General features: G+C 41.9%; 4 protein-coding genes across 14 annotated transcripts in view; 2 read left to right on the top strand and 2 right to left on the bottom strand.

Moving 5' to 3' along the window:
- The window catches only part of nfic (nuclear factor I/C), a 120643-nt gene extending 118036 nt beyond the window's left edge, over nucleotides 1–2607 (top strand). For all 7 annotated transcript variants that reach the window (XM_024003929.2, XM_070447568.1, XM_070447569.1 and 4 more), the window contains one exon: nucleotides 1–2607. This exon is cut by the window's left edge and continues 6922 nt beyond it. The gene's annotated coding sequence lies outside the window, so the exon portion shown is untranslated.
- An 11873-nt stretch (nucleotides 2608–14480) lies between these two features.
- On the bottom strand, nucleotides 14481–16438 carry LOC111975421 (uncharacterized). Its single transcript, XM_024003692.2, has 3 exons — nucleotides 16215–16438; nucleotides 15788–15920; nucleotides 14481–14653 (listed from the first exon to the last, which is right to left on the bottom strand). Exons 1-3 carry the CDS (start codon nucleotides 16435–16437, stop codon nucleotides 14569–14571), a joined length of 441 nt encoding a protein of 146 aa, XP_023859460.1. The 5' UTR covers nucleotide 16438; the 3' UTR covers nucleotides 14481–14568.
- A 7315-nt stretch (nucleotides 16439–23753) lies between these two features.
- On the bottom strand, nucleotides 23754–31318 carry LOC111975365 (deoxyhypusine hydroxylase). Of its 3 annotated transcripts, none has more exons than XM_070447562.1 (6): nucleotides 31031–31318; nucleotides 30380–30685; nucleotides 30187–30263; nucleotides 27086–27226; nucleotides 25915–26167; nucleotides 23754–24330 (listed from the first exon to the last, which is right to left on the bottom strand). In XM_070447562.1, exons 2-6 carry the CDS (start codon nucleotides 30651–30653, stop codon nucleotides 24014–24016), a joined length of 1062 nt encoding a protein of 353 aa, XP_070303663.1. In that variant the 5' UTR covers nucleotides 30654–30685; nucleotides 31031–31318; the 3' UTR covers nucleotides 23754–24013. The 3 variants fall into 3 exon arrangements, with proteins under 3 accessions (XP_070303663.1, XP_070303662.1, XP_023859378.1); XM_070447561.1 differs by having other exon boundaries at nucleotides 27086–27256; XM_024003610.3 differs by lacking the exon at nucleotides 27086–27226.
- On the top strand, nucleotides 30642–55333 carry osbpl1a (oxysterol binding protein-like 1A). 3 transcript variants are annotated; one of them, XM_070447560.1, is made up of 29 exons: nucleotides 30642–30712; nucleotides 36681–36810; nucleotides 37047–37132; nucleotides 37239–37313; nucleotides 37470–37581; nucleotides 37747–37832; nucleotides 37993–38137; nucleotides 38269–38336; nucleotides 38454–38498; nucleotides 38636–38709; nucleotides 38906–38969; nucleotides 39074–39175; nucleotides 41959–42081; nucleotides 42429–42510; nucleotides 42810–42916; nucleotides 48490–48652; nucleotides 49147–49318; nucleotides 50575–50650; nucleotides 51241–51375; nucleotides 51556–51653; nucleotides 51783–51965; nucleotides 52081–52188; nucleotides 52307–52396; nucleotides 52540–52663; nucleotides 53028–53141; nucleotides 53310–53433; nucleotides 54440–54530; nucleotides 54733–54753; nucleotides 55071–55333. In XM_070447560.1, the coding sequence occupies exons 2-29, from the start codon at nucleotides 36687–36689 to the stop codon at nucleotides 55171–55173; spliced, it is 2895 nt and encodes a 964-aa protein (XP_070303661.1). In that variant the 5' UTR covers nucleotides 30642–30712; nucleotides 36681–36686; the 3' UTR covers nucleotides 55174–55333. The 3 variants fall into 3 exon arrangements, with proteins under 3 accessions (XP_070303661.1, XP_023859376.1, XP_023859377.1); XM_024003608.3 differs by lacking the exon at nucleotides 30642–30712 and adding an exon at nucleotides 32103–32426; XM_024003609.3 differs by lacking the exons at nucleotides 30642–30712; nucleotides 54733–54753 and adding an exon at nucleotides 32103–32426.
- The last annotated feature ends 16333 nt before the right edge of the window (nucleotides 55334–71666 follow it).

Consider the following 71666-nt stretch of genomic DNA (forward strand, 5'->3'; position numbering starts at 1 on the left):
TGCAAGCTTCAAGATCTCAAACACCTTCCTTCTATTTGGAAGGTTGCACTAAATAACCTGGTATTGATGTTTAAGGAAACTTCTCAATATGTGCTTCTCTGAAAATATTTCTCAAGCTTAACCTTTGAGATGTAGGAATTGTGTGTGTGTGTGTGTGTGTGTAAGAGAGACAGAGCAAGATAAATTGAGAAAACAGCTGCTTGTAACAAGCTAAGAATATTATTCACCATATTTTGCCCCTTTTATTGTTTATCGTTAGAGAACTCACTGAGTACATCATTTGAACGTCCACCCCGGTGGTACATTTTTAGACATCCATTGAAGATGTTGAATTGGTTTGTGGGATTCGGGCTTGTAAAGATATTTGAATCAGTCCTAGACAAACAACGGCAGGGCTGCCAGTCATACTAGTTTTGCTGCAGTCCATACAAAGTGTGGTCACAGTGTGTTTGTGTGTGATTTTGTCTGAGGGTTTGGTCAGGAAAGGCATGTGTGCAGATGAAGCACATTCGTCTGGTAGTGCAGGTGTGAGGCCCCACACTGCTCCGAGTGCCTTTCTTCAGCAGCGCTGCGTTGTTGTGAATGTTACTCTAGTTTTACTCAAGGACGCACTGCTCTGCTCCACCCAGGGACTTGCTACTGATATGATGTGAGGGTGTGGAAGGTGTGTGTGGTAGCTCGTGCTGCAGCCGCACTGCAACGGGTATTGATCAGTATGAGTTTATGAAAAGAGAAGTCTTTACACATGGTGGCAACACAACGTTGAAGATTAGAATATGAAAAAAGTTGATTTACTATATTGGCCTATGATTTTCCTTCACGGTTTTTCAACGGATCTAGTTTATCTTTATGCAATTGGTACAGTATATAGATTAGAAATATGTCATTTATAGTCTGTGCAACTATTTCGGGCAGGAACTCTGAATTCTCCCTATGCAATTAAGGGCTGGTGTACCCTGACAGGGTAAAGACCTGGGAATCTGATACCTATTGATATTCCTTCATAAGTTCGTAGTAACTCAACCATCACTGTCCAGACTCATGCAGATATTTATTTACCTACAATTAGAATCGGGACTGGATTAAAATGGTCACAATTCCCATTCAAGTGTCAAGATTATTTCTTCAGAGAGCCAAAATACCTAGCAGTACACCAGTCCAAAGTGTGGAATGACCAGACTTGTATGCTTGTGAGAGTTTTGGGGGAATCAGTAGATGGGAAGCCCAGATCAACGCAATGATTTAATGATCAGTTAGTGGAGTTTTTTTTAATGCAAACTCAAAAATCGCAAATGAGGAGACGAGTAGTAAACAGTCTCCATAATCCTCATGTATGAAGAGACATGGAGCACAGAATAATGGAGACCAGGCCACAACTCTCAGATGTGTCACAACATAGTTTTTGTGGTGAAATGTGCTTATGTTCACCCAGTGGATAAAGGTAACTGTTTTTAAGTTTGGTCTATATATTTTACTTTCAACAAACCAGCAGGTAAAAAAGCTAACTTACATAGATGTGAATACTGAATACCAAAAATGATTTAAACAAGCAGTGCCTGTCATTTTACTGCTAATTTCATTTATTTGTGGCCATTGCCCTTTTCAAGCTCTGATGTACATAGTCTTTGTACTCTAAGCTGCTGGGGGTCATTCTGACTTTGTGTGGGACTCTGTTTGGTGCCTGAGCCCCACTCTCACATTGGCCTCTGCTCATAGCTTTCCACACAAACTGTCACAATGAGGTCCTACAGTACTACAAGGTGAAGGGCACCCACTGGCCAATGGCCTTTGGCTATGGAGGTGAAAAGCCATACAAAACAAGTGCAGTTATGAAGATCTGTTAATGTTATTGATAATCACAGATTCACTGACGTCAGGACCAGGAAGCCCCACCCACACAATAGAGGAAAGAACAAGGCGACATTTTAATGAGGGCTCTTTTTACAAAAATTAAATTCTTCAACTGCTTGGCGCGCCAAACTTTTCTTGGCAATTCTATATTACTTTCATCTTGTTCTGGACATGTATGTTGATTCCATCTTTAAGCATGCTGTTTTCTCAGTGTGATGAAGTTGGTTGGGTGGAGGAGGAAAGAGATCAAGATGATTCTCAGAGAACATTCTAATGCAGTGTTACATTTTAAGGTTTTTTGTTTTTCCTCATTATTCTTTACAAATATTACCATAGTAGTTATTCATTAATCGCTTGCTTGCTGCACAGACATACACACTGCACACCAGGAAAGAGCATGTGGACATTTAGTTCTGACACATCCGGTAGAATAGAACAGGAAACGGCTTCATAGCGCACACAGATCACTTTGAACTGCTTGTGATTTTATTTTCCTTTTTGAAACTTTTAGTACAAAAGTATCAGCAAATGTCGGTAATAAAACTTTTCTGCTAATTATTTGAAATGACTCTCATACAGGAAAACTAAAGTTGCCATGTGTTTTTGAACTGGTGTGGGAGAAATTTACAGCTTTGACAATATTTCATTATAACATTGTATTTAGCCATCGCTGTTAGCAAATACATTACTGGAAGTGAGTATGTTTCCCTATGCAAAAAAGTATAAAAAATAATAAACAAGCTATGCTACAACTCAGTGATATGTCCTTGTCATCTTTATATTTTCATTGTTCATATCAATTACATGTTCAGTAATGTCTGCCTTGTAATTCTTTTAACATTCTGATTTRATATCTGTTCGTTTAATTCTAGTGATCTTGACAATATATCATCATTGAGGGTAATTGCAATGTTATTGATTTTGACAATGAGGAATAACTAATAAGTGACTAATTTGAAGCAGCAGTTTTCCTCAACTGTTGAATGTGAAATCTCATTCATTTTGATTCCTCAATTGAAATTGTCTGCTCTTCCTCAATATCTATTCTCTGCTATAAAAACTTGTCCTTGAACCAACAAAAGCATTTGCCTTGGAAGGAATGCACTTTGGAAGGCTTTCCCGGGCTGGAGGTCGGGAGTGGAAGAAGACCTGTGGGGGCGTCTGGCTGTATGGAACTGAAGATACTGTGAACAGAGTTCTGATAGAAGCCAGTGAACTCCAGGGAGTCAGTGATGTGCCTGTGATCTCTGGCCTTGAGGTTAGGAAGCCCAGATGAGGCCAGGGCCGGTTGGCTGACAGAGCAGACACTACCCAGACCTAAAGATAGGCTAATTATAGCACCTCTGGCCCTGGCCTCTCATAACCCCCACACCTCCTGGAACGTTTTGGACACAGAGAGGAAATACTGTCATTTCTTGGACGGTAAATGTCTCATTTGGAAACGTAATGATGCATTAAATGGTAACTGCCAAATGCACATACTGTATGCATAAGCATACACAGTCTGTAGGCAAAACCAGGGGAACATTTTGCATTGGAGTGAAAAGTTTATTAGCTGACCTTTCAGTGTTTTTCTCAGTCATCAACTGTTAATTTATCCAAAATAGTTTAAATCTGATTTCTACTTAAAATCAATTACTTATTAGTCAGTTACCTTTATTTGCCTTGCAATTTCCCAGAGAATGATGTCATAGTACATTTTAAAGTATGCAATCTCGTGTAATGTTTAGATGTAGGATCTTCATTTAATCACTCCTTTGTTGCTGAAAAATTTCCTGCACTGCAGGAAATGCAAACCTGTAGTGTATCAAACATTTTAAAAGGCGTCTAAAGTTTTAAATTTTCACTTTAAAACGTCACACTTGATTTGCCCTAATGAAAAATGTATCAACCCCTACAAAACATCTCCATTAATTATAATCCACAAAATAATTCACATTTCCTGTTACTGCGGGATTATTTTCCCGCTATAGCAAACTGGCTCAAATTAAGATCCTACATCAGTATGGTCACTTATCACAGCTACTAGACTTGTTATGAATCTCAACATTGTGGCAGTTTGATGGTTTTACCTTGGCCGGAATTGTACACTGGCTGCTTTGAAATGGTTCCATGTAAAGATGTTAGCAGGCATACAGTTTAGTTATGCTTAGTTTGGTGATGGGGGCTAAGTGAAACCCCACACCATTGCTGTATAATACACAGATTAGCAGTGCTCCATCTCTTTGTGTTGTTTTACCTACATAAACTAAAGAGTACAAAGCATTGGCCCATCTCTGTCCTTGGAAAAATATACTAACAATAGCATGTAAATCACTGGCAACTTCTACACCACTTACCTCAGGAGGCCAGCAGAGCAGACAATGAACTATAATTCTAGAAGAATAAAAAGGAAAGCTGAACACTTGCGGTTTAAGGTATGTTTTCAGTTAGACTTGGCTGCAGGATTTGACGCACCTGACTCTAATCATTCCTCAAGCCATTACCCTCAATATAAGTTTGTTGGAACCAAGCTTGGAAAAACACAATTTCAGTTTTGGAAAGGAAGTCAAATTTTATTAGATTTTAATGATTCACAATAAAAAAATACCAGCAACACATTTGTGAAAGGGTGAGTGAGTGCAGAAACGCTTTAGTTGAAGGGGTATCACATAAGTTGCATACACACCACAGAAAGACCAAAATGAAATAAACATAAGGGGATCCCACTGGGCACAGACGTCAATTCAACGTCTGTTCCAYGTTGGTTCCATGTCATTTCAATGAAATGACATGGAAACAACGTTGATTCAACCAGTGTGTGCACAGGGGGAAGTTTGTACCCCACTAACTCATTTTAACTTACCCTGAGTCCGATTACTTGAAAGATACTTAAGAATGTAGAGTGCAATTTAGGACATGGGCTTTAAAAAATATAAGTACAATGTCCTTATGGAAACATACTAAGTAATGGCTCGAGCAATCTTTCCTCTGCTCCAGCTATCAATGCGGGAGACAATAAAATAAAAGAGAACCGGAGGAGAACAGCTCAGAGAACAGAAGTGGCGCCAAGTGTGAGCAGGGTTATGAAACAAAGCCATTGAATGAATGACTAATGGGGCGACTCCCCTACAGACATAGCCATGAGCTGTAGCTGTTTCATACTGAAATTACACCGTCCACAGATCCAAAGAAAACAAATACCTCAGAGACCAAGTCAGTTGTTTTTGCAAAGGCCCCGCGCTGCATATAGATGAGAGAGAATTGAAGACTGATTCATAAAAACAATTACTTACAAAGTAACATTTTAATGACACTGCTGCGTAGGGCCTGCTACTAAGACAGTCTTTAGTTTTTTTATTCTACCAGGTAAATTGACTGAAAACACATTCTCATTTACAGCAACGACCCGGGGAATAGTTACAGGGGAGGTAGGGGGGATGAATGAGCCAATTGGAAGCTGGGGATGATTAGGTGGCCATGATGGTATGAGGGCCAGATGGGGAATTTAGCCAGGACACCGGGGTTAACACCCCTACTCTTATGATAAGTGCCATGGGATCTTTAGTGACCACAGAAAGTCAGGACACCCGTCTAACATCCCATCTGAAAGATAGAGGGAAAAAAACGTCACACCGGCCTGATCACCAAGTATTTACACAGCAGCCTGGTGCTTCTCTGCTGCAATTGTTCTTGGCTTCTTAACTGTTATGACTTCAATTATCACTATACTGTAGACTTTACAGAGAAATCCCTGGGTGAACTCGCTGCCTCTTTGCTGTTGATCMTAGTTATCATACAAATATAGCCTTTGAGTGAAATAGCATTTCCTGGTGTCAATGTGATGGGAGAATTTGATGACTCTGCTTGGGGCAGATACGGGGTCAGTGCTTCAGGAAGGGTCCAAAATGAAAACTACAGAGGTTTATATTAGGATTGGAATACATAGAGAGATTATTCCATTCCACGTTGTTCCTTTTGTCAAGTGACTGCTTGCTGCAACAAGTGAGGCCGTCTACAGTATGAGTCTCTTTTATACACAAAGAGACTAAAAGCTTATATGTCTCCTTCTCAGGATAGGATGACAAAACTGCTCCTCTGATTCTAAATATGAGGGGATGAAGAGTGTGTTGCTCTTCTGGCTCCAGATTAAACAAAGACCACAAAAGCACCAACTACTGCCAGGAAATATGAAGTTGATGCCGCAGTTGAGCGATGCAGTATAAAACGTGAAATTTCCACACATTGTAAAAATGTCAAATTTAAAAAAGGGGTATTTGATGCACTGCAAAAGGAAATTGTGTAGGAGCAACAGCCAGATCAACCAAAGATAAGTCCCGTCTTGATAGTCACTGGTTGGAGTAACTGGAGAATGGTATGGAGTGGCCTAATCACAGTTCTGATTTACACTAAATCTGCTTGAAAAACAGGCAACAAAATGTGACCATGTAAAGGGAGTAGAAACTTCCTACTTCCAATGTACATAATGTACAGAATATATATTATATTGTTCAGAAAACCCCATTCAAGAAGGTCCATGCTTGGAGCTGGACCAGGTTATTCAGTGGCTCTTTTAATTACAGTGGTTTGTTTTTGTGTGACTGTCAACTATAATGAAAAGGTCATTTTCTTCCCCCTTGCTCTAATCTGCTTGTCTATGCTTATGAATTTAATAAGTCAATTTACAGTATGTGATGTGAACGCCTTGTAAAAACACTGCGTCAACTGCTTCCAGATGTCCAAACAAAGGCCAGTATTCCCCTGAGACTCTCCTCTCTGCTATATGATAGCAATTAGGTCACTAAATTATATGGAGGCTGCTGGAGGAATAGCATGCATTAAAAAGTTACCCTTGCTTGTTAACAAGACTCTGGCAGAGCATGCAAAAGAGTGTTGAGGACTCCTTTGAAATGTGTCCCCTTGTCCCAGAGTCCTTTGTGATGCACATGACTCTGACAGCATTGTTAGGAGACCTATAAAAGTACCGGAGGTTTTTAGAAGGTTGATAGCATGCATGCAGTTGCATGTCAGTGTATACATATCTGCTAGTTCAGTGTATACATATCTGCTAGTTCAGTGTATACATATCTGCTAGTTCAGTGTATACATATCTGCTAGTTCAGTGGTATACATATCTGCTAGTTCAGTGTATACATATCTGCTAGTTCAGTGTATAGCTCTAGATTGAGCTTTTCAGGATTGTAAAATGCTTCATGATAGTCATTATTTCATTGCTTCAGAGGTCAAAGCAGAGTGTTTACTATGTTGAAATTCACCCATACGTAGATACCCACTGGGTACAAACTGGTTGACTCAACGTTGCTTCAACATAATTTGTCCATGTATTGTGGAATCTACGTGTAAAATACATTGGATAAAAAAGTCAATGTAAACTGTTGTTTTGAGGGTGAAATTTCAACCACAGAATTATTTATTTTATTTTATTATTTAAAAWWWWTTATTTCACATTTATTTAACCAGGTAGGCTAGTTGAGAACAAGTTCTCATTTGCAACTGCGACCTGGCCAAGATAAAGCAAAGCAGTTCGACACATACAACAACACAGAGTTACACATGGAATAAACAAACATACAATCAATATATACAGCATGTGCAAATGAGGTAGGATAAGAGAGGTAAGGCAATAAATAGGCCATGGTGGCGAAGTAATTACAATATAGCAATCAAACACTGAAATGGTAGAATGTGCAAGTAGAGATACTGGGGTGCAAAGGAGCAAGATAAATAAATAAATACAGTATGGGGATGAGGTAGATTGGATGGGCTATGTACAGATGAGCTATGTACAGGTGCAGTGATCTGTGAGCTGCCCTGACAGCTGGTGCGTAAAGCTAGTGAGGGAGATAAGAGTCTCCAGCTTTAGTGATTTTTGCAGTTCGTTCCAGTCATTGGCAACAGATAACTGGAAGGAGAGGCGGCCAAAGGAAGAATTGGCTTGGGGGTGACCAGTGAGATATACCTGCTGGAGAGCGTGCTACGGGTGACGTAGCACGCTGACCAGTGAGCTGAGATAAGGCGGCGCTTTACCTAGCAGAGACTTGTAGATGACCTGGAGCCAGTGGGTTTGGCGACAAGTGTGCTTCTACACCTGCATTACTAGCTGTTTGGGGTTTTAGGCTGGGTGTCTGTACAGCACTTCGAGATATTAGCTGATGTACGAAGGGCTATATAAAATAAAATTGATTGATTGATTGAGTATGAAGCGAGGGCCAGCCAACGAGAGCGTACAGGTCGCAGTGGTGGGTAGTATATGGGGCTTTGGTGACAAAACGGATGGCACTGTGGTAGACTGCATCCAATTTGTTGAGTAGAGTGTTGGAGGCTATTTTGTAAATGACATCGCCGAAGTCGAGGATCGGTAGGATGGTCAGTTTTACGAGGGTATGTTTGGCAGCATGAGTGAAGGATGCTTTGTTGCAAAATAGGAAGACGATTCTAGATTTAATTTTGGATTGGAGATGTTTTTGTCATCATAGTAACCAAATTTCAAAATAGACAAACCTTGTATACTGTGGCGACCCATCATTCAGTGCAGGTGGAGAAAAAAAAGTAATAATATTTTTTTTATACATGTCACATATCAGTTTACAAACAATGTGAAAAAGTATCATTGAGTTAATAAAGCTGCATACAAACATAGTCTCTTTTCTGCTTTCTTGAGTAAGGCAGCTCCAAAATGCAGGTGTTTCAGCCTAGCTCAGTGCTTTCTGTGGTGGTGGGGCAGCCAGAGGAAAATATGGAGCGTAGGGGTTGGTAATGTTCTCTAGTTGCCCCGTGATTGGCTCAGTGTTCTGTCACTCATGGGGACACTACGTCACCGCCAAATCTAAGGGTAGAGCTCAAAAATTCAAGGCCCTTGGGTGCTGCCATAGAGTTACATTAGAAGTGTCCATCCAAGAAGGCTCAAGCCACAGATAAAATGACGTCAAATCACGTTATATCTACAATAGCTTTGATTGGACTGATTTCAAAATCAAGTCGACAATCTACTGGAAAATCCTTTTTAATCCTTGTCATATGAAAATAAATAATGATGAGAAATTATAGATAAAATGTATCAGTGCTCATCGGCCATTGGACATAAACATCACACAACAAGTTGGAAATCGCAAATTCAACAATGAGTGGTTTGGAAGGAATCAGTGGCTAACTGCAAGCATTGCAAAGCAATCACTAGCCTGCTATTTAGTGGAGTGGGTGTGTGGTCCCAAGTCTGGGTTTAAGGGTCTCTTTTCCAATCTTAAAATGATAAACATTCAACATTGGCCATGCTGTCAATCCAGCATGATTTCTGCCGCGCTCAAAACAATTTAACTCAGAGCTGGGAAATCTGACTTCAGTGAGTTCAAAACAACTGGAAACTCTGGAAAAAACGAGCTCCAACTGGGAAAATAAGTTTTGAACGGTCATCCAACTCGGAATTGTAAGTCGTGAACTTGGGTCTCTTTCTAGAGCTAAGACCTGAAGATCACTGACGTCATCATGATTCAACCTTGTTTTTTTCAGAGTTCCCAACAGCATCAATGTAACAGTATAACTTTAGTACGTCCCCTCGCCCCGACACGGGCGCGAACCAGGGACCCTCTGCACACATCAACAACTGACACCCACGAAGCGTCGTTACCCATCGCTCCACAAAAGCTGCGGCCCTTGCAAAGCAAGGGGAAACCCTACTTCAGGTCTCAGAGCAAGTGACGTAACCGATTGAAATGCTATTAGCGCGTACCCGCTAACTAGCTAGCCATTTCACATCCRTTACAATAACACCATCTGTTGTATAAATAAACAAAATATCTGACATTGGATTCCCATTTGAACTTTGCTGTGCTTCTTAATGTTTGAAATCACAGTGACAGACATTTGGGTGACAACTAAACCAAAATCCAACATTGTTTTTCCATTGTTGTGCTTTTAGATGGTTGAACTCATAGTGATAACACATTGGAAATTCAACTAACTTTGAAAAGCTCCACCCGCAGAAACCTGCCATGCTGCCACTCTGTTTAATGTCCCGAGGAGGCCCAGCCAATGTTCAGAACTCAAACCAGTCAAGGCTGGAAAACATTTAGCAAAGATCATGTTAGCCTTGCTTGATTCATAAAAAGCAGCACTAGAGTCTAAGGCAGAAGACATTTTCAGCTAAAAGTGGATCCTCTTGGACCATTTTTTTTAAATCGTTTGGTTTGGGCCCTGTTTCTGTCCGTTGGAAGTAGTGGTCTAAATAAGGGCAGACGTGTAACCCCTCTGCTTCGCTGACAAGTTCTAGATTGCCACAAGTTCTGGATTGCACAGCTTTCCCCTGCTGTATCCTCATGCTCTGTGGTTGAGGACCAGCCCACCATGTGCCCAGTTAAAGTTTGACACGGACTCCTGGCTCATATGTKGCTCTAAATGGGTCTATTTGTGAGTGCTTCTATTTCAGGCTGTCTCCTGTCTTCTCTCTGGCCACTGGAGTGCTGCAAGCTGTCTGGAGAAGGAGGCAAAGTCAGGATTTATGTCACTCTTTTTCCTCCACAGAGGGATCAATGTAATACCGAAGTCAAACAGGAATAACAATTTCAAGGTTTTCCATGCTTTTCTCMAAAAATTGTGTTCTGGGCCATTTTGCTCATTCTTTACTTTAAATTTGGTCTTATAGTCTTTTTATCTAGATGCATTATGAATAAAGTCTCATTGTCTATATTTCGTTGTCTAACTTTTAAGCTTACCTTTACAGACTGTTGTCATTACACATTTGGAGCAGTGGGATTGAGTCACACCTAATGGTGAGAAATTGTAATGACGGTAACATTGTAATCTTAACATGCAATCAAGTTTTAAAGTAACTTTTGGTCAGGTGGTTCACTGTAGAGTGCAGATGGTCTTGTTATGATGATTATCCTGCAATTATAAAATGGATTTGTTGCTTATATTTGAAGGTGAAAACATCATCAAACTGTACTCACACCACATGCAGTTAACCCCATGGATGGGTAATCAGAGAGTAGGCATTGATTATGTGCCTCTAAAAATCAGCAGGCTCAATTTAAATAGAGAAATAGACAATGGATTGGTCTCCAGCGCAAACACCTACTTTTAAATGACTTTTTATCTTACAACATGACCAAGTCACTGATTTATGTCAATATCAAGTGAATCAGTTTTATTGTGCCAAAGATCTGAGCATTCTCTGGTATTTGGATGGTTGGAAACCTGATGAATATAAAATTAGAAATATCGATAAAAAATAACATATATCATCACTGTGCTGGAACCATTTAAGCTGTCAGGGCTGCCATTCAAAATGAGTATTCGACCTCATACTGTAGGGCACTGCATTTATACATGTACTTGTAGATTTCAGAGCTGTAATATAATGCAAAGCCCAGTTAATCATTCCATTCTGGCACTCTGGCTTCTTGATGATTCACACTTGGACGCAAGCCCACCCAATGTACGAATTAATTTAAACAAGCCATTTCCTACAATWCACAGGATCCAGGGAGAAGAGTGCCAGTGATCCATACTCTCTGCACTGTGGTGGCCCTTTGGACAAAAAGGGAGAGCCTGAACTCCGGAACAGACAGCCTGAATATGCTGAATACTCTTTAAAGTGGAACTGGCAGGGTTTTAACTACTTTGCAGATATGAAACAAACAGATAATCATAATATCAGCAAAAATATCAAATTCCCAGTTTATGCTCCAAAACCTATAAAAGTTTTTAAAAATAGGTTATATTTGACAAAAAATTCCATGACGTACAGTAAAAGGCATTGTTGAAGGAATTGATGGACGCAGTTCAATGTATGATTAACATAATTCACCAATAAATGCGTTGGTAGTCCAAAATATGTTGCTATCAGGTTGTAAATCATACCTACCTAGAAAATAGTTTGCTGCCTCCACCCACTCAGTTTCAATGACTCAATATTTTGAACACAAACGGACGACTGTAACTAGGCTAGAAATGTCAGTACAATCAAACTAGCAAGGGCAATGATCAGAAGTCAGTCTAATAGGCTAATAGGCTAGCACACATGTGTCAAACACAAGGCCCGCAGGCCGAATAGGACAAACAAGCAAGTATTAGTCAACAGTTGAGTCATCTACTTTATGAAATTACAGCCTGATGCACTTGCTTCGGTGGATTCAACTTCAACTACATTTGAGCAGTAGCCTAGGTTGACACCTCAACTACAATACATTTTGAGCGCGCCATACAGCAATGCTGCATTCAACTGCACCTGTGATCGATGGAGAACAGCTCTTTTTTAAACATGTTTAAACTTTAAAATGTTACAACAACCTATAGCTACCTTTTTGTTATTTTGATTTATTAAATACTTTTTTATTAGGGTCGCAGCATATTATGCACATCTGCAAGCATATCAGCAAAGGCTGGACAAATATTATTTATCTCTTATTTTGTTTTAATATGTAAACATTCTATATACAGCAAGCTAAAAACACGGAGCCTAACGTTAGCTTGCTAGGTGCTGGCAGGATGTCATGTCATTGGAGGAGTTGGTGAGTGACGGACATTTCCCCTCATATGGTTGTTCGTTGCCTACAGCGAGATATGCAGGTGTCATTTGGTTAACRTTAGCTAGCAAGAAATGTGAATCGCTATGCTAGGTAGCTATGCTGAATTTAAACAACTGTTATCCACAGTTAGCATATCTCTTAGTTGTCGATCAAATGGGCGGGCAGGCAGGCAAGTTCCCATCAGATGTCAAAACGTGGGTTGGGACAGGCATGCATTGGCAGGCAAGCTGCAAAAGGATGAGCTCTAGCTGGCATTAGTTTGTTGATCTTGTTGTTCTTGACTTGTGCATAGGCAACTGAGGGATAGAGCGCTTACCCTTTCATGGTTGTTTGATCAATAGGACTGTGAAGTTCTCAAATGTAAGAGGACTCCCATGGTATTTACATATTTGCAGAAATCTATTCAGGTGGCTTTTGGCGAATGCGTTCTAATGTTCTAAAGTCGCGCTGTTGCTACTGGCTGTAATCACAGTCCAGTTCAAAGAGGATTGCAGGCCTGTGTGGCAAACGGCTTATTTGCATATCAGCCTACTGTAGCTATGATTGTTCCACTTTAAGCTACAAGGCAAGCTACCCTTTATATCCTCTCTTCAGCAATTTGAGAGGATGGCTAAATTGACCTAATTTCAAGTCCTCCAGTGATTTGCATTCATGGACATCAATATTGCTATTTCATACTGTGGTACTGCCTAAGCAATGAGGGAAAGATGGGTATTTCCCTCATTGAGGTCAGGGTAATGCAAAAATGAATATGAATGTTATGCCAAATTAGGGGTTAGGGTTATGCTGAGATTAGGGTTAGGGTTATGGCAAGCATTTTTGATGTAAATGCATTCTATTACCAATCTAGGGTTTGCCAGTTGAATATACACTACCTATTCTCTATTTTGGGATGTAATTGCAACAACTGACAGCGAAAATATACTTGCAAATGACCAATCAATAACATTGATTGTAGTACATGTATTTAGATACATTTGAGCTATAGCTTCACAATTTCCACTTTATTCTCAATTTAAAATTGACTAGGGGAAAGTGGGGTAAGCTGAGCCATTTTTTACATTCAGCATGACTGTCAAAGGAAATATAGTATTATTTCTAACAAAGATATCTACATATATTTCAGGATGTTGTGTATCCCTGAAAATAGAATTCATGTAAACATTACAATTTTGAAAACAAAGCTTGTCCAAAAAAAAGAGGTCTCTTGGTACAACTTACCCCAGGAAAATTAAGCTGCCTATACATTTCTGTACTGAATGAAATATTTCCACTACCTTTTTAAAACCATCTCTATCTTTATTTCCCAAACACAATTCAACACAATCACTTGTTTGTCTTTGAAGCATCTTTAACACAGGTTTAACACCTAACAGTTTGTACTTAAAAAAAAACACTTTTAACATAGCCCTGTTCTTACCTCCTATCCCAGTGATAATGCCTTGCATTAGGCCTGGGAATTTACTAAACTTGCCATTGGCTCAACCATTGGCTCACTTACCCCATGGCAAACATTTTGACTATGTTAGCCCACACAGCTCCAAGGATGCACTTTCATGCTAGGTTTAGGATCTCACAGTTAAGACCCCGACTGATATAGAACAATCTTAAAATGATCTGCTTTGGTTTAGATACATAATGAAGCCTCTAACACAATAAATTCATTTGACTTGGTGAAAATCAGTTTTGTTGGACCTGACTTGCTTACCACTTTTTCCATGTGGTTTCTTCCTTCACAGACTCCGTGACATGATGACCTCTTCCTAAATGTTTGGTCAAATTGTGTGTGGTTTCCTAGAAACAAGGGTGGCTCAACTTACTCCACTCTCCCCTAAACAATTTGTGTAGTACTGTAGGTCTAGTGAGTTCTAAATGTAAAAAGAGAATCCAGTTCCATCTAGTGGTAGTATAAGTAAAATCACTAGTTTCTGTTAGTGTAAAAGTATTGGTTACTAAATGAGACAAAATCACTATTGTTACCATCAACATGTCATTCATTACAGTATAATACAGCCAACACTGTGACTGCACAACAAACAATTTTGCCAACAATAAAACAGATCCTGTTAAGAGTTATCTTGTTTGCACAGTAAACAGGCAATATTTTCTTAATTTGTTTAATTGCACAAACATAGGATATGACAATCATAGAGTTGAAAGAAATGCATGTGCAGGAGAAGTGGTGGTCTCTCTATAGGCTGGTTTGTTTAACCTCACTGGCCTTTCCAGCTTCCATTTCTACAGCAGGGTTCTCATACCAACCACCATCTTCCTCTCTGCAAGACAAAAACATGGGCTTTACAATGAGCGTGTGTAGTTTGATAGCCTTCTGTCTAGGACTGCAGCAGTTGAACATTTCATAAGAAAATACACTTGTTTGTGAGATCCTGGTAAGTTAGTTAAGGACAACGGGAGGTCACAATATTAAAGTATGAAAATATTACATCAGTAAAGAGTCAGGCAGTAGTGGAAAAGTATCCAATTGTCATACTTGAGTTTTAAAAAAATGCCTCAAGTGAAAGTCACCCAGTAAAATCCTACTTGAGTAAAAGTCTAGAAGTATTTAGTTTTAAATATACTTAAGTATCAAAAGTAAATGTAATTGCTCAAATTTACATAAGTATAAAAAGTAAAAGTATAAATCATTTCAAATTGCTTATTTATTAAACCAAACAGCACCATATTACTTGTTTTTTTATTTTATTTACGGAGAACCAGGGGCATGCTCCAACACTCAGACATATTTACAAACAAAGCATTTATGTTTAGTGAGCCKGAGGCAGTAGGGATGACCAGGGATGTTCTCTTGATAAGTGTGTGAATTTCACAATTTTCTTGTCCTGCTAAGTATTCAAAATGTAACGAGTACTTTTGGGTGTCAGGGAAAATGTATGGAGTAAAAAGTTAATTATTTTATTCAGGAATGTAGTGAAATAAATGTAAAAGTTGACAAATATAAATAGTAAAGTACAGATACCACAAAAAACGACCTAAGTAGTACTTTAAAGTATTTTTACTAAAGTACTTTAAACCACTGGAGTCAGGTTGCTGGTGCCTGTTACACAAGGCACCTCTGGTCATCTCTGTGGACTTGTCATTGTAGTCATTGTAGTCACTGGCTGAATATTACCTTGGCAGATGGCTAGTAGCCTGCACTGATAAGACAATAGTATAGCAGAACAACAATAAGCTAAATCATTTTATGTACTGAATGGTCAAAACAATGTTTAGGACATAGAATTAGGAATTTGAATAGTAATTTAATAGGATCTCTAAGGTTAAGGAGATTATTTTTGCTTAGATATTTACCCTTGTCATTCCACTTTACAACAAGTGTCACCAATACCATGTAAGTACACAGAATATATGCAGGTGCAGTACATTTAGGTTATCACCTCTGTGGTACTTACTTGTCCTTCTTGAAGAAAAGCCTTTGTGCAATAAGGATGACGAAGACGATGAAGAGGAATCCCACTACAGCAGCCAGACCAACAAGCCAAGGCTGCAGGGTCCCACCCTTGGATGTAGTGAGCCGTAAGCCATCTATATAAGGAATAAATAGTTATGTATTGACCAGAAAACTCTGATTTGTTCATTGATACCACACCATTGATAGTGTTGTAGTATGTGGACTGTATATTATCATGATGATGTAAGATATTTGAACGAAGAGTTAAGCATCGCTGGCTAGTACTGACTAACAGTGTTCACAGCTGTAACATAATGCCGACCTCAGAGGGAAGGTGCAAGGTGAGGTTATTATGACATAACTGTTGTTAAACACAGTGCTTTGCATCAATATCTAGCCAGTATGATTGATCAACGATGATGACTTACCGTTTGGCTTACCACTCTGGGCCTGGTTAACACAAACAGCCAGTAATAAGCAGACCAGGAAAGTTTTGTGGAGAGACATTATGAATCCTTGTTTATCCCAGGAGGCCTCTGAGGTTGGTGTTGTGTAGAACCTATTCACTGTCACGATACTCCTTCTGGACTGGTAACGTCCTGTGAGGTCAAAGTGCAGTATACAGCACAGAGAGCAACCAGATTGCACCATGTTGCCAATGATACCAGCAGATTTTATTGCCTGAAAGGTGTGTCCACTCCAAACTCATGACTTTTCATTTGTTCCTGAAACCAGCTTTCAGTAACGATCATGCCATGTGTTTACTGGATAGCATGCAAATGTGTAATATTGTGTAAAATACAATAAATAGAAAACAAGAGTATTTGTGAGAGAAATGGTTTAAAATCGGAAACCATACGGAATAAACGTGTTCAACAACATAGCTCACAGTTGAAAGTCCTGAAAGCATTTCCTCTTCATATGGTCAAAAGGAGATCTAAAGGCCTAGTCTAAACACTAACAATACAACAAGGACTGGTCACTTATGAAGCTCTTGGCATGCTGCCAGCATGTGGAGATTATTGTGTAATGCAGTAATGAGTACATGATTACAACACAGTATATCTCTTTTGGCTTACAGTTTACAGTGCATCTGCCACGTTGCTGTACCCAGCCTTGTCCCTAGCAGTCTGAGTCTGTGTGTCTGCCCCTTTGTAGCTAGCTCATCCTGCCGAAGGCGACCCTGGGGCCCGTGCGCGGGGGCCGTGGCTCACGTCCATCTGAGATGACCCAGATGGCAGGCATGTTCTTGTTGCCCTCCATCAGGCAGTGGATCTCCTCCGCCTTGACCATAGCCTCCAGCTCAGCGTTGGTCTCTGGACACCAGTCCACCTGGAACTTGTCCTTACACTCCCAGGGGTTAACCACCTCCTCGTCAGGCTGTACCCCAAACAGGTAGTCTACAAAGGGAGGTGGGGAGAACACAATATGGCAAAATTATTTTTAACAGAGATATTCAATTCAGTGAAATCAAGACTGTATCAGCAYGTTTGTAGTCAGCTACCGATTGATAATTTCTTATAATTTGATTATGATATTTTGATAATATTCTCGTCATTTCATTGCTGACTGACACAAGACAAACAGTGCATCCAGTTGGCTTCAGTGTGGTGTGGGAGTGTAGTGGTAGCTGTACCTGCTAGGTCATGAATCAGCTCTTTGATGAGGTGCCTGATGATGGCGTACAGGGCGATCAGAGCCACCACCGATGCTAGGAACAGATAGATAACATAGTTGGGCAGGGTGATAGCGTCCCGAGAGGGAGGCTTGTAGTTCTCAAAGAACACCTCCTCCTCTTGTGGTTCCCCATAGTCCAAGTTATGGTCCATTGTCCCCTCACTCTAGTCTACCTCCACTCTTCTTCAAGGGGAGTGTGGCAGCCTCATTGATGTTGCCATCTGGTCTACCTGTCCATACACAAAGACGTGCTTGAAGTAGTATGCTGAGTATATTGGCAGTCAATTCAGTATAATGTATACATTACATTTCTTTATAGGTAATGTATATCAAAGATTTTTTCAAATAAGAACTACATGTGTACCTACCAGTATCAATGTTTTTTTTCACCGCTTCCTAATTTGGCAGGCTTTATTAATTTCCAACAGTAATCTCCAATCTTCGAAAACAACCATCAATTGATCTCGCTCATCAATCTTCTCTCCCACTGTTATTTTAGATGTATTACATGTCAACCCACTGCAGCCCTTGTGCTGGGTACCACGCAGCATGAGGTTGCCATGGCTGCAGGAGTGCTCTAGTCCCAGATTGCATTGACTGCAAAGAGACCCACGCGAGCTAATGTACTTAGTGACGTACTGTAAGGGCCAGGTCAAGGTCAGTTCTCTGAGCCTGGATTTAGGATTGGAAAACAAAAAGCGCAAATTAGGCCAGAGGTTCCACCCACATCTCCAAAAGAGAGAGAGGTGGTTGTGTCGCCGGAGAGGGCTTTTATCCATAGTTCCAAAAGCGAGATAGGGGGTATGGTTCCTTTATTTTTGTATGTTTTGTCAGTAAGTATTACTGTTAAGCATGTCTGACTAATCGTTTTACCAAGACCCCTCTGTCAACCCACCGTTTCATCTGAGATCTGTAATAATCCTGGCCTTTATTGGGCAATGGAAGAATTCCAATCAACCAAACTCCTCTAATGCCAAAACATATATTGATATCCAATGCTGTAGTGACCTACCAGACTACTCTTACAGAGCTGCTCACCTCTATGTACTATAGTGGTCCTAGACCAGAATGGTAGGTAATGACAGCACGTCTTGTGTGACCTTGTGTGTCCTTGCTAAGTCCCTGAGCTGCTGAGGCTGAGGCCTTATTCTCCCCTGCCCTGTCTCTGAGTCAGACTGGSTTAGTTTAGCGCCACATGATAATGGAGGATCGGGATGAGGGGATAAAGCAGATATACACATACAGACAGACACAGGTTTAGTCCTTCCTTTATTGGAACGAGGGTCATCCTCTTTGGCCACCTCAGGAAAACAGATGTATTTACGTCTACAGCGTTACAGCAGCACATATAGCTCTACACTCGCAAAAGGGATGTGTTCTGGTTCAGGTTCTGCTCAATCCCATGGTGTTATGTCAGCTGACAACTTATAGTAAAGATTCAACTGTTATTTCTCTGGGGTCAAAAGGAAATGGAAAATCTCAGAGCACTGGCACAAATRAATGTTTCTGCACTGTTGGATTGTTCAAACTGTCTACACTTGTTTTCCTATACAGTACAGACATTATAATACAGTAGAATTGTTTCTACATACAGTGTCTTAGTTTATGCATCTGATGCTTAAATTACATTGTTAAAAAATGGATTGGGTTGCAGTTTCATTTCATTTGTATAAAAACAGGATTAGATGATTGGTAGTAACAGAGATGGGATGTAGCTGAGCCAACCTGGCAGGAACTGAGGACAGAGGAGAGAGCAGAATAGAGTGGACAGTGAATTGTTATCAGGGGACCTTATGCAAAATGTTCTTCTGACCCCAACTGACTGAAAAAGCTGTGGGTCTGTTTTCTTCAGAAGAAGGTTGTCTTTGCTTGTATATGCTAGGAGATTTGACCATTGTAAGGATCCCCTTCCCCTCGTCTACTATTCTGATGGTCATCCACCTTTTCGCCTCGACGGCAGTTTTTCCTCCTTCTCCACTCCCTTGCGGTCACACGCACCTTCCTCAGACCCAGTCTGTGTGCACATAATGACAGTTTGTGTTTGGCATGTACACATTTCTCATATGGAAATATAAGAACAAACTCAGTCACTACTACACCTTTACATGTATGTGTTTTTGATTGAAAAGCAGCCTTAACTAGCCCTCTTAATCCACAGATCCAGCTGACATGCCTGTTCCATGGCTTCAGATTGAGGCTACAAAGTGTGAAGGTGAACTGAAAGCCGAGTATCAATGGTGAGTCACAGTGAAAGGACTCWGGATGGATTAATCAGATTACAAAGATGTCTGCCTGCCTGCCTGTTTCTCTCATGTGATCATCCCACTTTACCTGCCAAGTCATGGTACAAGTCATTGATCAGGTGTCCTAGGATGGCATAGCAGGACACTACTACCACTATGACATAGAGCATATGAGAGGGCATGTGAAAGGCATCCCGGGAAGAGGCGACGTAGGCAAACAAAGTAGAGATCATCTTTCTCCACGGCCTGTAGGAGCTGCCCGGGGTTATAGGTCCTGGTGCGGATCCACACCTCTCCCCATCTGGCAATAGGCTGGGTCTGGGCCCCAGGACGCTCCGTGGTACAAAGTATTCTGGTCTGTGAGGAATCCATCCGCAAATTGAATTAGTTGAAAGGGGACGTTGATTAGGGGTATATGAGAATGAATTGACCATGTTGGTGAAAAACACCATCATGGAACGATATCTTGTGGAAAGATTATTTTACAAAGAAAAGAACAATGAACTGAATGGAGACTTGGTCTGTGCGGCCCATGTCCAGTATATTCTTCATACTGAGCCTTATGGCTGGTAAGACGAGAGAATAAGAGAATAAGGGAGGTAGCAGTATCTTTTTTTTCAGGGCAGAAACTCTCAAAATGAAAGATCAAATAAGGGGAACATAYAGTACATCTGTTGTGACGAAGGATATCTTCATTCCCATAATGAACTTCCCTGAAGTCCACTGACAAAGACGTCTGATTTTCAGAGAATATGTTGCTATTTGTAATGTTGAGTAGTTGGTAGGTAAATATTTGTTCTGACTTCAGTTATGGACAAAGAGGCTTAAAGTGCTATTAATCAGCTCCCCTCTTCCCACCCATCCCACCATTCAGTTGTGCATTCCTCATTTGCCCGGAAATATCATCCTGTGACACTGCCCTGTCTTTCCGGAGAGCAACTTCCCTCCAAATCATGTCCCTTAATGAGGTGGGGAGATGGAATTAAATAAGACACAGGAACGAGAGAGTGACTGTAAGATGAAATGTGGAGGTGTCTGAAGTAAGTACATGTAAAAACACTGTTGACGTTTCCTCATGCAACCTAAGTGCAGAAAGAGTTCTCTCAGACTGAGGAGACTGATGTCACGTAAAATACTGAGTACTGCCTCGCAACAGAGCGGAGGCGGTCGAGACTGAATACTGCCTCCCAACAGCTGAGGCTGTCGAGACGGAATACTGCCTCCCAACAGCTGAGGCTGTCGAGACGGAATACTGCCTCCCAACAGAGCTGAGGCTGTCGAGACGGAATACCGCCTCCCAACAGAGCTGAGGCTGTCGAGACGGAATACCGCCTCCCAACAGAGCTGAGGCTGTGAGACTGAATACCGCCTCGCAACAGAGCTGAGGCAGTCCGAGACTGAATACCGCCTCGCAACAGAGCTGAGGCTGTCGAGACTGAATACGCCTCGCAACAGAGCTGAGGGTGTCGAGACTGAATACCGCCTCGCAACAGAGCTGAGGCTGTCGAGACTGAATACCGCCTCGAAAACAGAGCTGAGGCTGTCGAGACTGAATACCGCCTCGCAAAGAGCTGAGGCAGTCGAGACCTGATACGCGCCCTCCCAACAGAGCTGAGGCAGTCGAGACTGAATACCGCCTCCCAACAGAGCTGAGGCAGTCGAGACTGAATACCGCCTCCCAACAGAATACTGAATACTGCCTCCCAACAGTTCAGGCTAGTTTAGCATTAGCTGTAACATCACTGACTAGAATACTACACAAGTACTACATGAGCCACTCTCCCTCATCAAAAGCAGATTACTGACAGCAAAAGCATTAGCAAAACCTAGAAATGAACCTAAAGCCTTCTCTCTAGTCAGTAAAGGCATTACTCACTCAGACTAGGACAACCTCCTCAGGGTTGGGTGCATCTTGATCTTCTTGCAGAAAACTTGAGACAACAGGCTGTCTCTGTCTGCTGTGTGAGGCTAGCCTGGCAGAGAGGACTGGARTCCCTCTTGTCAGCAACAGGGTCAGTAGCTCTACTCCACCTGAGCTTTGAGTGAAACTGGACTGAAGAGTCGAGTCACTCCTCTGTGTCTAACTCTAAATAAGTCTGTGTCCCTCATAACCTTTGACACCTAGACCTAATTAATCCTCAAGGGTGTTTCCTGTCAGACTAGAATGATGGCTGTGAATGAGTATGACCACGAGTAGTCAATGGCATCCTTTCTCTGACAGATTTCATATAAACCTGGTTTCCACCAAATCATGTTTGATGGAAAGTCTTTTAGATGTGTCAAAATAGATATGTATCAATTTAGTAGGACATTCTCCATAAATAGGCCAATTACTGATTATCATATAATTGGCAGAGTAGAAGGATACAATTGGAATTAATTGAAAGCATATTGGATGATGTGTAATGAGCACAGACAGTTACTTTCCACATTATTCTGCATCATACATAGCCTGTTGATTATATGTTGAGTGAACAAATGTAGCACCAGTAAACAAATTACACATTTTGACACTGTAGAACGTGGAAAACAGAGATGCAAAATACCTTGTTGGGTTCAGCTGCAGACAAAGATTCCTTTGGCTGTTTCGCTACAGTCCATATACTTCCCTGTATTGTTTCCCTGATCTAAGGCTTTATTTGGTTAATTTTCCTCTCCTTATCTGAGCAGTAGTAACTAATCATCTGGTATCCATAAGATGACACACCAAGTGAAAAAAAGAGATTTCTGCTTTTTTCACTCTGCATTGTGTGTATGATTAAATCTCTACCCAATCCGGAGATAAGCTTCAACACCAAAATGCCAGAGGCAAGACAAGGTCACAGCCTTAACTGTGAGTCAGAAAACTCCTCATATAATGTTAAAAATACAGTTAATTATATCCAGAAATATATTTGTTTATCAGTTTCAAAGAAATGCATTACCTATGTGTAAAACTGTGCTCCAATGGCAGGAGCTGTGGAGGACTGAGCATTTCCCCCAGACAAAACAGGAAACACAGAAGCTATCTACTCTGAGCAGTACAACTCTGTAAGGTCAGTTATACTCTTTCTTTCTATGGAAGGCCTCTGTGAGGACAAAGAACCAGTAGATGACGGTGATGGAGGTGTTGACAACAACGATGCCGATCATGATGGGGTGCATCATGGTGACTGAGGTGTTGGTAGGTTGAGGGAAGTCTGGGCACTGTTTCCACAGCTCTGTGTTTAGCTACGTTTAGTGCACTGGAATGGGTCATTCATCCCCATTTTACTATAGCTGTGGTCCCCCCTCTCAGCATGCTGGTAATTCTCTATCCCTCCACAGAGCTGACAGCTGCCTTTCTTTCCACTCTCTGCAGAGCTCACAACTGAAGATGCACACATACTGTACATCACACGAACAAAAGCTTTCCCCAGATCCGGGTTATGAAAAGAGTATGTTTGTACTGTTAAGTGTAAATGCTACATTTTCATCCCATTTGTAATCTTTGTGAAAGCACATAGGATAGCAATGTGTTTCAGTAGGAATGAGAAAGCTGAAGGGAAATAACTTGTAGAGTATTTCCAAATTCATATGACCCTATTATTATTGTCTCTGATGGCGGAGTATGAGTGGCTGTGTGGATTAGCCATCATGATGCAACACCTCCGACTGGGCTAGAACACATTTACATTTACATTTTACATTTAAGTCATTTAGCAGACGCTCTTATCCAGAGCGACTTACAAATTGGAAAGTTCATACATATTCATCCTGGTCCCCCCGTGGGGAATGAACCCACAACCCTGGCGTTGCAAGCGCCATGCTCTACCAACTGAGCCACACGGGACCAACACAGGCAAGCTACTGCCATGATAGTGCTAAACGACACCATTGTGGTATTGTCTCAATGTTATTACCTAAGCCTTTATTTTAATTTGAGATTAAAAATAAATGCGAATGACAGAGCAGAAAAGTGGCTTAACAATCTTGATTGACAAATCAGGTTCTGATTTCAGATGCTTATCAGATCATTCTGAATTAAAGATAAATGTGAATGGTTCACTGAGCTTAAGGGGAAAAGTATTACATTATCTTGACAATTTATTAATGTAGCTTCCATGAAAACAATGAATAAACAAACTAAAACATGGCACAATGCACTGTAATATTATTATTACACTGCCTTGTCTCAGAGGCCAATAATCACTGGCAAGAGTCAAGATCGTTTCAATGAATGAAAATGGGTCTAAGTGATAATGAGTTATGACATCTGCGGAAAGCTCTTACAGCGCTGTATAGCAGTTCTCCTATAGCTTCCAATGTCCAYGCTTGCCGTTTGGCCCTCACTGCTCCCCTTGCAGTCGTAGTAGTCCGTCAGCGTACTGGAACTGTATGCCGTTCTCATACTCCAGCATGTCCAGGGCTACCTCACAACTCTCCTTCACCACGCGCTCTGCATCTTTCCTATAGCGCTCCAGGATCTTCATACACTCCTCCTTGCCGATGGATCCCAGGGCCTCTGCACACTCGTGTCTCACCATGGCATTCTCCCCGTCCAGCTCCAGAGCTGCCTGCAGCTGGGGGATGCTGGCTGGGTGCTGGATCTGACCCAGGACGTAGCCAATCTCATGGCGGAACAAGGCACTGCTACACTGAAGACCTGGTGCAGGATAAAAGGGTTTGGGTGTTTTCAGAGACACTGATAGAGGGTTACGTAATGATTCAGAGACGCTGATAGTGGAGGGTTACGTAATGATTCAGAGACGCTGATAGGAGGTTACGTAATGATTAGAGACGCTGATAGTGGAGGGTTACGTAATGATTCAGAGACGCTGATAGTGAGGTTACGTAATGATTCAGAGACGCTGATAGTGGAGGGTTACGTAATGATTCAGAGACGCTGATAGTGGAGGTTACGTAATGATTCAGAGACGCTGAGATAGGGAGGGTTACGTAATGATTCAGAGACGCTGATAGGGGGGTTACGTAATGATTCAGAGACGCTGATAGTGGAGGGTTACGTAATGATTCAGAGACCTGATAGGAGGTTACGTAATGATCAGAGACGCGATAGGGGGTTACGTGATGATCAGAGACGCTGATCAGGAGGTTACGTAATGATCAGACGCTGGTAGGAGGGTTACGTAATGATTCAGAGACGCTGATAGTGGAGGGTTACGTAAGATTCAGAGACGCTGATAGGGGGGTTACGTAATGATTCAGAGACGCTGATAGTGGAGGGTACGTAATGATTCAGAGACGCTGATAGTGGAGGGTTACGTAATGATTCAGAACGCTGATAGAGGGTTACGTAATGATTTCAGAGACGCTGATAGTGGAGGGTTACGTAATGATTTCGAGACGCTGATAGGAGGGGTACTAATGATTCAGAAGACGCTGATAGTGAGGGTTACGTAATGATTCAGAGACGCTGATAGGGAGGTTACGTAATGATTTCAGAGACGCTGATAGGAGGGTTACGTAATGATTCAGAGACGCTGATAGTGGGAGAGTTACGTAATGATTCAGAACACTGATAGGGGGTTACGAATTGATTCAGAGACACTGATAGAGGGTTACGTAATGATCAGAGACACTGATAGGAGGGTTACGTAATGATTCAGAGACGCGATAGGAGGGTTACGTAATGATTCAGAGACGCTGATAGGAGGTTACGTAATTGATTCGAGAGACCGCTGATAGGAGGGTTACGTAATGATTCAGAGACGCCTGATAGGAGGGTTACGTAAATGATTCCAGAGACGCTGATAGGAGGGTTACGTAATGATTCAGAGACGACTAGATCAGGGGGGTTACGTAATGATTCAGAGACGCTGGATAGGGAGGGTTTACGTATATGATTTCAGAGACGCTGATAGGAGGGTTACGTAATGATTCAGAGACGCTGATAGGAGGGTTACGTAATGATTCAGAGACGCTGATAGTGGAGGGTTACGTAATGATTCAGAGACGCTGATAGGGGGGTTACGTAATGATTCAGAGACGCTGATAGGGGGGTTACGTAATGATTCAGAGACGCTGATAGTGGAGGGTTACGTAATGATTCAGAGACGCTGATAGTGGAGGGTTACATAATGATTCAGGACAAGAAAATGTGGTTATGTGAATACGAATGTGGCTGCACATTTTGCAGAAAATAAGCTCTTCAATGCTACAAATTCACTCCTTTATTGACAATTGCCATAGACAGCATAGTCTAAGAAGGACTGCCAGTCTCTCTCACCATCTCCTAGAGCCAGGACAGCCTCTTCGGTGCCCAGGTTGCGGAGGGCGAACATGGCCCTGTAGCGCTCAAACAGCGGCAGGCTCTCATCCAGGAGCTGTGTCCTCAGCTCAGGGACAGTCTTCCTCTGGGCTGGGGGAGCAGGGTCCACAGAACAGTAAGGGTTTCCGTCGGTGCCCTCCTCTCCATTCTGGTCCCCACCAGATATCAGCCACTCCAGCCGCCTGACAGCCAACTGGCACGTCTCTGCCACCTGGAGGAGAACGAGAGTACTGCCATGACCATCATACAGGCACTGTAGGGGCCGATTGACACCTTTCCTACTCACTTCAGTATTTGGTATTCAGACTTACCTTATTCAGTTGCATAACGCGCTCTGCAGGTGTGGCTACCTTGCACGCTCTGAATAAATTTCTTTCAACTGCTGAAAACCCTCCCACTTGCTAACCAACAGATTTTATTTGAGTTTATTCAATAGGGTTTATTACATTTATCTTAAGCCATCCCTTTTAGTTTTAATTTAGTCAGACTCACTAGAATATAATTGAGAACAGGTTCAGAATATTAGGTATAAAATAGAAAGTGTAACATTTAAAGTGTTGGTCCCATGAGCTGAAATAAAAAATCCCAGAAACATTCCATTTGTACAAAAAGCTTATTTCGCTCATTTTGTGCACAAATTTGTTAACATTCCTGTTAGTGAGAATTTCTTTCTTGAAATTTGACAAAGTTAGAACTYGTTTCTTGGCTATTAACATTGTTTTGTTCACAAGCTAAGTTGTTTTTCAACGTTGGCTTGAGTCTGCTGCCTCTGACAGCGAAGAGACACCCTAGTCAGATCCCAAATCTCTCTCTCACATGTGACAGGAATGGAGTGGCACCATTAGCACAGTAACATCCTGCCCTTAAAGGGGCAGCTGAAGATTCTGACATTTTCATTAAAAGACTGAGGTCACAAAAAATGAAATTGAGCAATATACCACATTTCTTACTAATACATTTCTTGTTTTAGAAACAAAGCGTGGTAATCAGTATTTTTTTAAATGTAATTATGGCACAAACATATTTTGGCTGGTAAAATAAAATCATAGTGCCTGGTAGATTTTTTTCATCTACTGTACTTGCCACAGGGGCTGGTGGACCAAAAAAGTTAATTTTAGGCCCTGCTCACCTTCGATGGCCACTGGCACGTTGGAAAAGTGTGCTCTTCACAAATGAATCTTGGTTTCAACTGTACCGGGCAGATAGACAGCGTGCATGGCGTCTTGTGGTTTGCTGATGTCAACGTTGTGAACAGAGTGCCCCATGGTGGCTGTGGGGTTATGGAATGGACTGGCATAAGCTATGGACAATGAACACAATTGCATTTTATCGATGGCAATTTGAATGCAGAGATATCGTGACGAGATCCTAAAGGCCCATTGTCATGCCGTTCATCATCTCATGCTTCATGATAATGGACTGCCCCATAATTCCTGGAAGCTGAAAATGCCCCAGTTCTTCGATGGCTTGCATACTCGGCCATGTTACTGATTGAGCATGTTCCCACCAATATCCAACAACTTTGCACAGCCATTGAAGTGGAGTGGGTCAACATTACATAGAACACAATCAACAGCCTGATCAACTCTATGCGAAGATGTTGCGCTGGATGAGGCAAATGGTGGTCWCACCAGATACTGACTGGTTTTCTAATCCACGCCCAATCTTTTTTTTAAAGGTATCTGTGACCAACAGATGCATATCTGTATTTCCAGTCGTGAAATCCATAGATTAGGGCCCAATTAAATTATTTCAATTGACTGATTTCCTTATATGAACTGTAACTCAGTAAAATCTTTGAAATTGTTGCATGTTGCATTTTATTTTTGTTCAGTGTGACTATGCATATTCGTCTCTGTATAAACACCAATTGTTAGATTAAAAAATATTCAGATCTTGTAGACAATTTAGGGGTAAGACAGTATTTTATTCAGCATTAAAAAAAGGTTTGGAGAGGCTTTACACAAAATATATTGATGATTAAAAAATTGGTACATCTCCTTCATCCTGAAAGTCGTCATATTCAGTTCAACCCATGGTAATGTTGGAAGATTAGTGTACATAGAATTACAATAGGGAGAATAGTGTACAATAGTAGGCTATACCCTCATCTATTGCCTGCACTAATAGGGTTCAAACTGTTACGGCGTGGTCTCCATAACGATTTAATTAGCCTATTGTCAATAACGATCCTCAACTGCACGGTCGTGACAGCGTTTACAGAGGCTCAAATGAAGCTAAATGAAAACAAATGGAATGATAATGTAGGCTATACCAACTGAAGGGAACTAACAGTAAATTAGCAGTTGAATATGTGTGGTTATTAGGCCTACCGACGGTCGATACTGATAGTGGGTAATATTTAACATGATAGAAATAGGAAACAATGTCGGGCCAGCCTATAATTAAGACATTTGAGAATGCCCACCCTAGAAATTAAAAAGCCGTACAATTGAAATTCTGCATAATGGCACAGTATTTTATCAACTTTGTGGGAAAGTTAATATGTTGACATGCTTCAGTTTGCTGCCATATGACTGGTTTCATTTGTCTCCAGTGATTAAGTTCAAATAGATATACAGTGAATTCGGAAAGTATTCAGATCAGACCCCTTGACTATTTCCACATTTTGTTACGTTACAGCCTTAATCTAAAATTGATTAAAATTGCCCCCCCCCCCCTCGATCTACACACAATACCCCATAAAGACAAAGCAAAAGCCGTTTGTTTTTTTGCAAAAAAAATAAAAACATTATTTACATAAGTATTCAGACCCTTTACTCAGTACTTTGTTGAAGCACCTTTGGCAGTGATTACAGCCTTGAGTCTTCTTGGGTATGACGCTACAAGCTTAGCACACCTGTATTTGGAGTTTCTCCCATTCTTCTCTGCAGATCCTCTCAAGCTCTGTCAGGTTAGATGTGGAGCATCGCTGCACAGCTATTTTCAGGTCTATCCAGAGATGTTCGAAGGGTTCAAGTCCGGGCTCTGGTTGGGCCACTCAAGGACAATCAGAGACTTGTCCTGAAGACGCTTGGCTGTGTGCTTGGGGTCGTTGTCCTGTTGGAAGGTGAACCTTCACTCAGTCAGAGTTCCTGAGCACTCTGGAACAGGTGTTCATCAAGGATCTCTTTACTTTGCTCCGTTCATCTTTCCCTCAATCCTAACTAGTCTCCCAGTCCCTGCTGCTGAAAAACATCCCCACAGCATGATGCTGCCACCACCATGCTTCACTGTAGGGCTGCTGGTGCCCGGTTTCCTCCAGACCATGTCAGAATCACCTCCCGACCAGCTCTAGGAAGAGTCTTGGTGGTTCCAAACTTCTTCCATTTAAGAATGATGGAGGCCACTGTGTTCTTGGACCTTCAATGTGGCAGAAACTTTTTGGTACCATTCTTCAGATCTGTGCCCTGACACAATCCTGTCTGAGCTCCACGGACAATTCCTTCGACCTCATGGCTTAGTTTTTACTCCATCATGGACTGTCAACTGTGGGTCCTTATATAGACAGGTGTGCCTTAGCAAATCATGTCCAATCAATTGAATTTACCACAGGTGGACTCAAATCAAATTGTAGAAACATCAATGATTATCATTGGAAACAAGATGCAAGGGGAGTTCAATTTCGAGTCTCATAGCAAAGGGTCTGAATACTTATTTACATGTACCCGTTTTTTACTTGTAATAAATTTGCTAACATTTCTAAACCTGTTTTTCATTTTGTCATTATGGGGTTGTGTGTAGATTGACCAGGATTTTTAAAAATCCATTTTAGAATACGGCTGTAAAATAAGAAAATGTGGAAAAAGTAAATTGCACTGTAAAACAAGCATGATATTTACAATTCCCTTATCCAAACAGATTCCTAATTTACCTAGCTATAATCAAGTTGTAAATTACAGTGCATGGAGTATGGTGTTATTCTATTTAAAAAAAATATAAAAGTAGATGCTTTTACCACTTGGAACCAGTAGGTCGCTAGACTATTCATGGTTTCCTTGGGCATAAAGTTGGTGGAATTAAGTCAAGGTCAGAATATGGCATATCTCCACACCAAATGAATAGCATAATATTCTCAGGCTTAAATTCAAGGTCAGAATACACAGAGAGAAGTACATAAAGGGAATTCCCCCTCAATGAATATTACTATATGTAAATGCTGTGTATTTTGTTTGATTTCCACAATCTCTTTGCTATTAATTTATATCCAATATGCCTCGTTTTACATACCTCGATGACTGGGTCCTCAGAGTACTCTTTCAGTATGTCAAGGACCTCGAGGTTCCCAATAGCTCCTAATGCTTCCCCTAAACAGATTTTTTTTAAGTGAACCGTTTAGATAAGCACTATTACATTCTGTTAACATGTTTATCAATACAGTATGTATATAAATGAGAGTGGACTCATGATCTGGCATACTGACCTGCTTCATGCCTGACCATAGGCTCCTGTGTTATGTCTTTCAGAACAGTCTCTAGCGTGGGGATGGCTCTCTCATCCTGCATTTGGCCCAGGCAATATGCCAACTCATGTTTCAACAGAGCAGAGTCATCCACAAAAGTCTGACTGATCCATTCTATGGCCTCTGGTCCACCCACATTACGCAGGGTGAAGAGTGCTCTGAACCGTGTTGTCAGGTCCTGCTTTGGATTGACCAGAATTTTGCCCACTGCTGCCACCTCCTGCTCACTTGCCATTCTGAGAATAATAATGGCTGTAGCTACTGTATCTGAAAAGAGGGAAAATATCAGAAAAGGTGAGGATGTTAAGTGAATTAACTGAATATGTAGTTAGCTATTGCACATCTAGTACAAAACACGAAATTCAATCAAACAAGTTTCCCTAGTATAAAACTAGACAGCTGCACTGCTGGTTCACATCATCTATGCTTTTCAGGCTAGCAGCCTAGCTAGCTTTAGTTACAGAACCAGTAAGCTAACGTTAGCGAGTAAAGATGTTTGATAACATGGCTAGCTAGCTACGTTTGCTAATTAATATCATGCCATATCCAAGCCGAGTCTCGCTTAGTAAAATACTTCATCGAAACAGCTCAAAGATAATTAATCATACTCACTTCACGGGAATTTTCTGTAACAGTTCGCTACAAGCAGCACTTCATATTTCCCACATGGACAAGAAAGTTCCACAGGCACAAAGCAGAGAGGATGAGTCGACCCGAGAGGGTTTACTCTGCCAAAAATCTGGATGGTCGAATTTGGTCAACAAAATATGTAATTGCTAATTTGCTATGTGAGGCTTATTTGATCGAATAGAAGTTTCATAATGGATAGTTGTTACTGATGCACTGAGTGACGGACGCACGTGGTATGTTGGCAACTTTGGGCGAAAGAAAACGAATTTACTGTGGAGATGTGCCTGTTGTTCATATTTGCATATTGCGGTTAAGGAAGTGCACGTGTGCAAAAACTCAATTCGCCTTTGCGTTCCTGAACAACGCGACAAAAAGAACGTTGGCAAAGGTTCGTCTGCAAAACTCAGTCCACTCTGTTCATAACATATTTTAGTTTTGGGAACATAAAACTGTATTGAGATCAAATGTTTAATCGATAAGAAAATTTGCAGAATGTCGGCCAAAATCCATCTCGTTCCATCTTCTCCCACTGCCGGCCACTGGAATTCCTCCCACTGGGTAGTGAGTAGAAAGGCGAAGTGAATGCTTCACATTTATACTTCCGGTGAAATATCTGTCTCTTTGTTCGATCTGTGGATAGAACGGTCACTCGACTATCGTGTCAATATAATAGATCATCTTTGCACACAGTCTCTGCGCGTGACCAAGAAACACTACAACCTTGCGCTTCCGGGGCACAGTTTAGTTTAACATATGAAATGGAAGGACTCAAATTATTCAAGTAAAATGCCATAATCACTCACGTCGATAATTAATTAATAGTTTGTATTGGAAAATATTGAAGCGTTGGAAAGTAAATTAATTCATTATATGGTAAGTATATCCCAGAAGAATAACACATGCATTGTACTAGGCTATACAATTTGAGTAGAAATAGGTCTATGATTTACATAGGGTACAGTAGTAATAATATCAAATTAATGTAATCAGAGGAGCATTTTTGATAATGCAACACTTTCCCGGGACAAGTGCGCGTGCACATCGTGAATACCTTAGATCAGCTGATCACTGTAAACATAGATGTGTGACACGCTCGCAGTTGGCGTTTATCAATTGTCGTTGTAATTAAAGGCTGAAATGCAGGATGCTTGATATAGTTCCCAACTATGTGGCCTGCTGATCTGACTTGTGATGTAGTTAGTTTATGCGTATTGCGAAACACTTTCACCCGAGAGCGCACAAAAACAGGAAGAGTTCCAACCGAGGGATTAGAAAATCACATGCTAATGAAAAACTAGCCTACTCCAGGAGAAGTTGAGCAGCAAAGACTACGAAAACAATCCCCCGGCTGAAGGACACCCGCTGAACGATTTTTACGGTTAGTTCATATTTAGTTTTTCTTTGAATTGTGTATCTTTCATTACATGTCTTCATGTTTGTGGCCAGTGTTGGTTTTAATAGTCCTAAAGTAACCAATAATGTTCTGAAACCATCTGGGTCGTATTTAGTAGGCAAAACGTGTCACTTCGTTCATAAACGTTGTCTCCGTACTGAACACGACTACTTGACCTTTCAATCTCATTCACGATTTCTGTCAATTAGGGAATTCATCTTATCAGCAGTAATGTTTGTTCACAAATATATCTATTTATCTTTTCAGGTTGCCCATTGTGTGACGTGATGAAAAAAATTGGTGTTCATGTGGGGAGTTTATTTCCCCTAATGTCTTGTGTCCTCTTGCAAACATCATGATGTTGTAGCCTAAACATTTCAGATAACATTTCAAACACATCCCATTGGCTACTCCAATCAAATTGACCCATCTAGACGTTTTGTCTATCAAACACCTGTGATAATTTCAGGAAATTTGAAATCAGCTATTTAGTCACATACTTAGTTTTGCTAAGTAATGGCTTCTCATAATCTTGCGGTTCAATCAAGGATGTCACAAGATAGGCCGATGTTTTTTTTTCATTTCTAGAATGTTACATTTACCAGTGGTGAGATGGCTCAACCAGGGGATGACAGAAATAATAATATATGTTTTATTTTTACATTTTTGGTTTAGAAAAAAATGTAACTGTAAGCCTAGAAGCTGAATTGCTGTATAGTGGGTTCTGAAATTGACATCCTTGATGAAGGTGAGTTAAAATTGTTGTATAAAATATAATTAAAATACTGAACTATATTGTATGCAAAAAAGCAAAAATCATTTATTCTAATTAATAAACTTGCTCATAGACAGATTTTATTTTTTATTATTAGTTTAAAAAAATTCTCAAAAAGGTATGGGTCAAAATGATTGAGACCCCTGTTTTCAATTCCTCACCTTGCGAGGATAATGGCAATGAGCCTTTTTCTAAAATGTTTTATGAGTTGGAGAATATATTGGGAGGGATCTTAGACCATTCCTCAGTACAGAATCCTTCCAGATCCTTGATATCCTTGTCTGTGCTTATGGACTGCCATCTTCAGTTCAAACCACAGGTTTTCGATACGTTTCAAGTCCGGAGACTGAGATGGATCTAGCAAAATGTAGATTTATGTGGCCAATTAACCATTTAAAAATGGCACCATAACATCAAAGATCCATCACCATATTTTACAGTAGGTATGGGGTTCTTTTCTGCTCACGCATTCTCATTTCGATGCCAAATCCACCACTGGTGTTTGTGACCAATAAGCTCTGTTTTCATGTCATCCAACAAATGTAAATGCCTGCCGTTTCCTGAATGGCCTTGGCACTTGGATTGGAACCGGTGCTTTGGTCAGAAGACATGAAAATAGAGCTCTTTGGCCACGTACACCAGTGGTGGGTTTGGCATCGAAATGCATAAGCAGAAAAGATCCCCATAAGCTTACCTACTGTAAAATATGGTGCTGTATCTTTGATGTTATGGGGCTTTCTTGCTTACACTGGTCCTGGGGCCCTTGTTAAGGTCAACGGCATCATGAACTTTACCCAGTACCAGGACATTTTAGCCAAAAACTAGGTTGCCTCTGCCGGGAGGCTAGTGGATCTTCCAGCAAGACAATAACCCCAAGCACTCATCAAATTCCACAAAGAAATTGTTAATGGCCATCCTATATTCCGGACTTGAACACCATTGAAAACCTTTGCTTTGAATTGAAGAGGGCAGTCTATAAGTGCAGATAAGGGATCTCAAGGATCTGGAAAGATTCTCTATGGCATAAGATCCCACCCAATGTGTTCTCCAACTCATAAAACATTTTAGAAAAAGGCTCAAGTTGAGGTATTGAAAGTAGAGGTCAACCGATTTAATCGGAATTGCCGATTTTAATTAGGGCCGTTTTCATAACAATCGGTAATCTGTATTTTTGGACACCGATCATGGCCGATTACATTGCACTCCACGAGGAGACTGCGTGGCAGGCTAACTACCTGTTATGCGAGTGCAGCAAGGAGCCAAGGTAAGGTGCTAGCTAGCATTAAACGTATCTTATAAAGAACAATCAATCCTAACATAATCACTAGTTAACTACACATTGTTGATGATATTATTAGATATTATCTAGCTTGTCCTGTGTTGCATATAATTGATGCGGTGCCTGTTAATATATCATTGAATCACAGCCTACTTCGCCAAACGGGTGATTTAACAAGCGCATTCATAAAAAAAGCACTGTCGTTGCACCAATGTGTACCTAACCATAAACATCAACACCTTTCTTAAAATCAATACACAAGTATATATTTTTTAAACCTGCATATTTAGTTAATATTGCCTGCTAACATGAATTTATTTTAACTAGGGAAATTGTCACTTCTCTTGTTCTGTGCAACAGAGTCAGGGTATATGCAGCAGTTTGGGCCGCCTGGCTCGTTGCGAACTAATTTGCCAGAATTTTACGTAATTATGACATAACATTGAAGGTTGTGCAATGTAACCGCAATATTTAGACTTAGGGTTGCCACCCGTTCGATAAAATACGGAACGGTTCTGTATTTCACTGAAAGAATAGACGTTTTGTTTTCAAAATGATAGTTTCCGGATTTGACCATATTAATGACCTAAGGCTCGTATTTCTGTGTGTTATTATATTATAATTAAGTCTATGATTTGATAGAGCAGTCTGACTGAGCAGTGGTAGGCAGCAGCAGGCTCGTAAGCATTCATTCAAACAGCACTTTACTGCTTTACTTTACTGCTTCAAGCATTGCGATGTTTATGACTTCCAGCCTATCAACTCCAGAGATTAGGCTGGAAATACTAAAGTACTTATTAGAACATCCAATAGTCAAAGGTATATGAAATACAAATGGTATAGAGAGAAATAGTCCTATAATATCTATAACCTAAAACCTCTTACCTGGGAATATTGAAGACTCATGTTAAAAGGAACCACCAGCTTTCATATGTTCTCATGTTCTGAGCAAGGAACTTAAACGTCAGCTTTTTTACATGGCACGTATTGCACTTTTAATTTCTTCTCCAACACTTTGTTTTTGCATTATTTAAACCAAATTGAACATGTTTCATTATGAGACTAAATTGATTTTATTGATGTATTATATTAAGTTAAAATAAAAGTGTTCATTCAGTATTGTTGTAATTGTCATTATTATATATAAATAAATCGTCCGATTAATCGGTATCGGCTTTTTTGGGTCCTCCAGTTATCGGCGTTGAAAAATCATAATTGGTCGACCTCTAATTGAAAGGTATTGAAATAAGGGCTGTCAATCATTTTGGCTCCTACCTTTTGAGGAAGAAAATATTACTTTTTAAACAAAATCTATTTCTCTGAGCAATTGTATTAGTATAAAATATTATTATTTCCCAAATGTTTTGAACATACAATATAGCTCAGTATATGAATGATTTTAATTTATACAGTCATTTTTTTCTCATGTTTATCAAGGGTGTCAATTTGACTCCACTGTATGTACACATAGGAATCATAGGCAAACCTGTTTGCATGTTCCTACTGCAACTTTCCGATTTCATTCAATAACGAAATAATTGTATGACAGATTGTCTTTGCAACATTTCAGCAGAGTATATGAAGCAAGATTTTTATAGCCACATCCCACCCTGGTGCATCCCAGACATGTTATTTGTGGTGTACGATAAGGAAACTGTATGCTTACGATTTTTCTTGCATGGCTAGTGTGGTGACGGAAACCTTTTCTATTTGTGTTGTTTCCTTGTCCACTTAGGTAATTTCCACTTACATCTTTCATTTAGAAATGTTCCTTTTAGACCAAATAGGCCTTACAATGCATTAGGTAATCTACATGTTTCCAAATGTGTCAACTTTAATCTTGCTTTACTTCTGCAATCCAAGTGAAGAACTAGACACATTTTTGTCCATGATTAAAACACAAGTAATTTGTGTCTTGAGAGTAACAATGTGTGTACTGTATGTATGGTGCTGCTGTCTGATTGCTGGAAAAGCCTAGATAATGAATTTCCCTCACACTGTTGTAGAGAAGCTACATTTGACCGAAGTGGAACTGACCACCTTACATTTTTAATTTACTGTATGATCTTAATTAGTCTTAGAGTAGATCTGATTTTCAGTTGTTTGGTTGAATGTGCAATGTATATCAGTATTAGGAGCAGTAGCCTAAATCTTAGTCTTTCAGTGCTGTGATCTTCTTATTCAGTCATCTATGGAGGATCTGGATCCAGAAGACCAGTTTCTGCGTCATGCCAGAAATGGGAATCTTGCAGGCATCCAGAAGCTTCTCATGTCCAAGATTAAAGAAGAGGCCAACATCAACATCAACTGCAAAGGTAACATGAAGTAGTTGCTTGCTGCTGGTCAGTTATTTGAATGAGTGAAGCTCTTCATTAGTATACAACAGTATTGAGGAATTTGACTGAGTGTAATTTATATACATTGTTGGTCTAGAAAAAGGGTTTAGCTAACTTTAGGCCCAGGGGCATAACCCTGCAGGATGGTTGCACTTACTGTTATCTATCTACACAGGAATGCTAGGCAGAAATTTGAGTGTCTAATCTGTCCTCAGGTAAGAGTAAGTCTAACCTGGGATGGACGCCTCTCCACCTGGCCTGTTACTTTGGACACAGAGCAGTGGTGGAGGAATTACTCAAGGTACAGTAAGAAGTGTCTATTTTTAATTAAGAGATGGATGATTGTTTTTAAAACATATATATTTTGCAGAATTAATGTGTGTACGTGTGTTGGATATTCCCTGCAGGCAGGAGCAGATGTTAATTTGCCAAATAATGTAGGAGACACACCACTGCACAAAGCTGCCTTCACCGGAAGGAAGGTACCAAATTGTACAAAACATTTTGATGTCTGTCTGTCTTTATTTGAGTTTATTTTTCATTTTATATGCATGTTTGACTTTTTGATATTGGCTGTTGAATTCCATGCATGCGTTTATTCATTCACTCAACCAGTAACTCAATTATGCAATGTTCAGGAGGTTGTCATGCTGCTGCTAAGCTATGATGCATGTGCCACTGTCATCAATGGAACAGCACAGATTCCTAAAGATGTCACTCAGAATGGGGATATCAAAAACATGCTGGGAGGTAAGTGAATGTTCATAACATATTAATAACAGTGTAATATGTCCATAACATATTCAGAATAGTTTATCAACTTATTTTATGTTGGCCAAAAAGAAGCACCTGAATCAGTGTTTGTTACAAATCTTTTAGTCAATTATAGCATGAATTCTTTCTCAATCCATTCAGCGGCGGAGAGAACAGAGGAGCGAAAACTAGAAGAAGAGCTTTTAGAGGCAGCGAGAGAGGGAGACCTTTCTACCCTGTCACAATTGGTGAGCGCTTGACTCGTGTTCAATACAAAGTTTGGGTCCACACAATATCTGTTACTTTACCAATTTCGAAATAACTTTTCTCTCAGTATATGATAAGAAACATATCCTTCTCGGTTTTGTCTTTTTACCCAACAGGCTCTCTTTGTCACTCTTGTTTTAGCTTAACAGGAAAAAGCCTCCAGACATTAACTGCTGTGATCTCTTGGGTAACACCCCACTGCACTGCGCTGCCTACCGTGGTCAGAAGCTATGTGCCCTGAAACTGCTAAAGAAGGGTGCTAGCCCCAACATCAAGAATAAAAATGGTAAAGATGGGCTCAGTCAGTAGATGAAAGGGTACATACTTAGAAGTTTCATGTTGGTTATTTTAACATCCGTGCCAGTGTTCTGGTATAGTTTTCTGTATAATGATTCCTTTTCTTTGACTTGTGCACAGATCAGACTGTGTTTGACCTTGCAAACAACACAGAGATAAAGCAGATTCTGGAAGGCAATATTCAAAAAGTGAGTGCTAAAGTGATTTGTTTTGTAAAAAAATGATTGAAGTCTGACTTGACCGCACATTATGTTGTTGGAGAAAGCAACCATTACAAATGTTGTCTCTAAACTTGTCTCTCAAAGGGTATGACTCACCATGTCCAGATGTTTGAAGGAGCCCTTTGGAAGGTACAGTTGTTTGCAGATTATTCTACTATTTTCACTGTCATGTTGTCAACATTGAAAAGTTTATTATCACTTGATAACATTTTTATGTACATGATTGATGACTTATAAACACAAACTTGTCCTGACCCTTCTGTCAGAGTTCCCGGTTTTTAGGCTGGCGTTCCTACTGGGTGGTCCTCCAAGATGGGGTTCTGTCCTGGTACTCTAAACAGTAGGTGCTCTCTCTCCTTCCTTAGACACAAGCTTGGTCATTTGAACCTCTTCCTGATGTTCTATGATTGGTACAATAATTTCAACAGCAGAAGTGAATCTTAAGTTAGATTCAACTGCTAAAGGACACCTTTGACCCACACTAGATTCTTACACCTATTCTTTCTTTCTCTCTCTCTCTCCGTCTGCCTCCTAAGGTTGGATGCAGCTGCCAATGTCCGAAGACAAGGCTGTAAGCCCCTGACCCAAGCCCATTGTTTGGTAGGCCTTGATTGTTTGTTCTCTCATCAGATTTAACATGGTGACAGTATTTACTGGAATATTAGGGTAGCATATGACCTTGTGTTTTACCATTTATTTTTCAGATCAAAGCTAGAGACAACTGCTTTTTCACACTCAAGTGCTTCGATGACAGTGTGCATCATTTCAAAGTGTCTCCCAAGAATGACCCTGAGGCAACAAGAAAAGTAAGATGTAGTTTGTTTTACTGAAATATTTTTCTACAGTGCAATCGAAGTATTCAGACCCCTGACTTTTTCCACATTTTGTTACGTTACAGCCTTATTCTAAAATTGCTGAAATAGTTTCCCCCCTCATCAATCTACACACACTACCCCATAAAGACAAAGCAAAAACAGGTTTTTAGAATTTCTTTCAAATGTATAGCAAAAAAAGTAACTGAAATGTTACATTTACATAAGTATTAAGACCCTTTACTCAGTACTTTGTTGAAGCACCTTTAGCAGCGATTACAGCCTTGAGTCTTCTTGGGTATGATGCTACAAGCTTGGCACACCTGTATTTGGGGTTTCTCCCATTCTTCTCTGCAGATCATCTCAAGATCTGTCAGGTTRGATGTGGAGCGTCGGTGCACAGCTATTTTCAGGTTTCCAGAAAGTCCGGGCTCTGGCTGGGCCATTCAAGGACACTCTGAGACTTGTCCCGAAGCCACTCCTGCGTTGTCTTGGCTGTGTACTTACAGTTGTTGTCCTGTTGGAAGGTGAACCTTTGCCCCCAGACTGAGGTCCTGAGCGCTCTGGAGCAGGTTTTCATCAAGTATCTCTCTGTACTTTGCTCCGTTCATCTTTCCCTCGATCCTGACAAGACGTCCAGTCCCTGCCGCTGAAAAGCATCCCCACAGCATGATGATGCTGCCACCACCATGCTTCAAATCAAATYTTATTTGTCACATACACATGGTTAGCAGATGTTAATGCGAGTGTAGCGAAATGCTTGTGCTTCTAGTTCCGACAATGCAGTAATAACCAACAAGTAAGCTAACCTAACAATTCCACAACTACTACCTTATACACACAAGTGTAAAGGGATAAAGAATATGTACATAAAGATATATGAATGAGTGATGGTACAGAACGGCGTAGGCAAGATGCAGTAGATGGTATAGAGTACAGTCTATACATATGAGATAAGTAATGTAGGGTATGTAAACATAAAGTGGCATAGTTTAAAGTGGCTAGTGATACATGTATTACATAAAGATGGCAAGATGCAGTAGATGGTATTCGAGTACAGTATATACATATGAGATGAGTAATGTAGGGTATGTAAACATTATATTAAGTGGCATGTTTAAAGTGGCTAGTGATACATTTTTACATAATTTCCATCAATTCCCGTTATTAAAGTGGCTGGAGTTGATCAGTATGTTGGAGCGGCCACTAAATGTTAGTGGTGGCTGTTTAACAGTCTGATGGCCTTGAGATAGAAGCTGTTTTTCAGTCTCTCGGTCCCTGCTTTGATGCACCTGTACTGACCTCGCCTTCTGGATGATAGCGGGGTGAACAGGCAGTGGCTCGGGTGGTTGTTGTCTTTTGCATGATCTTTATCGCCTTCCTGTGACATCGGGTGGTGTAGGTGTCCTGGAGGGCAGGTAGTTTGCCCCCGGTGATGCGTTGTGCAGACCTCACTACCCTCTGGAGAGCCTTACGGTTGTGGGCGGAGCAGTTGCCGTACCAGGCGGTGATACAGCCYGACAGGATGCTCTCGATTGTGCATCTGTAGAAGTTTGTGAGTGCTTTTGGTGACAAGCCGAATTTCTTCAGCCTCCTGAGGTCTTCACCATAGAGATGGTGCCAGGTTTCCTCCAGATGTGACGCTTGACATTCAGGCCAATATCTTGGTTTTATCAGACCAGAGAATCTTGTTTCTCATGGTCTGAATCCTTTAGGTGCCTTTTGGCAAACTYTAAGCGGGCTGTCATGTGCCTTTTACTGAGGAGTGGCTTCCATTTGGCCACTCTACCATAAAGGCCTGATTAGTGGAGTGCTGCAGAGATGGTTGTCCTTCTGGAAGGTTCTCCCATCTCCACAGATGAACTCTGGAGCTCTGTCAGAGTGACCATTGGGTTCTTGGTCACCTCCCTGACCAAGGCACTTCTCCTCCGATTACTCAGTTTGGTGGGGCAGCCAGCTCTAGGAAGAGTTAGTGGTTCCAAACTTCTTCCATTTAAGAATGATGGAGGCCACTGTGTTTTTGGGGAGCTTCAATGCTGCAGAATGTTTTTGGCACACTTTTCCAGATCTGTGGCTCGACATCATCCTGTCTCGGTGGCGATACGTACAATTCCTTCAAACCTCATGGCTTGGCTTTTGCTCTGACATGCACTGTCACCTGTGGGACCTTATATAGACAGGTGTGTGCCTTTCCAAATCATGTCCAATGAATTTGTAGAAACATCTCAAGGATGATMAATGGAAACAGGATGCACCTGATTTCAATTTCAAGTCTCATAGCAAAGGGTCTGAATACTTATGTAAATGAGGTTTAAAAAATATATAAATGTGCAAAAAAATATCTTAACCTGTTTTCGCTTTGTCATTATTGTGTGTAGTAATTTAATCCATTTTAGAATAAGGCTGTGATGTAACAATGTGGAAAAAGGGAAGGGGTCTGAATACTTTCCGAATGCACTGTATATCATCAATACTGCTTTTCATTGCTTCAGTTTTTTTCTATAGCTTTCATAAGTTAAAGAACATCCTTTTTTTTTTTTTCAAACAAACATTATTTTGTGTTAGAAAAAAACTGCCTACATTTGAATAAACCTACAAACAGTCTGACATACGCGCAGACAACAAATTACGCTATTCTCATAACCTAATTTTCCCCCTGTCATAAGTCATGTGAGAGCCCAATTATTAGCCTAAGAGCAGAACATGCAGCAGCACAGTACAGTGTACTTAAGTCCATCGTGCAGCTCAGATGAGTGCATGTTTGTTCTGTCCTGCAGAGGTGGATGGATGCTATGGAGGAACACTCTGCCTACAGTACACACTACTGCTCTCAGGATCAGGGCAGCGAGGAGGATGAGGAAGAAGTCTTGAGTGTGGGAGAGCTGACGGAATCATTACAGGTAACAAACCAGTCTACAACCTGTTTATCTGATGGTTGCTATTTCTCTCTTGCTGTCTCTCCTCACACCTCCATCCTCTCATGGTCAAAATGTAAATTCTGCTTCTGCTATTTTTTTTTTTTTTTACATGTAATGGGGAATCTTAAGATCATTAATATTCACAGTTAACGCTAGCGTACCTGTAGACYTCCTGTCATTGCGCTAATGCTAGTTAGCAGTGGCTGGCAAAACCTTCTYTAACTTCCTTCATACTGCATGCAGAGACATACAAATGTTGCAGTATGCCTTTAAGTATGGTTGTCATGTGTTTCCCCTCTTCTTTCTTTCTTTCGCCTCCTCCCTGGCAGTCAGCTGAAGCTTGTCACCAGAAGCTGGAGAAGGAGGTTGGAGCATTCCTCTCCTTGGTGAAAGAAGATGGACTTGCTGAGAGTAAAGCCTTTCCTTTCATTGGAACTCCATTGCCACAGACATGTAGTACAATACCCTCATTCATAGCATAAATGTCAAATGTAATTGCACTTTTCATTGTATTTCACTTCCAATAGAAGCTCGTGCCTAAACCAATTGACCCATCTTTAGGGTAAGACTAGGATGCAACGATAGCCCTTTAAAATTTATTCTGAATTTAGCCGACAAGACTTTAGTGGTACATTTTATGTTACAAACACTATTTGACTGTTCTCTCAGAACACCACTAAAATGTCCTGTGGTCTTGTTTGTCCCMTCAGAGCTGCCGCCCGTGATGCTGCAGAAGATGAAGGAGGTGTGTGAGCTGTCCAGTGAGACCTACTCTCATCTCAACCACTGCCTCAGCCTCTTCTCCAGACAGGATGGGGTACGTCACTTCACTTCTGTGTCAACTAACTTCGTTGCTCTGCCAATAGACTTTGTTTTTACTACCGATAATCGCTCACAAAGTCACTTGATTACAGAGGATATACTCTGAGGACAAAGATTCAGAGGTATTTYGCATACACGCAGCCTCACAAAAACGCAAAGTGTCCCATTTCCCAGTGCTATGAGAGTAGAATCTGTGGTTTACAAACATTTGATTTGCACAGAGAGAATCAAGATGAGTTCCAGTATATAACGGAGTTGAGCTCCAGAATAGGGATGGAGAACATTGGGGCTATTAATGAGGCACAATTTGATATGTGTCCACATGCATTTACATCATACTGTACATTATATCTGATGTTTTTACTCGCTAAACATGCAGGAGAGATAAAGTAGAGAATAGATAGATGTAGTTTTTTTCTGTGTTACACCTAAGTCTTGGCTGGTTATGTACAGTAAATGTTTATGTGCAATTGAATTGGCATTTTAATAAGAGCTTATCTGCATTATTTTACTATTCTCATCCTAACCTATGATTGTGTGGCAAAGGTGAAATGAGCATCCGGGTGTAGGCCTAATAAATGTGTGATCTGGCAGGCAAATGGATTGCTACTGCTATGATGGATTATTAATCTAGATTATCAACCAAACTGTGTAGGATGTCACAGTTGTCAGGGGCCAACCATTGTTACCACTTTACAGAGTGTCCCTTGGCTTCCCAGACTGTTACTGTGGCGCTAATGTCAATTTCAGCTCAGGATGTGTTGTATTATAGGTCTCAACAATCACATAATTATAAGTGACTGTGCAATGCATTGGAACTATAATAATTATTTAATCATTTTGAGTTGAACTTGTAATATTTGAGCTGTCAAAGAGAGCAATCTCTCCGGCTTCTATCACAGGGTCATGTGGTGAATGTGTTCTGTTGGGTTGTAATTTGAAATACTTGCTACACTAGAATTGAAGGGTTAAATGTGGGAGGAATGTATATGGTGGGTTCAATTAAGGGTGGATATGAGCCATGGGCTACTAAGTAAGGGGAAAGGCAATCGCATGGTTACGGTCACTGATAAGGGTGGATTAGTGAGGAATGGGGCCGAGGTCAGGTCACATGAAGGGAGAAGGAACAGTTTATTACCCATGTCACTTAATTTCCTGCCTAGCAACACAGATGTAATGTTTATTGAAAAGGAGGAGACTCCGCCTAAAGGGGGGATATATATACAGGTGCTGGTGGGAAAATGTTTTTTTCAGCTGTTTGACCCATTGGGTGAATAAACTTGGTTTGAGCTTTTTCGAATTGTCCGTTAGTTTTTACTGTTTATTTAGAACCTAACAGTTCAAACAGTATTGATGAGCAGTGAAGAAGCCATTGCTCCAGCCTCATTCCATAACAGTGGCTTCCAGATGTGGTTCTACAGCCTAGCAGTGCTAGCTAGCTTCCCCATGAGATGGGCTCTACAGCCTAGCAGTGCTAGCTAGCTTCCCCATGAGATGGGCTCTACAGCCTAGCAGTGCTAGCTAGCTTCCCCATGAGATGGGCTCTACAGCCTAGCAGTGCTAGCTAGCTGGCTCTTGGGTGGAGGAGGCTGTGGAGCCACTCTACAGTAATAAAGTGACCAGCAGTCATGACCTTGGAAAGGTGTTGCTCTCCCATACAATGGTGTACTGTACATGGACCTGAGGGTGAACTATTAATGAGGCACAATTTGATCTGTCCACATGCATTTACATCATACTGTACATTATATCTGATGTTTTGACTCGCAAACTGTTTGTGTGAGGTGGAAATGCCTAATGTAGTGTTTATTTTTGCCCAAAAGCCCAGATATGTAGAGATTACAGAGAGATGGAAAGAACTTAAGTCTAATGATGTGGTAGAATGAAGAGGAGTGTCACTCATGTCTACATGTGTTATCACTGCCAGATGGTGACGGAAAGAGATGCAGTACAGAGATAACTAATAATTTGAGTGGAGCGTGTGTGTGACTAGGCCTACTTCATAGAGGATTAGAGCGTCTGCTAAATGACTAAAATTTCAATGTAATAGAGTGCTTTGTGGAGGATTGAACTCACTCTGGTGGATCGTGACTGTCTGAAAGTGATTCTCTACAGAACTACATCCGCCATTGCTCAGAGTCACTCTCCAGCTCAAACTACTGGGACGGCAACTGTTACTACTGCTGATAAGTGCTACTACAGTACCATCATCTGGTGATTACAACACAGCTGAAGGCCTATCCTATGGGAGAAACTCTTTACCAGCAAAGCATATGGAGGAGGCTACATTTATTGTGAGTTTATTTGCGACTCGAGTTCAGTGAGCTTTGCTGTGATTGTGTTATTGTAGTTGGTTCCTGGTTTGAAGTGTGACTGTTTCACTGTGACTCACTGCTACTGCATCTTTTGGTTTTAAATGTTGTTTAAGTATGATAACAAGGATGACAAGGATGATACTGCCATATATAAAACTTTACATGTGATTGGGAATCAGCGACGTTATTGGACAGACATTTTGCATGATTTTGTTAATGAATCTGTAGTTTCATTACTTCAGCTTGGATTTTCTCTCCATTTATTGGTGAACCCTCACAAAAGCAAGGTATAATATCATAAGCTCCCTGGTTATCATATGATGTTGAATATGCTATTTATAATTATACTGAAGTTGTGCAGGATGTGACTGATAATTGCGTAATCTCTCATTATAAAACTGTTGAGCAGATTGGTCCTAAAGTAGTTACTTACTGCCTGTGCTGTTACTGTTAATTAATCCATTACATTCAGGCTGTTTAGTTTTTGACATTGAATGAGATGTTTCAGTGGATCTTAGTGGAGGCCTAGACAGAATTCTACCAAGTCCTCAGAGACATCTTGCTGTTTGTCTATATGCTACCTTACGTTATCTGTAAGTCTGCTTCCGCTCCCATCAATTCCCAGCCTTGGTTACAGTTGAGCTGTACTGTAGTTCACTGTGGTGTGTGTATCTACCTTCACGACTTTGAGTTGCCCTCACCAGAARCTCTATCCTTGCTGTCTCTTGAAAGTTATTTAAGTTTTTGGGCTCATATATCTAGCTTTATGCAGAGAAGTACCAGCCAAGCCACAGTGTTTCAATGGATCCAAGAAATTCAGATTTTGGAAAGGAGAAGGTGTATGGTCATGTGGTATATTTTAGGTATAGACCTTTTTTTGGAATGTAAACAATAACAAACTCATTTAAAACGCCCGTCCCCACTCTACATCCGGGGGGATAGCTAGCTCCCCCAGAGAACGCAACATGTCAAATGCAAATTACAAGCAGAAAAGTAAACAAAGTCTACTTAGAAAAATGGAAAAGCGGCGTTACATGTAGCCTAGTCAGTGTATGGAGGAGGCGGAGCTAGCCAGACAGACACTTCAGAGGACGTGGGCTRCTTGGCCTGGATAGTGGTGAAATTGCAGTTAGTATTCCATTTAACCCATCTTCAAAGGTATAATTGTAGCTCTCATTTCAGCTCTCATTTGTTGACAAAGTAAACATGTTAAAATGTGATTGTGRTCATTTGAGACTAATATAATCTTTCACAATAAACAAATAATTCACATTAATACTCATAGTAATAATAGGCATAGTAATGAACTAAAAGTTTTTGTTCTGAAGATGCAGAATAATTTACATAGCACAATTTAAATAGTATCCAAACATAGCGTAATGGCCGTGTAGTACAATACAAGGAATCCATGTGCAGTAGAGACAACAGCAGTGTGGGTGTAGAGATCTTGAGTCATCTTGTGACAAGAACAGAATAGACACTTTATTGTCCACTGGTTAGAACAGAAATGTGTCTTCTGCTTTTCCCAACACCCTGCAGTGCAGCACCCCTAGGTGGTGAGCAATTGTGTGTGTGGGGGGGTGTTTAAGTGCCTTTCTCAAGGACACAATGGCAGGAGATGGTACAAGGAATCCTTCCAGCTGCCAGTTCAATTCCATACCCATTTTTTTTTTTTGTCATCCTGGGCTTGAACCATTGTAGTCATGGCACCACACGTATTCATTGCTCCTGTAGTAGTCTAGCCATAGAGCAGTGTTTCCTGGTCCTAGGGGCCYAAAGGGGTGCACATTTTTGTTTTTGCCTTACCACTACACATCTGTTTCAAATCATCAACGTTAGATATGTTAATCATTTGAATTGGCTGTGTAGTGTGAAGCCAAAAATAAGAAGACGCACCCCTTTGGGTCCCCAGGACCAGGATTGAGAAACAGAGGTTGGTGAGGTAGACCAGCAGCTGGAAAGTTGCTGGTTTAAGCCCCAGCCCGGGCAACACAAACATGGGAATGGAACTGAACTGTAGTAGTAGAGACATTAGGCTTATGATTATGGGCTAGCATTTCAATATATCTAGCTGGCTACCGTATCTAACGTTAAGCCTAATACTATAAAATAATGTAGCCAAGTCCTCTATGATACTTAGTTAGTTAGCGCAAGGTCCATTACTGGGTTAACTTGACAAGCCACCCCGTCAGCTTTGGGGGTAAAAAGCTGTATCGGTTGTTTGCACAGAGCGCATCTATGGTAGCTTAACAACAATACATGGATGTAGCTATTGTGTCTCACAGAATTAGCTATTCAAATGTTAGCTAGTCAAGAGTTAGCTACTGGCTAACTAGATAGAGATGTTACAGCAACCCACAATCACATTTATTTTCCTGTTGCACAGTTATTTTTGGGTGGCATAGACGGCTTTTAACAGAATAGACAGCTTTAGCTTGGCCTTCAGACACCGATAGCTAGCATATTAGCTAATCAAATAACACGTTCACGTTACCTGAAGTGAAATGTAGCCAGACCTTCATAGCAGTGATCCACGCACGTTGTCCTGTTTTAACAAACCTCAACAACACCGCACTTGACCCTTATACCTCAGTGTTCGCTACCTTTTAGTAGCGAAAGCTATCTAGCTAAAACTTTCACAGGTCAGAGTGCGAATTACACATTTGGGACACAGAAGGGGAGAGGGGAAGGAGAGCTAGCTACAACATGTTGACGGCTCTCACTACAATCAAAACTAAACAAACTTGTGCCACGCAACAGGAAGTGGTCGGTGGCCAGGATTCAACAATCAACAGTTCTAGAAAAGTATATTTTTATGTATTGTATTTTCACAGAAGATCAAGTAACTAGTATGTATAATTGGCCATTTCCTTGCCTATTGTGGTCATCTGATCTCCTCTGTTCCAAGAGGATCATGTTCTCTGGACAGCCATTTGAGATGGCAAGTTTCAGGCACCTGTCCTCCACTACAGCCAAACAGGTCTTGTTCCTCACAGCACTGCTTCACTCTGGCCCTGTGACGTCTGTCTGCTGATCTGAGCACAGTAATAAGAGTGATCAGTTAGTATGCTAATCTTGTTGTCTACATACCTACACAATTTAGGTCCTCTCATCCGTACAGAGATCTCTGCTGATATCTATACTCTATTCACTGTATACTATAACTTGCTTTTCAGTGTTGATATTTGTAGGCCATGAAGTGCCATCAAACATATACTGTATGATTATTAATTATTGTGTGTGTGTGGTTTAGGTGCGCAGTCTGAAATTGGAGCAGGAGGTGGAGAAGAATAAGATCCTGTCTGAAGCGTTACAGACTCTGGCTACAGAGCACCACGAACTTGAGCAGTCCGTTGTCACAGGCTCCTCTCCACAGGGCGCGCTCAGTGAGGATGACTTCCACGACGCTGTGTCTGGTGAGTATGGCTTGTTTTTATTTACGATCGGATTGATTTAGTGAGAGAACTTGTCTCACCTGTTTGACACGGATTATTTTCTTGATGCCTTTAGCTGTTCATGTATTTTATGATCTTTGTGTTTACATGTTGTGCTAAGATGACTTGCTTGTTTGAATGTAGTGTGTGCACCAATTTAGTTGCAGTTGAGAAATGCCTACATTCCTACAATATAGTATTCAACTTTGAAAATGCTTATAACAGTCCTTTACAAGATGGCCTGTGATGAAATTTAGGATTTTTGTAATGATCGATTGACCGATGCCTTCATCTGTTGGTTCAGGGCACTTTAAATGCAACTCTATCCAGAGATCAGGTTTGTCCCCTCAGGGCTTTAGGGAGGCTCAGGGAAAAGTGTCAGTTGCCGATAGCGACATGCAGTCATTCATAGCACTTTCCCTCATATTTCTAGTCCCTGTCTTTACAACATGCCTGCTTATACCTTTCCCTCTCAGACTCGGAATCGGAGCACTCTCTGAGCGGCTTTGAGACGGTGGCCAGCCATTCGTTCGACGAGGAAGGCTCTGTCCTGTTCAGCAGYGAGCACAGCAGCCCCACCAACATGTCTCGAGAGGATCACCATCAGAATGAGGATGAGTCCCAACCCAATGTGATCGTGAGGCACAGGTGAGCTGAGCCCCCCTGACACACCCCTCCTACCCACCCARCTTYTATCCCATCCACCCTACATCCAMGCACACACAGACAAGCGTCCTGTTTACATTACACAGCTGTTTTTACTAGAAGGTAGAAGCTTCCGATTTGGATTAAACATGGAAAGAAAAGTCACTTTGCCTCTTTGCACAATACCTTAACTTTTAAAGTCATATTTTTATTGTTTGTTAATGAACATTTTGTCCCTGACTTTCCATTTGAGAGAAACCCTTTCTGTAAAAAATGAATTAGTGGTTTTTAAAACTAACTCAATTCAGAGGTGGAGTTTCTTCCAGCTCCTGAAGCTAAGTCTTGTTCTTTACCTTACTGCTTGTTTACTTGTGTTCCTAGACTGCCAGGATCATACCTATGGGTTATTTTTAGGGTTTTCCCTGTTCCTGCCAAGTCAGTCAGAGTGAATAATTTAGCGAGCCGTCCAGGCAGGAGAAAGGCTCTCATTGAGAAGGCCGAGCAACCTGTAGGACCAGTTAAACATTGAGGTCACAATGTAATGCAGTAATCGGAACTCGGTAGGATCCTATGTTCACTGGTCCATTCAGTCTGGAGGCTGATCAGGGTGTAGGAGTGGAGGGCAGATTTTTGGGATGGCCATTAATTTGATTGCTTTTTCCACTCGGTCTCATTCAGTGTCTTAAAGAAAGAAACATGAAAAAACAACAACCTGTGGTGGTTGAAATAGCCAAACTCAACCAGACTGGCAGTTAGGAAGTGAATTAAATAGCATATTCACTAAATGGGATGTGTGAACTAGAGTATCCACATGTTTTTATCTTCTTCCGCTGTCTTTGTGTGAGCAAGAATTTATGTTGAATGTAGGTGTTCATATGAATGTACATGTGTTGGTCAAGTTACTCTAACCATAAATAGAGTAGCAGTGAAGGCCTCAAGGATCAGATATTTCCATGGCTGGCTACTGGACACCTTGTATAGTGGTGTTGATTGTAGACCTGGGCCTTAGTCCAATAGTCCGCTCTGCACGTGCCTGAAACAAAACTGAAGGCTTTTGTTGCACTCAGCAGACTATATTGTCCTGAATAAGATATGACTCCTGCATTAGTGAAATGGCATCTGTTACACGTCTAATCCAATGAAACGCAGATCACTGTACCATAAGGGTAGAGTCAAAGTCAACAGAACGCACAGTGGTACTTGTGTCATTTGTACATTTACCTTTTATGTGTGTGTGTGTATGATGTCCCTCACTCCAGAACAAGTTTACCAGCACCCATGTTCTCCAGAAACGACTTTAGCATCTGGAGTATCCTGAGGAAATGCATTGGCATGGTGAGCTACCAACTAGCATTCTGCTTTATTGTGGCCATAATCGTCCCTGTATTAAGCTCAGTCAATCCTATACTGATGTTTTGTTCAGTAAGTAACGTACATCTATACAACAATGTGTGTCTAGCATGTCATGATCCTGATGTGGAATGTGGTTCAGTAGCCGAGGAGGGTAATATGTGTGTATATATATATATATATATACATACATACAGAACCCTAGTATGAAAACTAATCCTGTTCAATGTTTAGCTATGGCCCAGTACTGTAACGGATTAAATGTCAGTGCTTCAGGTTTTTTGGGTTCTGTATGGACTAATTGATGCTCTGAGTAGGATGTATGTGTGCATTTTAAAACGGTATACACTAGTATTTACATTTACACCATTACATTTCATTGTTTCGCTATAGCTTGTTATGCTATGATGAGCCTATGGGATGTTTGAATTATGCAACCTTTCCATGGTGCATTGCATAACTGCTTATTCCTCATTCCAAGAGACTTTCTTATTTAATGGTTTGAAGATGGGAATCACGTAGTACAACTACTTGTGCTCTCGTTTTCTCTCTTTCTTTCTCTTGTTCTCTCTCAGGAGCTGTCTAAGATTACCATGCCAGTGATTTTTAATGAGCCCCTGAGCTTCCTGCAGCGTCTGACAGAGTACATGGAGCACACGTACCTCATCCACCAGGCCAACGCCTCCTCTGACTCCATAGAGAGGATGAAGGTACACACAAGAGAAATGATCTGGAACACGGGTTTGATTATTGATTTATTTTTGTCAACTTTTTGGTACACATTGAGAGCAACAAGCATAGAAAGGTATTGTATAACACACATACTGCATGTAGGGAAAAAAAGAGTAATGAAAAGTCTCTACATCAAGTAATCTGTTTTGCATTGACAGTGTGTGGCAGCGTTTGCTGTTTCTGCTGTGGCTTCCCAGTGGGAGAGAACTGGAAAACCCTTCAACCCGCTACTGGGAGAGACCTACGAACTGGTCAGGTAAGAGTGAGRGAGGAGTACATCTCTAGGACTGGTGATTTATTTGGAGGATGAGAAGTGTTGAGCCAGCTATTTTACAGCATTGGTTACTACTCTTACCCTCCCAATCCCCACCCTTTTCTCTGGCAGAGAAGACCTGGGGTTCAGGTTGATCTCAGAGCAGGTGAGCCACCACCCACCAGTCAGTGCGTTCCACGCCGAAGGCCTGAAGAAAGACTTTGTGTTCCACGGCTCCATCTACCCCAAACTCAAGTTCTGGGGCAAGAGCGTGGAGGCTGAACCCAAAGGCATCATCACACTGGAGCTGCCCAGGTAAGCATGCTCATTCATGCACTAACAATAGTTGTGATGTTTTGTCATGTTGTCTGTGTGAAGCCAAAATGTATTGTTCAAAGACATGTTGTTTTAGAGTTATTTGTACTTCCAGGTATAATGAGGCCTACACATGGACAAACCCAACATGTTGCGTCCACAACATCATTGTGGGGCAACTGTGGATTGAGCAGTATGGCAACTTGGAGGTGCTCAACCACAAGTAAGGGAAACACTCTCACATGTTTAGACTAAGATAGGAAGTGCAATGTGTGAATGAGGAAGTATGACAAAAATGAAAGGGGAAATTATGAAATGGTGTTTTTGCTTTTTTTTCACAGAACTGGAGAAAGATGYTGTCTGAATTTCAAACCCTGTGGCCTTTTTGGCAAGGAATTGCACAAAGTTGAAGGCTACATTCTGGACAAAAGGTATGATTTTAATGTTGTGGCGGCTTTGATTTAGCCAGCCTATCAAAGTACCTCACGTTTTTCATATTTTTCTCCAGCATGTTGCCATATTGTCAGTGATGTCTGCAGTATTTGAACCGACAGTATTTGTGTTTTTGGCAAAGCAAAAAGAAGGTATGTTCTCTCTATGGAAAGTGGACAGAGTGTATGTACATAGTGGATTCTGCTGCATTGGAGGCACATAAGAGAAGTGGGAAGAGGGCAGAGGAAAAGAAAAGCTGTAAACAGGTGTGTATGTAAACAAGTGTGTGTATGTAAACGGGTGTGTATACCCCATAAACTCATGTAATCCCCATTACATGGCGAACAAATACTTTTGAGTTCTCCATTCCTGAGGGTTTTTGTTAATCCCAAGAATGTMATGTGCTGGGGTGTCAAGTTAAACATGTTGAAAGTGTAAAATTTTTAAATGTACTGTGTTATGACAACTCTTACAACTGTAAGTAGAAGAGCTTCAGTGGAGTGTTCCTGCATTAGATTTTGGATGTATTTTATGAAATTGTATATGCAGGGCTCCCTCGTCAAAGAGACCCTGGTCCCAATGGTRACTCCCTGATTAAATAAAGATAAATGCATTTGTGCTGCTGTTCAGGGTTCTGGTGAGGAGGTGGAGGAGATCCCCCTACCAGAGGCTGACACCGTAGAGGTGATCCCAGGCAGCCAGCTCCTGTGGAGGATAGCCCCAAGACCAGAAAACTCTATAGAGGTTAGACRCATAAGAAAACACTCCTGTTTAGATGGATGGTGTATTCAAGCATACAAAGATGCAGAGGCTTAGAAACCTCAAGATCATAAAGCATAATTTTACAGTCTTCATGGCTTTGTATTGAAATATTCAGTCCTGGAAAAACAAAATGTTTGTGTATATTTGTAGATGTACAGCTTCACGTCGTTTGCCATGCAACTGAATGAGCTGGATAAGGATATGGAGGGACTCATCCCAAAGACAGACTGCAGGCTGAGGCCCGACATACGAGCCATGGAGAACGGAGATATTGGTAAGAATCAGGATACGTGCTTGTGTATCATCTGCAAACACTTGGTTTCAAATCAAAGTTTATTGGTCGTGTACACAGATTTACAGATGTTATCGCAGCCATAGTAAAATGCTTATGTCTCTAGTTCCAACAGTGCAGCTCTATATCTAGCAGTACAAAAACAATACAAAAATAAACATTTAAAAAAATGTACAAGAAATTAAGACATCAGAACGATCAATAGCAGAGTCTGGATATATATGTATAAAAATGGTGTCATTTTTATTTTGTATTATTTGATTGAACCTTTTATTTAACTAGGCAAGTCAATTAAGAACAAATTGTTATTTATAATGACGGCCTAACAAACCGGTTAAAATGCCTCCTGCTGGGGATGGGGGCTGGGATTAAAAATATAGGACAAAACAAACATCATGACAAGAGACAACACTACATAAAGAGAGACCTAAGACCATAACATGGCAGCAACACAACAACAACACAGTAGCAACACAACATGGCAGCAGCACAGACATGGTACAAACAGTGTTAGGCATCGACAACAGCGCAAAAAAGACACAACAATACATATACTGTGTATAGATCATATGAAAAGGAAAGGTTGTACAGTAGTAGTTATATACGATGAGCCATGCCTAGAATACAGTATATACATATAAAGTGGGTAAAACAGTATGTAAACATTATTAAAGTGACCAGTGTTCAATGACACTATGTACATAGGGCAGCAGTCTCTAAGGTTCAGGGCAGGATACCGGGCGGAGGCCAGCTAGTGATGACTGTTTAAYAGTCTGATGGTCTGGAGATGGAAGCTGTCCCAGCTTTAATGCACCTGTACTGTCTCTGCCTTCTAGATGGTAGAGGGGTGAACAGGCTGTGGCTCGGGTGGCTGAGGTCCTTGATGATCTTCTTGGCCTTCCTGTGACACCTGGTGCTGTAGATTTAGCACTGAGTGCACAGTTAATCTAAGGTAGATCAGTGAAAACCCCTTGTGTTCTCCTTGTAGATCTTGCAAGTGAGGAGAAGAAGAGGCTAGAAGAGAAACAGAGAGCTGCACGCAAAACCCGTTCCAAATCTGATGACGAGTGGAAAACAAAGTAAGACTGAGAGAAATACATGATTTGACAATTTAATTTGTTATATTCTCAATGTACACCAATATTTTTTTTTTATAGGGTATCCCTTCATTTAATCAATTTCTCCTTTGGTATCTGGTTTACTGCTTTATACTAATGCAAAGTCCTACTTTTCTCTTCCATTGTCATGTTCTCTGTATTGCACCTTTGCTTTGATGTGAAGAAACCCTGCCCTTGGCCCCAGGTTTGAGTTGCTTGCTCTTCTATGGTGTGCCTTACATGTGCTCTGCACTGTCAAACTGTTGTGGTAGCGTCATCTACTGGTGCTAATACATACTGTGCATGCATCAGTTCTGATCTCAAATTGGAAATAATTGCATACACACCCACTGACTATTTATTACACATAACCAATGCATGATTATCTTTTTAGACATACTGTTTTTTTCACTTATGCAATGCTAAATGTAATGTAGATACTAACTCTCATTCATAAAATTACATGATGAAATCCTGACCCCCTACCCACCCATGCTCACTGTATCCCTTCTGTATCTCCAGGTGGTTTCATCAGGATCAGAATCCCCACAACGGCTACCAGGACTGGTTGTTCTCCACTGGCTACTGGGACCGCAACTATTCCCTATTACCTGATATTTATTAATGRACATTCCTTGAATAGTGAGATTTATTCTTATCCACGTCAACTTCCTTATCTATTATGTGATTCCATTCAACTAATTCATTTTTTTAGACCAGTTAATTACATCCAATATGCAAATAGGATATTAATACAATAAAGCCTTAATTTATTACAATTAAAATACTGTGTATGAAAATAACAATAATTGATGATTTTGTAATACAAAATGTTCAGCTGTTAAACATGCTTAAAAATGTAGCATTCGGTCACATTTCATGCAGCCATTTTAGATAATTWACTTTTTAGCATGTGTATTCACTCCATTGTAGCTTGGTTGACAGGGGTTCATGATTTGAGTCGCTGTTCTGTTTTAACTGCATGATGCAGTGTTTTGATTGTGTATGGTGTGATCTATCATACAGTATTCTATTTGCACAATCCCACAACCTTGGCCCTTTAGGAACATACAGTATCCACACACTAAATCTGTTGCTCTTAATGTCATGTACAGCTGTGTTGTGTTAACAACTTCATGAAATGTTTCTGTTACAAAAAAGAACTGCACTCACATAATGTACATATTCTCAGTGGTTGGGATTTTTTAGTTAGTTTATAACACTTTCTTTACTTATATTTTAGTATTATCCCACAGCTCAACTGTTGCTGATCCTCATTCCCATTACTTTTTAGTCCATCAATGCTCACATTCATTTGTGAGGTCACTGATTTGACGGATGCATAACACAGTGGATTGTTATTATTTTGGTCTATTGCTCCATTGATTGTAGGAAGAGAAAAATACTGGTACAATGCTTACTGTTGAACGTTACAACACTGCTTAGATAATTATGATCAACACTACAAGATCTGCTCATGACAATCATTGCGGGAGAAAATTAACTCGAGGGCACACATCTCTAAAGGTTATGGTAGTTACATGTTTTATGCACAATTCCCTTCCATTACATTTTTCAGAGCAGCAAGCTATGCAACTATCTAAATAGACGATTATCCCTGTCTATTCTCTAACAGCTGTCCTTTTACATTCCTCTTTTCAACTGTGAAGAGATCCTATAGGACATGGGTCATAATAGAGAATAATCTAAGTTATGGACTTATGTCATTTAACAATAGGGCTAGTGTAATATGGTTGAGACTTTGTATCATGGTTATAAGGGGGTAAACTTGGTAACAGGGTATCTGGTACTTTGAGGTTATCTGAGAAAATGTATGCAGAGGTAGTACAATCCAATTATTAACATGACCCTTTAACTTTGTTAATAATGAGTATAATAAAATATAACTAACTTCTAAATGTAAACAAGTTTGTTCATTTTGTCAATGAAATGCCTTACTTTTGGCATGGCTCTAGTGGTTCTTGAAGTCAATCTATGTTCCACAGAGAACATTGAGAGAAGTGCTCTGTCGAAGGCCCCACAGGATTTGTGCGTCTGCTTCTTCTAACGAACAGTAAGTAGTGTGAGTCCTCACCATTATGCACAGGTATGGCACGAGGCAGGGTGCTCTGCAGCGCAATGACACAGGTTTATTTGAGTTTGACAAACAGGCGAGTAGTCGTATGCGCACTRATGGTGGGTCGGTAATCCATGGTGGTTACCGTAGTCCTGAAGAAGGCACAGTGATGCCAAAACTTTGGTGATTTACCCAATAAATTACTTGGGAGTTAATATATAGTGTGCTACTCTCTATTATTTTGGTAACCGTAGTCTTGACATAGGATACTGGCAGGTGCACTCTTGATGATTGCTTCACTGAGCGCAACAGAATGGCGCACGATATTGTATTGGATCAAGTACTWTTCCATGATTCTTGCCATTGCTGATAAGTTTGACACCTCCATTCTGCTTCGTCGTGGCTGTAGTCATGGTTTGTTTCTGGTGACACTTCTTAATCTGTGCCCCTGTGACAACAATTTTGGACCCCCTTGTGGCCCCCCTAAATGTGGAGTATGAAATAATTTTGACATAGCAAAAATTTGCTGTTCTTTTTTTACATCCGTTATTAGACAGTGGCTACGATTATGATTATGAACATGGTCTTTTGCCTGCTAATGCCTGCAATGCAGTGAAGAAAAACAATGAAGACAATAACGTCTAATGTAACTGGCCACTCTAACAGTACAACTGGCCCCAGCTTGGCCCCCGCAGTTGAAATGGTCTAGAACCGCCACTTCGGTTTCTTTGCTTTGTGTGTTCACCGACTGCTGTTTTACACTGCTTGATTTAGGTCTCCAGTCAATTGGAACGGGCGTAATACTCCATTGGTTTAACACGAGGGCAGATTTGGGTCGTGCATAATTATCTTGGAGGCTGTTGACCTGTAAATTGCTCTCCGTTACATTTCTGGATAGGACTGCATCCCCCTTATTTGCTGTGGACGGAAATCCTATTGACCCTGTCTGTAATTGAAAACAATGGTAAYGGCTGGTTAATCTCAAGAGCCCCTGCCATGTGCCTACCAAACCAATMATTTTCAATTCTTCCTCAAGACCATTGTCACGTAAACTCTCGGCTAAGAATAAATAGTCGCATGTGAACAAAAATATAAACTCATCATACAACAATTTCAAAGATTTGACTGAGTTACAGTTCATATGAGGAAATCAGTCAATATTAATTAATTAATTAATTAGGCACTAATCTATGGATTTCACATGACTGGGAATACAGATATGCATCTGTTGGTCATAGATACCTTTAAAAAAAAAGTAGGGGCATGGATCAGAAAACCAATTTGCCTCATGCAGCAACACATCTGCTTCACATAGAGTTGATCAGGCTAATGATTGTGGGCTGTGGAATGTTGTCCCACTCCTCTTCAATGGCTGAAATGACGTTGGAGGCAGTTTATAGTAGAGAAATTAGCATTAAATTATCTGACAACAGCTCTGGTAGACATACCTGCAKTCAGCGTGCCAATTGCACTCTCCTTCAAAACTTAAGACATCTGTGGCATTGTGTTGTGACAACTGCACATTTTAGTGGCCTTTTATTGTCCCCAGCACAAGTTCACCTGTGTAATGATCATGCTGTTTAATCAGCTTCTTGATATGCCACACCTGTCAGGTGGATGGATTATCTTGGCAAAGGAGAAATGCTCACTAACAGGGATGTAAACAAATTTGTGCATCTTGTATTTCAGTTCATGAAACGTGACACATTTTTACATGTTGTGTTWATATTTTTGTTCAGTGTAAATCAATGGTTGGGTAGACTGTCCCATGCCGGTCCATGGCATGGCCAGGGGACATCATCTGTGGGAGCATTGCCTGTCGGGATATGGTCTGGAGGAACACTGTGGCACTTTGCACTGAGGCAACAGGGGTAAACATTGGCCCCATGGCCATATCTGGTTCTGGCGTGTGGGGATAGACCATCTATCCACTGGGGCTGACAACGTTGTAGTGGGGCCGGTACACCATTGCCGGGGTATGTGCTCTGGGGCCTGTAGAGCCCACTATGACTCTGTTCTGGAAGACCATCCCCTGGTAGGGTGGGTAATGCTGGGTGGCCATGGCAGAGGAGCTTCTTGGGATGCGCTGGTCAGCTGGATCAGTGTTTTCCAACCCTGGTCTTCGTGTACCTCCAACTGTACACAGTTTCGTTGTAGCCTTTGACTAATTCACTTCATTCAACTCATTGAGGGCTCTATGATTAGTTGAATCAGGTATGCTTGTACAGGGGTATCTTTTGAATTTTTAAATAATTGCCCTGACAGTGCTCAGTGGTAATTCAATTGTTTGCGGATCTTCTTGTCCATTACCAGATTTAATGAAGGACTACGACCATCTGTCTCTTTTGAACTGCCAGTTCTTTTGTTTTCTTCATGGTGTTGGATGACAAAAGGATATTGCATGCGTGTTACCTCATTTTATACCCTAGTGAAACAGGAAGTGATGTAATGCCTCCAAATAGTTCCTTAAGACTTAGATCAAATTAAATAAGTGGAATTTAATTCCGGGTTTCATTTTGGTTGATGTTATTTACAATAATCTTTAAGGGTGCCATTAATTGTGAAACCTTGATTTGGAGGAMATAGATTTTTAATTAAATCAATAAATTATTTTGGTGGGTTCCATTGAAACATTAATAAAGTACAGTATTTCTCACATGTTGGTGTTGTGAGTTTATCTCTATAATTATATTGTTTATATTTTAAAGTATTGTTTGTGCATTGCCAGTCAGGGTTGCCAGTAATTTTGGATCCCACTGTATTTATTTATTTATTTTATTCACAAAATTTCAAAATATTCAGTATGTCAACCAATCATCTGAGCAGCCTGACTTGTTTGCAAAACCTTTTTTTGCATAGTTTCTTTGAATCATAACATTTTTCAATTCATCATCGATCCAGGGGGCTCTTAACAGTTCTCACAGGTATTTTCTTAACAGGTGCATGCTTGTCAACAATTAGCAAGAATAATTTTACAAATACTCCAAAAGCTGCATCTGGATTCCAACATAAAAAAAATGTTATATCTTCAACAAAATAAACATTTTGTATGATCTCTTTTATAAATAACTTTAGGCCCTGCCTTTGTTACTTTGGATTTCCTTGTTATAGACACAATGTTATGGTCACTAGAGTCATAGGGAAATTATATTGCTCTGGAGCAAAGCTCTGCAGCATTGGTAAATATATGGTAAGTACAAGTGGATGTCACAAATCCAACACTCCTGGTATACACTAGTGTTGTGTGATTAACCTGGGTCATGTTATAGGCATTAGTGTCACGTTCCTGACCTGTTTTCCTTTGTCTTGTATTTATTTAGTTGGTCAGGGCGTGAGTTGGGTGGGTTTGTCTATGTGTGATTTTCTATGTTGGGATTTTGTGTTCGGCCTGTTCGGCCTGCCCTGGGGGGCACACGCGGAGTGTGGCAAAGCCGGGTAGGATACCTGAGCCAACTCCCCGTGCTTACCGTGGAGTGAGAGGGCGTCGTACTGGTCAGACACCGTGTTATGCGGTAAAGCGCACGGTGTCCCCAGTGCGCGTGCTTAGTCCAGTGCGGGCTATTCCACCTTGCCGCACTGGCCGGGCTAGGTTGGGCATCGAGCCGGGTGTCATGAAGCCGGCCCAACGCATCTGGCCTCCAGTGCGTCTCCTCGGGCCGGCGTACATGGCACCAGCCTTACAAATGGTGTCCCCGGTTCGCCAGCATAGCCCAGTGCGGGTTTTTCCACCTCGCCGCACTGGCAGGGCTACGGGGACCATTCAACCTGGTAAGGTTGGGCAGGCTCGGTGCTCAAGAGCGCGTGTCCTCCTTCACGGTCCGGTTTTTCCGGTGCCACCTCCACGTACCAGTCCTCCGGTGGCAGCCCCCCGCACCAGGCTGTCTCTCCGTCTTCTCTCTCCAGTTGCTCCCTGACAGCTCCAGTGCTGTCAGAGCCTTCCTCCTCTCCAGCGCAGCCAGTGTCTGAACTGCCTGCCTGCCCAGCGCTGTCTGAGCTGCCTGCCTGCCCAGCGCTGTCTGANCTGTACACAGTTTCGTTGTAGCCTTTGACTAATTCACTTCATTCAACTCATTGAGGGCTCTATGATTAGTTGAATCAGGTATGCTTGTACAGGGTTACAATAAACATGGGTACTGTTTGGGCTGCTCGAGGACCAGGGTTGGGAAACACTGAGCTGGATGTTAACTTCTCCACATACCAGATGGGCCTTTGCCCGTGCAGTTGAAAAACTGGAATGCCGAAACAGAGTTCTGTTTGTGTAGTAGGTTACGGGGCAGCAGGTAACCTAGTGGTTAGAGTGTTGGGCCAGTAACCGAAAGGTTGCTAGATCGCATCCCCGAGCTGACGAGGTGAAAATATGGCATTCTGCCCCTGAACAAGGCCGTCATTGTAAATAAGAATTTGTTCTTAACTGACTTCCCTAGTTAAAGGTTAAATAAATAAATCAAAACAAAAAATACTGTTTTATTTGTGTAATGTGTCATTCTCCACATGCCAGTTATGATTGGACATGAATAGCCAACACAGTGGTGGCAAAAGTACCCAATTGTCATACTTGAGTAAAAGTAAAGATACCTAAATAGACAATTACTCAAGTAAAAGTGAAAGTCACCCAGTGAAATACTACTTGAGTAAAAGTCAAAGTATTTGGTTTTAAGTATTCTAAAGTATCAAAAGTACATGTATAAATCATTTTAAATTCTTTATATTAAGACAGTACAATTTACTGATAGCCAGGGCTACACTCCAAATTAAGCATTTGTGTTTAGTGAGTCCTCCAGATCAGAGGCAGTAGGGATGACCAGAGATGTTCTCTTGATAAGTGTGTGAATTGGATCATTTTCCTGTCCTGCTAAGCATTCAAAATATTGTACTTTTGGGTGTCAGGGTAAATTGTATGGAGTAAAAAGTATATTATTTTATTTAGGAATGTATTGGAGTAAAAGTTGTCAATCTAAAAAGTTAAGTACAGATACTTAAAAAAACGGCTAAAGTAAAAATACTGCCAACACATGATATCTGTAATACTTTTACGTAATTTAAAGACTATGAATGTGTATATTTACAGTGCATTCAGAAAGTATTCAGACCCCTAGACTTTTTCAACATTTTGTTACTTTACAGCCTTAATTTAAAATTGATTAAAAAAAATGTTTCTCATCAATCTACACACAATACCATATAATGACAAAGCGAAAACAGAGATCTTATTTACATAAGTATTCAGACCCTTTGCTATGAGACTCAAAATTGAGCTCAGGTGCATCCTGTTTCCATTGATCAACCTTGAGATGTTTCTACAACATGATTGGAGTCCACCTGTGGTAAATTCAATTGATTGGACATGATTTGGAAAAATACACACCTGTCTATATAAGGTCCCACAGTTGACAGTGCATGTCAGAGCAAAAAACCAAGCCATGAGGTCGAAGGAATTGTCCGTAGAGCTCAGAGTCAGGATTGTGTCGACGCACAGATCTGGGGAAGGGTAACAAAACACTTCTGCAGCATTTGAAGTTCCCCAAGAACACAGTGGCCTCCATTTAAATGTTTTCTTTTTTTGTGTTACTTTTACCCCTTTTTCTCCCCAATTTTGTGGTATTCAATTGGTAGTTACAGTCTTGTCTCATCGCTGCAACTCCCGTACGGACTCGGGAGAGGCGAAGGTCGAGAGCCGTGCATCCTCTGAAACACAACCCTGCCAAGCAGCACTGGTTCTTGACACAATACCTGCTTAACCCGGAAGCCAGCCGCACCAATGTGTCGGAGGAAACACCGTAGACCTGGCGACCGTGTCAGTGTGCATTGTGCCCGGCCCGCCACAGGAGTCGCTAGAGCACGATGGGACAAGAACATCCCTGCTGGCTGAACCCTCCCCTAACCCGGACGACGGACTAACCCGTGCGCCGCCCCATGGGTCTCCCGGTCGCGGCTGGCTGCGACAGAGCCTGGACTCGAACCAGAATCTCTAGTGGCACAGCTAGCACTGCGATGCAGTACCTTGGACCACTGCGCCACTCGGGAGGCGGCCTCATCATTCTTAAATGGAAGAAGTTTGGAACCACCAAGACTCTTCCAAGAGTTGGCCACCCGGCCAAACTGAGCAATCGGGGGAGAAGTGCCTTGGTCAGGGAGGTGACCAAGAACCCGATGGTTACTTTGACAGAGCACCAGAGTTCCTCTGTGGAGATGGGAGAACCGTACAGAAGGACAACCATCTCTGCAGCACTCCACCAGTCAGGCTTTTATGGTAGAGTGGCCAGACGGAAGCCACTCCTCAGTTAAAGGCACATGACAGCCCGCTTGGAGTTTGCCAAAAGGCACCTGAAGACTCTCAGACCATGATAAACAAGATTCTCTAGTCTGATCATACCAAGATTGAACTCTTTGGCCTGAATGCCAAGTGTCACGTCGGGAGGAAACCTGGCACCATCCCTACAGTGAAGCATGGTGGTGGCAGCATCATGCTGTGGGGCTGTTTTTCAGCGGCAGGGACTGGGAAACTAGTCAGGATCGAGGGAAAGATGAAAGGAGCAAAGTACAGAGAGATACTTAATGAAACCTGCTCCAGAGCACTCAGGACCTCAGACTGGGGCGAAGGTTCCCTTTTCCAACAGGACAATGACCCTAAGCACACAGCCAAGACAATGCAGGAGTGGCTTCGGGACAAGTCTCTGAATGTCCTAGAGTGGCCCAGCCAGAGCCCGAACTTGAACCCAATCGAACATCTCTGGAGAGACCTAAAAATAGCTGTGCAGCGACGCTCCCCATCCAACCTGACAGCTTAAGAGGATCTGCAGAGAAGAATGGGAGAAACTCTACAAATACAGGTGTGCTAAGCTTGTAGCGTCACATCTAAGACTCTGGGCTTTAATCACTGCCAAAGGTGTTTCAACAAAATACTAAGTAAAGGGTTTGAATACTTATGTAATTGGGATATTTCAGTTTTTTATTTGTAATAAATAATCAAACATTTCTAAAAAACAGTTTTTGCTTTGTCGTTATGTGGTATTGTGTGTAGGTTGACGAGGGGGATTTTTTAAATACATTTTAGAATAAGGCTGTAACGTAACAAAAGTTGGAAAAAGTCAAGGGGTCTGAATACTTTCCGAAGGCACTGTATATACAGTGGGTTCAAATTACTGGTGCCCCTGACTTGCAATGCACCAACAATACTTTAAAAAATATAAACAATATAATTATAGAGAAACTCAAAATACCAACATGAGAAATACTGTACTTTATTAATGTTTCAATGGAACCCACCAAAATCATACAATTATTTAATACAAAATACATTTAACCAAAATCAACGATTCATAATTTTTGGCCCTCCTCATTTAGTACTTAGTGCAACCACCTCTGGCAAGGATAACAGCATGGAATCTTTTCCTGTAATGTTTGACAAGGTTAAGGAACACATTTGGAGGGATTTTGGACCATTCCTCATTGCAGATCCTTTCAAGATCCTTCACATTCTTGGGTTTGCACTTATCAACTGCCCTCTTCAACTCGGCCCACAGGTTTTCGATTGGATTGAGGTCCGGAGACTGAGATGGCCATGGCAGAACATTGATTTTGTTGTGGATCTTGAGGTATGTTTTGGGTCATTGTCTTGTTGGAAAGTCCACCTATGGCCAGGTCCCAGCCTTCTGGCAGAGGCAACAAGATTGTCAGCCAAAATTGCCTGATACTTGGTGGAATTCATTATGCCATCAATCTTAACCAGGGCCCTGAATCTCTGGAATTAAAACAGCCCCAAAACATCACTGACCCACCACCATATTTCACCGTGGGTATGAGGTGCCTCTCCTTGTATGTATCTCTGTTTCGACGCCAAACATGCCGATGCTGTATCTGACCAAAACGTTCAATTTYGGTCTCATCTGACCAGAGCACCTTCTTCCAGTCATAATTTAAATGATCTTTGGCAAACTCCAAGCGCTTGCGTCTGTCTTGGGCTCAGAAAGGGATTTCTTCTGGCAACCCTTCCAAAGAGCTTGTGGAGGTGGCGTCTGATGGTGCTTTTATAAACCTGGTGACCCCAAGATGCCACCAAGGCCTGAAATTCTTTCACAATGATTCTTGGAGATTTTGTTGCTTCTTTCACCATCCTCTTCCCTATCATGGGGAGGAAAATGCATTTGCGTCCTCTACCCATGAGGTTTTCAACTGTTCCATATCTTTTGAATTTTTAAATAATTGCCCTGACAGTGCTCAGTGGTATATTCAATTGTTTGCGGATCCTCTTGTAGCCATTACCAGATTTATGAAGGACTACGACCATCTGTCTCTTTTGAACTGCCAGTTCTTTTGTTTTCTTCATGGTGTTGGATGACAAAAGGATATTGCATGCGTGTTACCTCATTTTATCCTAGTGAAACAGGAAGTGATGTAATGCCTCCAAATAGTTCCTTAAGACTTAGATCAAATAAATTAAGTGGAATTTAATTCCGGGTTTCATTTTGGTTGATGTTATTACAATAACTTTAAGGGTGCCAATTAATTGTGAAACCTTGATTTGGAGGACATAGATTTTTAATTAAATCAATAAATTATTTTGGTGGGTTCCATTGAAACATTAATAAAGTACAGTATTTCTCACATGTTGGTGTTGTGAGTTTATCTCTAATTATTATTGTTTATATTTTAAAGTATTGTTTGTGCATTGCCAGTCAGGGTTGCCAGTAATTTTGGATCCCACTGTATTTATTTATTTATTTTATTCAAAAATTTCAAAATATTCAGTATGTCAACCAATCATCTGAGCAGCCTGACTTTGTTTGCAAAACCTTTTTTTGCATAGTTTCTTTGAATCATAACTTTTTTCAATTCATCATCGATCCAGGGGGCTCTAACAGTTTCACAGGTATTTTCTTAACAGGTGCATGCTTGTCAACAATAGAAAGAATAATTTTACACATACAAAGCGCTGCCTTGGATTCCAACATAAAAAAATTTATATCTTCAACAAAATCACAATTTTGTATGATCTCTTTTATAAATAACTTTAGGCCCTGCTTTTGTTACTTTGGATTTCTGTTTATAGACACAATGTATTGGTCACTAGAGTAATAGGGATTATATTGCTTGGAGCAAAGCTCTGCAGCATTGGTAATATATTGGTAAGTACAGTGGATGTCACAAATCCAACACTCCTGGTATACACTAGTGTTGTGTGATTAACCTGGGTCATGTTATAGGCACACGCGGAGTGTGGCAAAGCCGGGTAGGATTACCTGAGCCAACTCCCGTGCTTACGTGGAGTGAGAGGATCGTACTGGTCAGACACCGTGTTATGCGGTAAAGCGCACGGTGTCCCCAGTGCGCGTGCTTAGTCCAGTGCGGGCTATTCCACTTGCCGCACTGGCCGGGCTAGGTTGGGCATCGAGCCGGGTGTCAAAGCCGGCCCAACGCATCTGGCTCTCCAGTGCGTCTCCTCGGGCGGGCTACATGGCACCAGCCTTACAAATGGTGTCCCGGTTCGCCAGCATAGCCCAGTGCGGGTTTTTCCCACCTCGCCGCACTGGCAGGGCTACGGGGACCATTCAACCTGGTAAGGTTGGGCAGGCTCGGTGCTCAAGAGCGGGTGTCCTCCTTCACGGTCCGGTTTTTCCGGTGCCACTCCACGTACCAGTCCTCCGGTGGCAGCCCCCGCACCAGGCTGTCTCTCCGTCTTCTCTCTCCAGTTGCTCCCTGACAGCTCCAGTGCTGTCAGAGCCTTCCTCCTCTCCAGCGCAAGCCTAGTGTCTGAACTGCCTGCTGCCAGCGTGGTTGAGCTGCCTGCCTGCCCAGCGCTGTCTGAGTGCCTGCTGCCACGTGCGAGCTGCCTGCTGCCCAGCGCTGTCTGGCTGCCTGCCTGCCAGCGCTGTCTGAGCTGACTGCCCTGCCCAGCGCTGTCCGTCTGTCCCGAGCCGTCAGAGCCGCCCGTCTGTACTGAGTCTTCAAAGCCCCCGTCGTTACTGAGCCTTCAAAGCCGCCGTCTGTCCTGAGCCTTCAGAGCTGTCTGCAGAAGGAGCGGCTAGAGCCTTCGCCAGACAGGACCGCTAGAGTTTCCGCCAGACAGGAGCCGCTAGCAGCTTCCGCCAGACAGGGCGCTAGAGCTTCCGCCAGACCAGGAGCGCTAGAGCCTTCCGCCAGACAGGAGCGCTAGAGCCTTCCGCAGAAAGGAGCAGCCAGAGCTTCCGAGACGGAGCGAGCCAGAGCTTCGCAGACAGGAGCAGCCAGAGCCTTCGCCGACAGGAGCAGCCAGAGCCTTCCGCCAGACAGGAGCAGCCAGAGCCTTCCGCCAGACAGGAGCAGCAGAGCCTTCCGCCAGACAGGAGCGCCAGAGCCCGCAGCAGGACAGCCAGAGCCTTCCGCCAGACAGGAGCAGCAGGCTTCCGCCGACAGGATCAGCCAGAGCCGTCCAGCCAGGACAGACAGAGCCGTCCAGCCAGGACCAGACAGAGCCGTCCAGCAGAGCCAGCCAGCGGGATCGCAAGACCAGCCAGCCGGGATCCGCCAGAGGCCAGCCAGCCGGGATCGCGCAGAGCCAGCAGCAGCCGGGATCGCCGAGCCAGCAGCCAGCCACGGGATCCGCAGAGCCAGCAGCCAAGCCGGGATCCGCCAGAGCCAGCCGGGATCGCGCAGAGCCAGCCGGGATCCGCCAGAGCCAGCCGCGGGATCGCCAGAGCAGCCGGATCCGCCAGAGCCAGCCGGGATCCGCAGAGCCAGCCGGACCGCCAGAGCCAGCCGGGATCGCCAGAGCCAGCCGGGATCCGCCAGAGCAGGGGATCCGCCAAGCAGGATCCGCCAGAGCCAGCGGGATCGCCAGAGCCAGCCGGGATCCGCCAGCCGCCAGCCGGGATCCGCCAGAGCAGCCGGGATCGCAGAGCCAGCCAGCCAGCCGGGATCCGCAGGGCCGCAGCCAGCCGGGATCCGCCAGAGCCAGCCAGCAGGACCGCAGAGCAGGATCCGCCAGCAGCCAGCCCAGCCAGGAGTCCGCAGAGGCAGCCCAGCCAGGATCGCCAGAGCCACCGCCAGGATGCAGCCAGCAGATCCCCAGAGCAGCCAGCAGGATCGCCAGAGCCAGCCAGCGGGTCGCAGAGCCAGCCAGCCAGGATCCGCCAGAGGCCAGCCAGCAGGATCCGCCAGAAGCGCAGCCAGGACCCAGCCAGCCAGGATCCGCGCAGCCAGCCAGCCAGGATCCACAGAGCCAGCCAGCAGGATCCGCCCTCAGTCCGGTGCTGCCCTCAGTCCGGGCTGCCCTCAGTCCGGAGCTGCCCCTTAATCCAATGGGGTTTATATGGAGGGTGGCCATTGGGAAGAGGCCACGGAAGCGGGGTTTGACTATGGTGGGGTGGGGACCAAGACAGCGGCCAAAGCCGACGTGGACAGACGCCCACCCAGACCCTCCCCTAGAGTTTATGCTGGTGCGCCCGGAGTTCGCACCTTAAGGGGGGGGGTTATGTCACGTTCCTGAYCTGTTTTCTTTTGTCTTGTATTTATTTAGTTGGTCAGGGCGTGAGTTGGGTGGGTTTGTCTATGTGTGATTTTCTATGTTGGGATTTTGTGTTCGGCCTGGTATGATTCTCAATCAGAGGCAGCTGTCAATCGTTGTCCCTGATTGAGAATCATACTAAGGCAGCCGGGGTTTCACGTGGGTTTGGTGGATGTTTGTTTCCGTGTTTGTATTCGTGCCACACGGGACTGTTGTCGGTTGTATTCATTTTATTATTTTGTTTCATGTTAGTGTTCAGTTTCGATTTAATAAATTATCATGAGCACTACCCACTCTGCGTGTTGGTCCGATCCATGCTCCTCCTCGTCTGAGGAGGAGAACGACTATGACGACCGTTACAATTAGTCACATTAAGAAGCTTCCTCTTGAGAGGACAACTAGATGACAACCAGTTATTGTTCAGGTTACCAAGAAAATAKCATCATAGACCTTATCTAACATCACACACACGTTCTCCAGATACTGGCAGTTTGCACTTGGCCTATAGCAGCACCTGAAAGAAGAGGCTTCTGATGAGGCAGGTGAACCTGAACTACATCACTTCTACTTCATTCGTTATGAGATCCTCTCTGAGCTTTACAGGAATAGGGCTCTGAATATATACAGCAACACCTCCCCCTTGGACATTCCTGTCTTTTCTATAGACGTTATATCGTGCTGCTGCTCCAGTTTCAACTGTTCTGCCTGCGGCTATGGAACCCTGACCTGATCACAGGACGTGCTACCTTGTCCCGGACCTGCTGTTTTCGACTCTCTTTCTACCGCACCATCTGTCTCTAACTCTGAATGCTCGGCTATGAAAAGCCAACTGACATTTACTCCTGAGGTGCTGACCTGTTGCACCCTCTACAACCACTGTGATTATTATTATAACGTTTGAACATCTTGGCCATGTACTGTTATAATCTCAACCCGGCACAGCCAGAAGAGGTATGGCCACCCCTCAGAGCCTGGTTCCTCTAGGTTTCTTCGTAGGTTCCTGCCTTTCTAGGGAGTTTTTCCTAGCCACTGTGCTTCTACATCTGCATTGCTTGCTGTTTGGGGTTTTAGGATGGGTTTCTGTATAGCACTTTGTGACATCAGCTGATGTAAAAAGGGCTTTATAAATACATTTGATTGATTGGTTAATATGATCTAAAATTAGCTAATTACTAATCTCAGGAACTTTGTTTCTGCGACTACTTATATTTATGTGCAAATGTTAACCCTTTCCTTGGTAGCTTATCTGAAACTGAACTCATAATGATAATAGGTTGTATTTCTAATAATTATATTTCTGATAATAACAAAGAAGGAATTAATGTGTTTTTGAGTAGATTATGTTCAGCAGATGATGCCGTATCTCCTGGGTGAGAGTACGGTCTCCTCTGGGTGAGGTGACGGTCTCTCTGGGTGAGGTGACGGTCTCTCTCTGGGTGTGGTGACGGTCCTCTCTGGGTGTGGTGACGGTCTCTCTGGGTGTAGTGACGGTCTCTCTGGGTGTAGTGACGGTCTCTCTGGGTGTAGTGATGGTCTCTCTGGGTAAAGTGATGGTCTCTCTGAGTGAGGTGATGGTCTCTCTGGGCGAGGGCTGGACTCTGAGTACGAGGCTGTGGTGTTCTTATTTGCTGGCTTCCCATTGGCAGGATTATAATTCTTGCAGATGGGTATCTCTCTGTGGCCATAATGGCTACTTCTGCTATAATAGCTGTCAGCTTGTTCATGTTTGGACTTATTGCTTTGGAAGTATGCTTGGGGTCATTGTCTATTTGGAAGACCCATTTGCGACCAAGCTTTAACTTCCTCACTGATGTCTTGAGATGTTGCTTCAATATATCCACATAATTTTCCCTCCTCATGAAGCCATCTATTTTGTGAAGTGCACCAGTCCCTCCTGCAGCAAAGCACCCCACAACATGATGCTGCCACCCCCGTGCCTCACGGTTGGGATGGTGTTCTTCGGCTTGCAAGCGTCCCCCTATTTCCTCCAAACATAACGATGGTCATTATGGCCAAACAGTTCTATTTTTGTTTCATCAGACCAGAGAACATTTCTCCAAAAATTATGATCTTTGTCCCTATGTGCAGTTGCAAACCGTAGTCTGGCTTTTTTATGGCGGATTTGGAGCAGTGGCTTCTTCCTTGCTGAGCRGCCTTTCAGGTTATGTCGATATAGGACTCGTTTTACTGTGGATATAGATTATTTTGTACCTGTTTCCTCCAGTATCTTCACATGGTCCTTTGCTGTTCTGGGATTGATTTGCTTTTTTCGCACCACAGTACGTTCATCTCGCTCAGGAAGGAGACGCGTTCTGACGGCTGCATGGTCCCATGGTGTTTATACTTGCGTACTAGTGTTTGTACAGATGAACGTGGTACCTTCAGGCATTTGGAAATTGCTCCCAAGGATGAACCAGACTTGTGGAGGTCTACAATTTTTTTTCTGAGGTCTTGGCTGATTTCTTTTGATTTTCCCATGATGTCAAGCAAAGAGGCACTGAGTTTGAAGGTAGGCCTTGAAATACATCCACAGGTACACCTACAATTGACTCAAATTATGTCAATTAGCCTATCAGTAGCTTTTAAAGCCATGACATCATTTTCTGGAATTTTCCAAGCTGTTTAAAGGCACAGTCAACTTAGTGTATGTAAACTTCTGACCCACTGGAATTGTGATACAGTGAAATAATCTGTTTGTAAACAATTGTTGGAAAAATTACTTGTGTCATGCACAAAGTAGATGTCCTATTGCCAAAACAATAGTTTGTTAACAAGAAATTTGTGGAGTGGTTGAAAGACGAGTTTTAATGACTCCAACCTAAGGTTATGTAAACTTCCGACTTCAACTGTATGTTCTAGCTGGGTTGCTATCTAACGTTAGCAAACTAACCAGGTGTGTCCTACTGTTCAAGTTCCAGGGACAAACACAATAATTCTACCTTGCTAATTTAAAACTAGAATATCTAGCTAGCTGGTTAGGTAAATCGATGCATAATCAATGCTCACTCCATATAGCGTAGCAGTTGCAGCTCATTTTGGGTTTCAGTTGGAAGGTGAGAACACCTGCTGCCACTAAAATCCAGAGGCCGTTCCCTGAAGGGGAGATATGAATATTGGTCTTCACACAATGATATTTAACTTCTACTGTTTCTATCTTATTGATTGTATTCAATACATCTAGCCTGCTAAATTAGCCAGCTAGGCTTGCATGACCCTTGTTTAAGTTTTAAAAAACGAATCGGGTTGCCAAGGAAATCATTTTCAGTTAGCCACAGTAATTCATAACACTGTAGCTTAGCTTGGTAGCTAATATTTTACTTTTGTCATTTCTTTTACCAGGAATATTGATGTTTATTTCAAAATATATTGTCCATCTTCATAAAATTGAGTTTATGTGAATTAATGGATTTTTGAGTAGATTATGTTCAGCAGATGCCTTATTTATTTTTGTATCTTTTATTTCACCTTTATTTAACCAGGTAGGCTAGTTGAGAACAAGTTCTCATTTACAACTGCGACCTGGCCAAGATAAAGCAAAGCAGTGCGACACAAACAACAA

This window comes from Salvelinus sp. IW2-2015, linkage group LG16 (assembly GCF_002910315.2).
Source record: "Salvelinus sp. IW2-2015 linkage group LG16, ASM291031v2, whole genome shotgun sequence".
In the NCBI taxonomy this organism is placed as follows: domain Eukaryota; kingdom Metazoa; phylum Chordata; class Actinopteri; order Salmoniformes; family Salmonidae; genus Salvelinus; species Salvelinus sp. IW2-2015.

What these genes read in the sequence shown, in the direction of transcription:
- LOC111975421 (XM_024003692.2), bottom strand. Translation starts at nt 16,437, where the DNA reads ATGGTGCAATCTGGTTGCTCTCTGTGCTGTATACTGCACTTTGACCTC. An exon ending in CCAGAGTGGTAAGCCAAACG is followed by an intron (nt 15,921 to 16,214) that starts GTAAGTCATCAT and finishes TTCCTTATATAG; the next exon opens with ATGGCTTACGGCTCACTACA. An exon ending in CTTTTCTTCAAGAAGGACAA is followed by an intron (nt 14,654 to 15,787) that starts GTAAGTACCACA and finishes TTTGTCTTGCAG; the next exon opens with AGAGGAAGATGGTGGTTGGT.
- LOC111975365 (XM_070447561.1), bottom strand. Translation starts at nt 30,653, where the DNA reads ATGGCAAGTGAGCAGGAGGTGGCAGCAGTGGGCAAAATTCTGGTCAAT. An exon ending in CGTGCCAGTGGCCATCGAAG is followed by an intron (nt 26,168 to 27,085) that starts GTGAGCAGGGCC and finishes GTTCTCCTCCAG; the next exon opens with GTGGCAGAGACGTGCCAGTT. An exon ending in TGTCCTGGCTCTAGGAGATG is followed by an intron (nt 24,331 to 25,914) that starts GTGAGAGAGACT and finishes ATCCTGCACCAG; the next exon opens with GTCTTCAGTGTAGCAGTGCC.